This window comes from Pituophis catenifer, unplaced genomic scaffold (assembly GCF_029215685.1).
Source record: "Pituophis catenifer annectens isolate HBS135680 unplaced genomic scaffold, rPitCat1.0.hap2 SCAF_20, whole genome shotgun sequence".
Classification (NCBI taxonomy): domain Eukaryota; kingdom Metazoa; phylum Chordata; class Lepidosauria; order Squamata; family Colubridae; genus Pituophis; species Pituophis catenifer.
In genome coordinates this window covers 1,037,049-1,107,555 of record NW_027256900.1, presented here as the reverse complement: position 1 = coordinate 1,107,555, position 70,507 = coordinate 1,037,049, and the positions used below count along the sequence as shown (strand labels likewise).

At 48.2% G+C, this 70,507-nt stretch overlaps 2 protein-coding genes and 1 long non-coding RNA gene across 3 annotated transcripts; 2 read left to right on the top strand and 1 right to left on the bottom strand.

Annotated features, from left to right (window-relative positions):
- Positions 1–37,112: 37,112 nt before the first annotated feature.
- LOC139326247 (uncharacterized) lies at positions 37,113–40,141 on the top strand. The gene is made up of 3 exons (XR_011601139.1): positions 37,113–37,189; positions 38,701–38,793; positions 39,709–40,141. It is a non-coding gene; the product is annotated as an uncharacterized lncRNA (long non-coding RNA).
- A 69-nt stretch (positions 40,142–40,210) lies between these two features.
- On the bottom strand, positions 40,211–50,274 carry LOC139326243 (F-box only protein 6-like). The gene is made up of 6 exons (XM_070956400.1): positions 50,149–50,274; positions 48,810–49,068; positions 48,057–48,183; positions 45,181–45,276; positions 42,897–43,032; positions 40,211–40,964 (listed from the first exon to the last, which is right to left on the bottom strand). The coding sequence occupies exons 2-6, from the start codon at positions 49,066–49,068 to the stop codon at positions 40,818–40,820; spliced, it is 765 nt and encodes a 254-aa protein (XP_070812501.1). The 5' UTR covers positions 50,149–50,274; the 3' UTR covers positions 40,211–40,817.
- A 748-nt stretch (positions 50,275–51,022) lies between these two features.
- LOC139326258 (F-box only protein 2-like) lies at positions 51,023–64,740 on the top strand. The gene is given in 9 exon segments (XM_070956415.1): positions 51,023–51,169; positions 51,172–51,283; positions 51,286–51,377; positions 51,379–51,390; positions 62,148–62,397; positions 62,672–62,798; positions 63,073–63,168; positions 64,165–64,300; positions 64,519–64,740. Coding segments are annotated over 9 exon segments (1,107 nt in total). The 3' UTR covers positions 64,654–64,740.
- The last annotated feature ends 5,767 nt before the right edge of the window (positions 64,741–70,507 follow it).

Here is a 70,507-nt window from a genome sequence, read left to right as displayed (position 1 = left end):
TCGCAAACAGGTTCACCTTCCAGCAAAGAAACCAGCGGGAAGGTGAACCCATCAAGGAATTCATGGCAGCGCTTCGCCAAATCGCTGCCAACTGTGAGTTCGACAATGTGGACAATGCCATCCGGGACCGCATTGTTTTTGGAATGCGAGATGTGGGGCTGCAAAAGAAATTCCTCAGCCGGAAGAGGATCCCGCTTAAAGACGTCCTCGACGAGGCAACAGCGGCTGAAACGTCTGAGCAAGCAGCCGCCGCAATGGTAAAAGCAAGAGGGATCCATAAGATCCATAAGTCGGGCCCGACCTCATCAGACGAGGCAACCACTCAATCCGAGTCTGATGAGGAAATGGCCATCCACAAGGTGTCCCGCCCCCCCAGGCGGGAAAACCCACAGCATGGCGACCGGGGAGAGCGATGCGGCAGCTGCAGAGGCGACCACCCCAGGGCAAACTGCAGATGGAGGGACGCGACCTGCCGCCGATGCCTGAAGAGGGGCCACATCGCCGAGGCCTGCAGAGCCACAGACCCAGCCCCGGAACCGCCCAGACCACGATTCCGGGAAAATCGCAAAGATAACCAGAGGACATCCAAACGGTCCTCAAACCAGTCTCGGCGCGGGGAGGAGGAATATCCCCGAAACAAAACGGTGCACCAGACCACCACCATTGCTCACACAAGCGACGAGGGGACCACCAAGTTCCACGTGACGCTGCTAGCAGAGGGGTCTCCATGCAAGATGGAGGTAGACTCCGGATCCGCCTTCTCCATCATGGACTGGCAGCACCTACAACAGCTGAAACCGGCATACAAAAGGACCCAGCTGAAAGCCCCGAAAGACAAACTTGTGGACTTCAACGGAAACCCCATTGAAATCCTAGGCAGAGCCACCATCCACGTGAAGTACAACGACTTTGACGGAAAGCTACCCATCACCATCGTGCAGCACAGCCGACCGAACCTGTTGGGCGTGGAGTGGTTCAAGCCGCTAGGACTTTCACTTCAGGGCATCCACGAGATCCGCAGGGACGAACTCGACTCCATCATCGAAGAGTTCAAAGAAGTCTTCGATGGTAAGCTGGGGAAATTTGTGGGGAGGCCAATCTCTTTTAATCTGGACAAGGGAATCACCCCAATCAGGCTCAAGCCCCGCCGAGTTCCATTTGCCCTGCGGCCTAAAGTAGATGAACAGCTGGATAAGCTGATCGCCCAGGGCGTCCTGGAACCGATCGATCATGCCTCATGGGAGACCCCCATTGTGACCCCACTGAAGCATGATGGGTCTGTGCGCATCTGTGCTGACTACCGTTGTACCATCAACAAGGCGTTGGCACAGAGCGCATACCCAGTCCCAGTGGTGCAACATCTGCTGCATTCCCTGGGATCTGGATCAATTTTCGCGAAACTGGACCTGGCCCAGGCTTACCAGCAACTGCCAGTGGATGACAAAACGGCGGAGGCTCAAACAATTGTCACGCACAGAGGGGCATTTAAATGTAACCGCCTCCAATTTGGAGTCAGCGCTGCCCCTGGTATCTTCCAATCCATGATGGAACGCCTTCTCCAAGGCGTTCCAGGGGTGGTGCCTTACTTCGATGATGTGCTCATCTCCGGTGACTCAAGAGCCCAACTCCTTGAAAGGCTCAGGCTTGTCCTGCAACGGTTCAAGGCCAAGGGTTTGAGGGTCAGGCGGGACAAGTGCATCATAGGAGTACAGGAAGTCGAGTTCGTGGGCTTCCTCATTGATAGCACAGGCATACACCCCACCAAATCAAAAGTGGAAGCAATCCATGAAGCTCCAAGCCCAAAAAACAAAACAGAGCTTCAGGCTTTCCTTGGGTTGCTCAACTTCTATGCCATTTTCTTAAAACAGAAAGCCACAGTTGCTGAGCCACTCCACCGCCTGCTGGGGAAATCGGCTTCCTGGAAGTGGGGCCAGGAAGAGGAAGCGGCATTCCGGGCCATCAAAGGACTATTGACTTCCAAAAGCGTCCTCATCCAATACAGCGAGACGCTCCCCATCAGACTGACCTGCGACGCGTCGCCTTACGGGGTGGGGGCAGTTCTCAGCCACGAACTGCCCAATGGCTCGGAAGCCCCAATAGCGTACTTCTCAAAGACTATGTCCGGCGCAGAACGAAACTATAGCCAGCTGGACAAAGAAGCCCTGGCCATCGTGGCTGGAGTGAAGTGCTTCCACGAATACCTCTACGGAAGACGTTTCACCATAGTCACAGACCACAAGCCTCTCCTGGGACTCCTCGCAGGCGACCAACCAACCCCGACCTTCATGTCCCCAAGAATGACGAGATGGGCCATCTTCCTAGCTGGCTACTCCTATAGGCTCGTGCACCAGCCAGGCACAGCCATAGGGAACGCTGACGCCCTCAGCAGATGCCCGTCGAAGAAGCCGGTCGAGGACCCAGCCCCCACGCTCCACCTACTTCACATTGATGACGACGCCAGCTGCCCGGTGTCATCCGCAGATGTGGCCGTCCACACCCAAAAGGACCCCACACTCCGCCAAGTGAAGTCCTGGATCCTCAGAGGGTGGCCAGCGGAAAAGCCAGAGGAAAGGTTCAGCCCGTTCGCCAGGAAACAGGAGGAGCTGTCCACCATAAAGGGCTGCCTGCTATGGGGAGACAGGGTGCTGATTCCAAGCACTCTGCAACGGCGGACGTTAGAGACCCTGCACAAGGGGCATCCGGGCATCGTCCGCATGAAGGCCCTGGCACGGAGTTATGTCTGGTGGCCCTCCATGGACAGAGACATTGAACAATGGGTCTCCAGATGCGACCCGTGCCAAGAAGTTCGCCCAGCGCCGCCGCAATCCGAAGTCGCGAAGTGGGAGACCCCCAGCAACCCCGGTCGAGGATCCACATCGACTTCGCGGGTCCGATGCAAGGGCGACACCTCCTCATCGTGGTAGATGCCTTCTCCAAATGGCTCGAGGTGGTGCCCATGGCATCTACCACGACAGAGGTGGTGCCCATGGCATCTGCAACGATCCGAGCCCTGCGCCGCCTTTTTGCCACACATGGTCTACCGGATGTGCTGGTCTCAGACAATGGCCCCCAGCTCACATCCCTGGCCATGGAGTCCTTCCTGGCAGGACTGGGCATCCGCCACGCCCTGTCCGCCCCCTACAGGCCGGCCGGAAACGGACAAGCCGAACGCATGGTCCGACTGACCAAAGAGGCCCTCACCAAGATGGGCCCGGGGGACTGGCAAGAGCGCATAGACAACTTCCTCCTCACCCAGCACATCACGCCACACGCCACCACCCACAAGAGCCCAGCCGAACTGTTGATGGGCAGAAGGTTGAGGTCACCCTTGGACCGGCTGCACCCCCAATACAGCCCGGAAGTGACCGCAACCGCCAGCCGCTCGCTTCGCGCCTTCAGCAACGGAGATTCAATCTTCGCGCTAAATTTCAGCGGCTCCCCTAAATGGCTGAAAGGAAAGATTGCCAGCACAACCGGCAAAATCCTACAACCCCAAATCCTACATCGTCGAGTTGGAAGATGGACAGTTCACGAGACGCCACATCGACCAACTCCGAAAAAGGTGGGGGGGGAGCACATGAAAACCAGCCTGACAAGGGAGGCCTACAACACCCCAACGAGGTAGGCCTCCAACACCCTGGCGAGGTAGACCTACCACACCCAGACCAGGTAGGCCTACAACACCCCGACGAGGTAGGCCTACCACACCCCTGCGAGGCAGAGCAGCACCACCCCGACAAGGTCGGCCCAGCCCACTACCAGATGCTGTCACGTCGACAGCCCAGCGAGGTAGACCTGGGCCAACCGCACGGGGGATGGCACCACCAACCCAGCCAGGTGGGCACCGGGCACAACAGGGCCAGGGACCACCAACCCAGCCCGCAAGTAGACCGGTACCTGCCCAGAGGCGGAGCGGCGCACCCCACCAGTGACAGCAGCCTACGCCAGCCCAGCCAAGGAGACCACGGGTCCAGGCGAGTAGACCGGGACCCATCCAAGACGGGCACCCCCCGACCCATGGGCAAGGGTGGCACACGACTCCCCGGCGAGAGGGACCCCCGCCCATCACAAGAGGCAGCCAGGAAACAACACCCCGATCCGGATGACCCCAGGCACCACCCGACGGTAGACCAGGGACTAGGGGGAAGGGAAAGCCGACAACAACCCGGCCAGGTAGACCTGCACCACCCCGGCAGGGGAGACCTCCGCCGCCCCGCAGAGGTAGTGCCGCAACAACAGCCCGACCAGGTCGACCACCACCGACCAGACGGGGTAGACCAACGCCAGCCCGACCTAGCAGACCAATGCCACCCCTGCGAGGTCGGACAACGCAACACAAGCCAGCACCACCCGCAGCCGGCGGGCCGGTCCAGAGGGCACCAAACAGAACCACCACCCACCCGGCACCAGGCCGAACCGCAACCGAACCGCAGCGCCCGGGAGACCAGGGAGGAGCAAACGATGGACTTACCGAGACTCAGACGCTCTTCCCGGGTCGGAACCGAGCCACCGAGACGAGGCGACAGATCCACAGGCCAGGAAGAAGACCATCAGAACCAGCCATCCAAGGTCTGCGGTCCGGCCGGAGGCGCTGAGGGTGACCCCGCTCACTCGACAGCCGAACCAAGCCCGGTTCCGGAGAGGGAGCCGGGAGACGACAGAGCCCCGTCCATCCAGGTCGGAGACGGAGAACAAGTGAGACTGCGCAGGTCAGCTAGGGTGCCGAGGCGTCCTACGTACCTGCGTGATTACGTGACTTTTGTGAACGAGATTTGACAGTCCAGACTAAGGGGGGAGGAGTGTTATGTCCTTATAAGGACATCCGCCCTGATTGGCTGCCAGCCATCGGGCGGGAGATTTGAATCCCTGTCTAGGGGCGGTGCGTCTGCCGGGAGCGAATATAAGGAGAGCTCTGGCAGCGCGCCAGCAGTCTTCTTTTATTTGTTACATTGTAAATAAAGCTGTTACATGTATCGAGCTGGTCACGTCTTCTGTTCCTGCGCCTGATCTAACACCTAGACTAACAGTATCTAAGTGTGCTAAGAAGCTGTCCCATGAGTGATCTAAAGAGTTAATTATTACACTCTTCATGATCTGTTCTGATATGACTTCCCCCCTAAGGTGTAGTTCTGCCCTGGTAGCGTTTAGGGACACCAGATGCTCACTTACGGGGGTCCCCGGTTTGACTCTGGCAGAGAAGAAGTCTTTGGAAATCTGGGTACTGGTTGCCACACTTTCACTGTAAAATAACCCAAACATTTTTTGTATGATTTCTGACACAGTAAGATTGTGACCAATGCTATGGTAAATAGTGGGAGATATGCTGGCAATTAAAAGGTAAAATGCCCTATGGTGCATACAGTCCAACTCTAAAGTCCATGGTCTCTCTGGGGGGTCATTAATAAAATGTGACATGTTTTCTTTTAGGAACACCACCTGAAGCTGCTTTGACCACTCTAGGATATTGCCCCCATCCATCCTCAACTTGGGAAAGTCACTTGATAAGTTCCCAGCATTATTTGTAAAATTACTTACTGCAGGCTGCTGTCCATGGTTCTTTATGTGCCTATAGCAGCAAAACGGCATGGGAACGCTTGCCGGCAGTTTAAAAGTCCCGCTTTGCAATTTTTTTCTTTTTTCTTCCTCTAGGCGAAAGAGCGCATGCGCGAAGTCCATTTCAGCTCTGCCGTCGTCGTAGAAGGACCTGTCCATTGCGGCTCCGGCGTAGAGGCCTCTGTCGGTCGGGTAGGCCTCGGCTTTGGTCTTGGGGGTCCAGATGTGCTCCGGAAGGTGTCGTCCCGCAGCGGCTTCTCCGATGTGAAGGTCCTGGTGGCGCTGGGGTCCCGGCGACGAATGCAGGTAGCTGCCCCAGTCCCTGCGTTCCGGGGTGCGCGGCCTGGGCGATCGGAGGCGCGGTGTTCTTGGGGTGCGTAGGGGGGTTGGCGCGCTGGTGTGGGCATCCATGGCCCTCGGGTGGGTGTTCCGGTGCCCCTCTCCTCATCTCCCCTTTCGATTGGGCCTCTCTGGTCTCCCTTTTGCGATTTTGAGGCCTGGGCCGAAGGCGGCGGCAAGGGTCTTCATGGCCTTATCGACTTGCCGCTCGGTCGGGGTGTAACTGGGGCCTGAATTGGATTCTGTCCCCTCTCCCCGGTCGCTTTCTTCATCGCTTATGGTCGGGCATTTTTCGCGCGCCGGCCATTTTGAATTCTGGCTGCCGATTGGATGGGGGTCAGCCATCTTGTCCGACCACGTGGTCAAAGATGGCCGCCGTTTCAAATTTTGAGCGGGGCTTCGGGGCTCGGTGACTGTTGAGGGGTCCTTTTGGGGCGATCCACTCACCGAGTCCAGCTCCTCGCGCTCCGGATCCGAGTCTTCCTCGCTCCTCGCCACCTCGCGGTCCATTATGAAGCTCCGCAGGTCTGCGAGGAGGTTCTTGTCGCTGGCTCGCTCCTTTAGTAAACATAGGACGTCAAGCCGCAGCCTTTCTTCCTCCCGGTCATCATGGTCTGCTACTTTTCCTTTCTTGATCTCCCCCTTTTCTTCCATTGCGGTGGCTTTGGGGGTGATTGAGGTTTCTACCTTCCCTGGCGATCCCGTTGGGTTGCTCTCTCGTTGCTTTGGAGGTGTCGCCATCTCGCAGGTAGTGAAGTGTCCTCGTTGCGTGATCTGGAGTTATTGGGTCATAAAACCATCCTCTGCTACCATATTGTGACAGAATCCATGGATCAGACCCAATAACAGGCATGAGTCAATCATTTGAATAAGTCTCTTTTATTTACAGGTTCATCATTACATTGCATGCTGCATCTGGAAGTGAGGCTCGGGGAAGGATGTGTCTACCTTTTATGCTTGTGGGCGGAGATTCAGGTAAGGAGTGGTCAGTGGGTGGTACTGACCAAGTGAGCATTGTAATTAACCCCTGCACTTCTGTGTCCCTGCTAACCCCTGGCATGGGTAAGGCATTTATTCCTGACAATCTCCTCTTCCTGAGACTCTTTCCACCTTTCAAGGGTTGAAATGGCTTCTCCTCTTGGCTCTCTGGCTGCTTTTCCTCCAGCCTTTTGAGGTCCTCACTGAGATGGAGGGGAATCTCCTCCCGGGTTACATCCTGTTCCTGGCAAGATTTGGCTCCTCCACTCCTAGACACAAATAAAGAAACTCCCATTAAAATACAAGAAGAGATCCGTCTACCTACTTTGTGTGTCTTCTTTTACACCACCAATATATTTTTTCCCTCTGCTTATAATTGGAGGACCCTGAGGTTGTTTTCCTTCTGACTCTGTCCCAGACAATTTAAGGCCTCCTTGCTGGGCCTTTCCTGTTGGTCACAAGAGAAACTGATTTGTCTCTATTCCTAAGTGGGTCCCACTTCCGTTAGACTCAGAGAATGAGGGAGTGGCAGGAAAGACCGGACTAAAGAGGAAAAAGTCACCTCTAAGAAACCATAAACCTTTTTTCCATCTCCTGCAGAGGGGAGTGAAATGTGGCCTGAAGGAGCTTTTCCTCCAGGAGCCCCTCCTGCTTCTCTAAAGCCCCCTCCTCCCTGAGCTGGTGGCCTCATCCTTGTTTCTGCCCCTCCACAAGGGGAGACTTTGCTTCTTGGAGCACCCACAACTTTCCTTTTCTCTCTTTGGGAAGGCAAAGGGGTCCCGGGAAGAGAGACCAGGGTCCTTGTCCAGTCACCTGAAGGTCTCAGCGCTTTGGATGGGGACAAAACCTTTAGCTGAACCTGGCAGGAGTGAAGGGTCTCCTGAGTTGTTTTCTCCTTTTGGTTCTGGGATTTATCATCTCTGAGGATGGATGGGGGGCACCAGCCCAGACCTCCGCCCCCCGGGACTGATCCAGGGGTGAAATGCTCCCGGTTCGGACCGGCTCGGGCGAGTAGGTAGCAATGATGGCCAGTGGTTCGGAGAACTGGTAGCAATGGCAACCTGAGGCTCCGCCCAGTCGCCATTACTTCCTGCTTTTACTTCCAGAGAACCGGTAGTAAAAAAATGCTTAAAAAGTTTTAAAAAAAGTTCCGACGATCAGCTGAGCGATGCGTGATCGTGGGAACTTTTTTTTTTTTTTTTTTTTTACTTTTTAAACATTTTTTTCTACCAGTTCTGGAGAAACAAAGTATCTGGATCTGTTCCAGTCGGGCTTCAGGCCTGGGTACAGCACAGAAACGGCATTGGTCGTGTTGGCTGATGGTCTCTGGAGGGCTCGGGACAGGGGTTGCTCCTCTGTCCTGGTCCTATTAGACCTCTCAGCGGCTTTTGATACCATCGACTATGGTATCATGCTGCACCGGTTGGAAGAGTTAGGGGTGGGGGGCACTGTATTACGGAGGTTCTCCTCCTTTCTCTCCGACCGGTTGCAGTCTGTGTTGGCAGGGGGGCAGAGGTCGACCCCGAGGCCCCTCATATGTGGGGTGCCACAAGGGTCGGTCCTCTTGTCCCTTTTGTTCAACATTTATGTAAAGCCTCTGGGTGAGATCATCCGTGGTTTCGGGGTGAAGTACCACCAGTATGCTGACGATACCCAGCTGTACATCTCCACCTCGGACCACCCCAACGATGCCCTTGAAGTGATGCCCGGTGTCTGGAGGCCATGCGGATCTGGATGGGGAGGAACAGGCTCAGGCTCAACCCATCCAAGACCGAGTGGCTGTGGTTTCCGACGTCCTGATATAGTCAGTTGATGCCTTCGCTGACTATTGGGGGCAAATCGCTGGCCCCCACAGAGAGGGCTCGCAACTTGGATGTCCTCCTGGATTCATGGCTGTCTTTAGAAGAGCGCTTGACGGCAGTGATCAGGAGGATTTTTGATCAGGTTCGCTTGATTCGCCAGTTGCGTCCCTTTCTGGATCGGGACTCCCTACACACAATCACTCATGCCCTCGTCATTTCCCTCCTGGACTACTGCAACGCTGTCTACATGGGGCTCCCCTTGAGGAGCACCCGGAGGCTCCAGCTGGTGCAGAGTGCGACCGCGCGGGTGGTTATGGGAGCAACATGGTGCTTCCGTGTGACACCTCTCCTCCGGAAGCTGCACTGGCTCCCGGTGGTCTTCTGGGTGCGCTTCAAGGTTTTGGTTACCACCTTTAGAGCGCTCCATGGCTTAGGACCTGGTTATTTATGGGACCACCTACTATCACAAGCAGCCTCCCACCGGCTGGTACGCTCTCATAGAGAGGGGCTCCTCCGGGTGCCGTCAGCTAAACAATGTCGACTGGCAGCCCCCAGGGGGAGGGCCTTCTCTGTGGGGGCACCTACTATCTGGAACAAGCTCCCCCCAGAGATACGGAGGATCCCGGATCTACGCACTTTCCGCCGTGCTCTTAAGATTCTCCTATTCCAGCAAGCCGGCGTGGCCTAATTTTCTCCCCTGTTTTAAAATTCTTTTAAATCAAAATTTTAATCTGTTTTAAATTATTGTGTTTTTAATTGTCTCAGGCTAAATTATTTAATCTGGTTTTAATTATGTCTTTTAACTTTTGTATCTATGTATTTTATTTTGTGCCTGTTCACTGCCCTGAGTCCCTCGGGAGTAGAGCGGTATATAAATCTAATTTTAAAAAAAAAAAAAGTGCTCGGCTGCTCCTCCTTTTCACTCACCCTGAGCTTCCTGCTGTGGATTTTCACGCCTTGCTTCACACACCCGGGATTGTCGCCCTCATCTTCTTCTTCTTCCTCCTCCTCTCCAAGTGGAAAAATGCCAGGAGCGCAAAAAGAAGCGCTTTCTTGCTCCTGCGGTTTTTCCATTTGTAAGGAAGCTTTAATGAAGGCAAGTCTGGCTTCCTGTGCTGCTCGCTAAAAACTTCACCAGTACTGCTGTGCACATCAGCCTGTGCCTGCCATCCCATCCCCAGCCGGCTGAACCAGAGTTGGGGAATTCACCCCTTCAATCCACCCCCACCTTCATTCCTCTTTTCTTCAGAGACCAACCTGAAGGAGCCTCAAGTCATTCAAAAGGTCTTTTAAAGCGTGTGTGTGTGTGTGTGTGTGTGTGTGTGTGTGTGTGTGCGCGCTGCACTGAAGGTCGGTGTGGAGGCAGGGAGGGAGAGGGAAATGACCATTCCAATCAACCCCCGCCTTCATTCAAAGGTCTTTTAAAGCCTCTCCCACTGTGTGTGTGTGTGTGTTTGCTCCTGGTCTTCGCAGCAATCCATGCCCAACATCCGCACACACACACACAAGCCGCGCTCACAGCGGTACTGGTGAGATTTTTAGCGCAGGAAGCCAGGCTTGCCTTCACAAGGTACGAAAGCTTCCTTACAAATGGAAAAACGCCAGGAGCAAGCAAGCACTTCTTTTTGCGCTCCTGGCATTTTTCCACTTGGAGAGGAGGAGGAGGAAGAAGACGAGGGCGACAATACCGGGCGTGTGAAGCAAGGCGTGAAAATCCGCAACAGGAAGCTCGGGCTGAGTGAAAAGGGGGAGCAGCTGAGCAATTTGTTTCTCTCGCTCCCCCCCACACTCCATCATCTCCCTGACTCGGTGGCCGAGGTAGAAAGGCTTGCAATCTTTGGGGCTAGGAGGTGTTGGATCAGGCTTGGTGAGGGGGGTCAGGCTGGTCAGAAACATTTTTTTTAACTTTTTAAAGCATTTTTTACTAGTTAAAAATGCTTTAAAAAATAAAAAAAAAATGGCCAAGCCTGCCCAGTCACATGACCACCACTAGGCCACGCTCCCAAGCCACGCCCACAGAACCGGTGGCAAAAAAAATTAGATTTCACCCCTGGACTAATCTGGGGGTCCTTCTGGAGCCACAACTCCTGCCTGAGGATCAGGGGGCAGCCGTAGTTAGGAGGGGCCATGGCAGAGTTTTGGGTTTTGCCCAGTCGCTCCCTTTCCTGGGCCACCTGGCTCCCTTCACGGCCACTCACGCCCTGCTCGCCCCCAGGATGGACTACTGCAGAGCTCTCTCTGTGGGGCTGCCCTTGGAGAGCATCCGGGGACTCTGACTGAGGCAGAAGGCAGCTGCGAGGACAGTTGTGTCTCTGCTGAAACAGCGGTCGACAAAGAACAAAGGGATCTCGACTTGCAACGGTTCTTTTAGTGGCGGTTCAAAGTTACAAGGACACTAAAAAAGGACATGACCCTTTTTCACGCTTACAGTTATTGCAGTATCCCCATGGTCACGGGATCAAAACTCAGATGCTTGGTAACTGTCTCAAATTTATGACGGTTGTAGTGTCTCGGACTCAGGTGATGGCCTTTGGGGACCTTCTGGCAAGCAAAGTCAATGGGAAGCCAGATTTGCTTAATAACTGTGTTGCTAACTTAACAACTGTGGTGATTCACTTAACAACTGAGACAAGAAAGGTTGTAAAATGGGGCAAAACTCACTTAATGACTGACTTATTTAGCAACATAAAATTCTGGCCTCCATTGTGGTCATAAGTCGAGGACTGTGTATAGACCTATTTGGAAGCCTCCTTCGCAAATGGTGAAGTGACATTTGACACAAAGACACACAATTGCGCACAAAGGGCCAGAGTGCGACTGTGACAGAAGGGGATGAATGGAGGCAGGTGGGAAGTCCTGGGACTTTGCTGCCTTCAGACGGAGTCCTTCCTCCCCTGGGATGAGACCCAAGTTAGATCCCCCAGGAGTAACACACACACACACACACACACACATATACACAGAGTGTGACTGTTGGGGGGGGGCTGTGGAGGTTCCCTCTTGCCTGGGTGGGGTTCCCTCCCTGACAGCCTCTTCACCTGGAAGCCAAGAAAAGGGGGAGTCAAAGGCAGCAGCCAAGAAGGGCTGAATTCGAACTCTCTGCTGCTATTTTGCCAGCTCTGAGCCAGCCGGGAGAAGGGAAACGATCCGGGCAAAGCAAAGGGGAAGAGAGATTTTTTCTTTCCAGCCTCCGTCCCAGAAAAGACCATCAGGGAGGCATGGAAGATGCAGGAAAACGGATCAGCTCTTCTCCCCTGTTGGGAATCCTCCCCCTGCGGCTCCTCCTCCTCTTCCGGGCTGAGGAAGAAGCCTTCTGCTGGGGAAAGGTCTCCTCTCCCCCATCCCAAATCCTGCTCTGGTCTCCAGGGACAGGATGGCCGGAGCTGCTCCGGGACCCCCAGGTGCCCCATCTGAGCTTCTGGGGTCTTCCTGCTTCAGCCACAAAGGATGGTGGAGGCAGTCGCCATTTTCCCAGGGCCCCTCCGGGTAACACAACTCTTGAAGTGGGATGTTGTAGACCAAAACTTGTGTGGTTCTTCCTGTGGATTATTTGTCCTGAGGCTTGGCCAGAATTTTCCCTGAGACCCAGGATGGTGGGGGGGGCTTTTCCCCACTTCTGCTGCCCTGCAAAGCCCCTTTTCCATGGGGCTGACATGGAACCTCCTGGACCTGCCAAGAGGAAAGTGGTTTCTGGAGACCAAGAATTCCCTCGGCCTGTTCCAGGAGCTCTTTACCCCTCCAGACAGGGAGAAGCTTCCCTTGTCACACGAGATCCTTTCCTCTCTCCAACCGATCCCACGGATCACCTCCAGGTTAAAGAGTATTTTTGAGGGTGCAATCCGATGGGATGCAGCTGCCCCTCTTCCCCCCAAATAACCAGCATTTCCCCCAACACAGTCCTGGCTAGGCTGTTTTCTCCTTTGGCTTTGCAAAGGGGGATTTTTCTCATTTCTCTTGATCTGAAAGGGTTCGGGGCAGCCAGCAGCACATTCTGGGGCCTCTGCCCACCTGCTCCAGGCACAGAATCTGCCTCCAGCCCTTTGGGCCAGCACCAGCGGTTCTTCCAGGATCTCTGGTTGAGAAGGGCGTCCAAAATTCCTGGGATCTCTGGTCCCTCCAGGCTGGCTCTTCAGGACCAAGCAAGCATCCCTCTCTGGGGTCCCAAGTGTGTCCCCTAAGTGGATGGAGGGAGTCTGCCCAGGTCTCCCTTCCTTGGAGTTGGGCAGAAACGGCCCTTCCCAACCTTCTCCCTCCCTTTTGGCCTCCCATTTGCGGAGGGGAGGGGGATCCAGACAGGCTGAGTCTTGGATGGGATTAGCCCTCCAAACTCACAGTCCATCTAAGGGGCCATAAGGGGTCAGGCAGGCAGACTGTTTGACAGATTTAATGATAGGGAGGTTTAGATCCCACTCCTTCCCATGAGGATCCCCCAACCTCACTCCACTCTGAGTCTTGGAGAGGATTGACCCACCCAACTTTCTGCTGGAGTGCCATAAGGGCCCCAGACAGATACACAGACACACACACACACAGAGGGAGGGGAAGGCTTGTATCTCTCTCCCTCCCAGGAGGGGTCCCAAAACACCCCCCTCCCAGCAAGGAACCCCCAGCAACGCTGCCAGCAGCTCCTTTCCTGAAGGAAAATCCTGGATTGTCCGGGGGGGAGAGTGGGGGGGACAGTGACCACTTTGGGGGTCTCCCCAGCAATGCTGGGGACACCCCCAAAGGGCAGGAGGGATTCCTTCCTGGTGCTCCCAAAGAGCATCCAAACATTTCTGGCAGGGAGAGGAAAAAAAAGCCTAAAAGGAGAGAAATTCCTGTGTTGGCTGTGATTGTGGCTGGGAGGATATAGGAAACCCCCCTCCTTGCAAGAATCCCCCCCTGCAGTCTTCCATCTGGTGGGACCCTGGGGATGCTCCTCCTGGCCCCTCCCTCCTGCCAGGTCCCCTTGCAGCCTCTTGGCCCTGTAGGGGGGGCTGGAAGGTGTCTGGGTGCAAAGGGCAGGGGGGAGAGGGGACCCACATGTCTTTCCATCAGGCGGGGGAGCGAGAGAAGCAGAGACGGAAAAAGGGCAGAAGCGCATGCTGAGTTCTCTTTTGAGGGTCGCAGGCTGCCAGGACTTCACTACCTACGGAGGGCGCCCCCTGCTGGTCCCTGCTGGTCATGGCAGCTCTGCTTGCAAGAGACGTGCCTTTTGCCTCCTTCATGCTGCCATCCAAGCGGGGTTAGATCTGATGGGTGGGGGGAGTGTATGAGGGGGACACAGAGGAGATGCCAATTGACAGTCTTTAGTCCACGTACATAGGCCGCCTCATTTATGCTGGTCTGATTGAGGCACAGTGCAAGGGTTAAGGCCAGAGAGGTGTTGAGTCCTAGAGCGGAAAGGAGTTCCAGTTTCCTTGCAAAAGATCCTCCCATGTGGAATTCTTCCCCCTCCATCCAGGAGCGACTGCGGGCAACGTTCTCTCGCGCATGCTCCGTTTGTCCTCTGAAGCCACGGAGGCCACTTCTCCAGGGCGTTCTGTGAGCAAGGCTCGGAGGCTTCCCTCAAGCTGGGGGGGGGGTTCTGAGAGGGGGGGACTCACGAGGCAATCTGGCTCCACTCTGCACCCTCCTTTTCCCTGCGTTGAACTGTTCGGATGGGTGCCACCGGGGGGTTTTTTGGGGGGCTGTTGGGGGGGAGGCTACAAGGGGCCTTTCTGGCAGGTGCTGCTAAAAGGGCCTGGCTGCCCCTCCCCATGGGAAAGGAACAGTGGATTCTCCCAGGGGGTGGGGGGGAGAAGTCTGGTATTAAGAGAGAATTATGGGTTTTGTGGTCCAGGATATCTGTTGGAGGGTGGAGTTCTGGGGTTGTTCTAGTGTTTCTTTCTCTTTCTCTTTCCCCTCCCCCCCTCTCACACACACATAAACTATCACAAATCTCAGAGTAGAATATTAATAACTACCCAGCTCAGCAAAGTGACGTCTCTCCTCCACATCTGGAGGAGCCCCAAAGGTACCATTCCCAGCCAACTCCCCAGTGGAAGAGGGAGAAAGTTCTTACCCCACCATGTCTGGAGGGCCCAGGACCCCCAACCCTTCTACACAATACAGATGGGGTTGCAGGGGGGCGTTGAAGGGGGACAATACAAGGGACTCAAGAAGAAACTTGCACCAATTGGAAGAAAGCAGAGCTCTCTTTTGGGAAAATGGAAAAGGGGGGTCTTTTGGGGGGTGATCCTGGGTGGCAGAAAGAGGGCTCCCTTTGCCCTCAGCTCTTCTTTTCCCCTTCCTTTGATGGGAAGGGATCCAGGCAGCCCTGATCTTCAGTGTGGAGGGAAGTGCAGAGTCTGAAATTGCTCAGTGAAACTTTTTGCCTGAAGCCAAGTTCTCTGGCAGGAAAGTTTTCCATTCAGGGCCTTTGGGGCCAAGGGGGAGAAGAGAGAAGCTGCCTCTGACTCCCTGGGTCTCTGCCCAAAGTTTCCCAGGAGGATTCGGCCAAAGAGCAGAGCAGAAACTTGGAGGGTAATAATTCTCCCTCTCAGGAGGGATCCCTGGATAATTCAATGACTTCTTGAACTCTGAGATTGTTGGGCATTTCTCTAGAGGGAAGTGAGAAGGAAATAATTCCCATGTGGTTCATAATGGTAGAGTAGATATGGAATTAAATCTGTCATCTAGAATTGAGAGCTTTGGGATCTACAGCCTTGAAATTGGGCCCAGAGGGAATACTGGCTGAAGATAAAAAGAAATGTGACATTTTTTGGCATAGCAATTAGAGAGAAAACCTCGGGGGATAGTTAATGCCTGAGCATGTCACGGATCTGCTTGTTGAGTTGGAGCCAGACTTTACTTTACTTTGAAAGCTGATGCTCAATGACAAAAGGGCTGATGTAATAGTGTGGCCTGACTCCAAGAACTAAATGAAAAAATAGTGAAGAACTACTTATCAGAACTTTGCATAGTTGGGGGAAAAAAACCCCACATGCAAAGACAAACAGAGAGAGCGAGAAGTGAGAGAAAACCAAGTGAAAAGAGATGGAGAAATAAAGGAAGCAACTCACCCCTGGAAAGGAGGGAGGGAGGGAGGGAGGGAGGGATATGGAAAGCTGTGATGCAGAATCCCCTTCAAACTTCCATTCTCTGAGACCAGGGAATGAGGAAGCCCATGTCCCATGTTCCCCTGCCTCCCTTTCCCATGCCCAGGCCAGGCAAGGGGCATCTTGCAGGGATGCCAGACAGGATTCTGCCTGGATGAGTGGGGAGCCCCTCTTGGGAGAAGGAAGCTGGGGAGCCTCATGGTGGGGAAGGAAACTGTGGAAATTGGGATCGTAGAAATCACCCAGGAGCATAGAAGAGTCCAAAGGCAGATGCATGAATAAATGTGATAAATGTATTTATTCATATAACAAAACATATTAACTATATACAAAGGCTGTCTTAATATCCATTAGGGTAGGGGGCACACAGCGTGTGTGACTACCCCTATCAAAGATCATGTCTCATGGAGAACAAACGTAAAAGAGAGCATGGTGGAAAGGTTAGAGGGGGTTTTATACTCAGTGTAAGCCCCTCCTCTCCACATAGGGGTGGGGGCACTTTCTGCCTCCACTAGTGTCTGTATGATATATGTGCCAATGGCTTGCAAATATTTGACAGAAACAGAGCAAAATCTCCCTCCAGGTTCCATCTTCTGAGTCCTGGAAACGGGGGAGACCATATCCCTTGTTCCACTGCCACTTCTTTCCATATATGAGGCACTCAGGAGAAAGCAAAGCCCAGACCCATAGAGAAGGCCCAGGATGGCCAGGAAGGAGGAGGGGATCTGGAGCAGCTCCCCACCCTCCACCCCCCATTCCTGGTGTTGGAAGGGAAAATCCATCTGGGTCAGTTCCAATCCGGAGAAAGACGCTGGAAATAAAATGGAGGCTCCTTGGGAAGAAGGTCCATTGATTGATGAAGCAGAACCACCAGGGTTCTGGACCAGCTGAACAACTAGCTGGACGAATGCCAGGATTTTGTGCAGGTCCTGAAATGCTGCTTGGGGGTGGGGGTGGGGTGGGGGGGTTGTTCAATGCCTGAAATGCCCTTAGGAAATTGTGCCATGTAGTGAGCTCTGTGTCTTCTGCTAAATGGTGGTGGGTTAATTCTGAAGACCGAGTCTGCTTTCTGTCTTTAAAAGCCTCTTTCTCCATTTCTCCTTTGGGGAAATATAATATTCTGCCTTTTTAATATTTCCCAAAATATTTCATTCTTCTAGGAGTGGGTGGGGGAGGGGGGCTTCCCACACTGGGAAGAGACGAACCTGGTTTATGGGTCCCAGGGTTGAATGTTGGGGGGATGCAGCCCCCGGGGTATCTCCAGCCTCACTTGGGCTCCGTGTCTTTCCAGGAGAGGCTCCTGTGGAGGAGAAGCCATGCAGGGCTGGGTCTTCCAAGGGGGATCCAGAAGAGAGAGGGAGAGAAAAAATTGTGTCTGTCTTATTGAGCAACATGTGAGTTGGCCAATTCTTGGTGCAGGGCTTTAATTCCTTATAGAAGGGAGGAATGTAAACCAGCATTTTTCAAACTTGGAATTTTAAGATGAATGGATTTTTAATTCCCAGAATTTCCTGGCCAGCATGATGAAGTCCATGCATTGTTGGGTGGGGAATTCTGGGGGTTGAAGTCCATTCATCTTAAAGTTTGAAAAACATGGATGCAGGCCAAGAACTCTCCACATGTTGCCTCCATTTTGGAAAACAACAAGCACACCTGAAGAGACCACCAGTGATTGCATAATGCAGAAACCGTGATTTGTTATGGCCATCAGAAGTGCCACAATTAATTGGACTGACATATAACTCTTAAGACCCTGATCCTGGTTTGGAAGCCATCCTGGTTGGTTCTTAGAACTCTCTAAGCCAACATTGAGCAAAGCCTGGGATGACCTGTGAATTCAGCCCCTTCCTGGCCCTTCAGACTCTGGCAGAGTCACAAAACCTTCCCAGATATTCCAAGTGAGGCTCTCAGGCCCAAAACCTCCCTGGAGCAGGAATGGCTGGCAGGAGCTTCCAGGAGAGCCTCCTTGGCTCTTTCTCTCCGGCTGTAACCACTGAGCGCACCGGCTCCTCCTTGGGGGACAGAACAGCCTCCTCTGAACCTCCATCTTTGGCATCTGCTAACGGCATAGCTGTGTCTGAGGATGATGGGAGCTGAAGTCCATTCATTTGGAAGGGGAGGATGGGAATTCACTCCATTCAGGCAGGACAGAGATCCATAAAGAGGACTTGGAAAAAGGCTCTTGAAAGCAGCAGCCTCCATTCTTCCTCCCAATGCCTGGCAGGGGAGAGAGAGAGAGAGAAGGGAACCCAGGGAGGGTCACAGCCACTGTTCTGAATTGAGAACGGCGGATAAGAGACCAAGATTAGCAACACGGTTTATTCACAGCAACAAACACAAGGGTTAAAATGTAACCTGACATCGGTCGTGCGCAGCCGCTATTTATATTGCAGCTGGGCTCGCACGGCCAATAAAACACTTTAAAACATTCACACCTCCCGCCGGCCGAGCTATCAGCTCAGCTGATCAGGAAGCCTCCCGTTGCTGGGCTGCCGCTCATCAGATTGTAACACTCCTCCCCCTTTAGATAGTACAATAATCGTCCAGATAACCCGGGCGCCTGCATGTACACCCGGACCGGCGCAAATCGCCGTCCAAGTGATCAGGGGGTAACGCCGTCTCCGGTACTTCCTGAGATGTCATAGACGGAGGTAGTTGGTCTGAAGACGGTGGAATATATGATGATCGTGCAAGAACATCTACGGGTACCTCTGGCAATGAAGGAGCTGTAATTACAACAGGTTAACGTGAAGACCCCAACGACGGAGCCTCTAGAGTACTATCGTCCACCGGATCAGCCATCGGAAGTGCACCAAACATATCCGGCTCCTCGTTACCCCGGGTCCGAGCCGTAATGCGACTCCTTAGCTGATTTATATGGCACCGCCAGGTCCGGCCATCCTCACGTTCGACCCTGTAGGAACGGGGTCCCGTGACTAAAATAATACGTCCAGGAAGCCACAAGGGATCACCCCCATAATTCCTGGCATAAGCGCTATCACCAACCCTGAACACCCGGGTCTGGCTAGAGGAATCCATGGGTGCCTCAGATGTATAATCCGGATGTAGCCTATCTAACACAGTCCTTAGTCGCCGGCCCATAAGAAGTTCAGCTGGGCTACGATTGGATACCAGGCACGGGGTCGAGTGCTGCACCAAAAGGTACCGCTCCACCTTCTCTTGCCAATCTCCAGGGCCGAAACGGGCCAAAGCGTCCTTGGCCGAGCGGATGGCCCTCTCCGCCCGGCTGTTACTGGACGGATGATAAGATGCCACTAAGGCGTGACGAATACCCAACCCCATCAAAAACATCTGAAACGCTGCCGAAACAAATTGGGGTCCATTGTCTGAGACAATTACATCGGGAAGTCCATGTGTGGCAAATATGTTACAGAGAGCTTTGCTCACAGCGTCCGACATGGTTGATGCCATACGAACAACCTCCACCCATTTAGAATACGCTTCAACCACGATTAGAAAAGTCTGGCCCTGAACTGGCCCTGCTAGATCTATATGCAGCCTGGACCATGGATTCCTGGGTATCTCCCATTCCCTAGGTGTGGCAGCCGGGGGCCCTGGCCGGGATGACTGACAAACTTGACACCTTGCTACCCAATCTATGATGGCCTGATCAAGCTTAGGCCACCAAACATAAGTACGGCCTAAGGCCTTCATTCTCCCAATACCGGGATGGCTATTGTGCAGCCGTTTCAGAATAGTTGGCCACAATACAGGGGGAACCACCACTCGGCAGCCCCACAAAAGGCACCCCCGGGAAATAGAAAGCTCGTGTTGGTGGATGGAATATGGCTTAACCTCCGTGGGTAACGGCCCACGCGGCCATCCCCTACGCACCCAATCCATGACCTGTACAAGGGTAGGGTCCTTAGCGGAGTGTTTAGCTACATGCGCAGCCATCACAAGGGACGGAACATCATCTATCAAAAAACCAGCTGGTCCGGAACGGGATCCTCTACAGCCAAAGGAAGGGGGCAGTGGCTAAGGCCGTCCGCATTTCCCAAGGCGCTCCCGGGGCGATAAATTAACTGATAGTTATAGGCGGCCAAGAAAACAGACCACCGCGCCAAATGCGGGGAGATAATCTGGAGAGTAGGCTTATCTCCGGCCAGCAAACCCAAAAGTGGCTTGTGGTCCGTAACTAATTGAAAGGAATGGCCGTAAATATAATCGTGGAACCGCTTTACGGCGGCCACGAGTGCCAACGCTTCTTTATCCAGTTGACTATAATTCCTCTCTGTCATCGACAGAGTTCTGGAATAATAGGCAACTGGAGCTTCGGACCCATTGGGCAAAACATGATTCAGCACAGCGCCGATGCCATATGGGGAGGCATCGCAAACCACGGTGAGGGGTATATGGTCACTATACTGGACTAACACGGCATCAGAAGTAAGTAGATCTTTAACAGCCCTGAAAGCAGTAGCTTGGGCTTGCCCCCACTTCCAGGGGGTCGTTCTGTCCAATAGCCGATGGAGTGGTTCCGCCACAGATGCCTTATGCAGCAAAAATATGCTATAGAAATTAAGCAGGCCCAGAAAAGCCTGAAGCTCGGCCCTACATGATGGCGTTGGAGCATTCTTTATGGCATCGACCTTAGAAGGTGTAGGATGAATGCCAAACTTATCAACAAGGAACCCTAAAAATTCAACCTGGGGAACGCCAAACTTACACTTAGATTTTTTTAAGTTTCAGGCCCTTTTGTTGAAATCTGCGTAGCACCTGGTGAACACGTTCGACGAGGTCGTGTTTGGTGGTAGCCGAGATCAAAACATCATCGAAATAAGGAACGACGCCAGGAATTCCCTGGAGCAACCGCTCCATAAGGCTCTGAAAAATGCCAGGAGCTACACAGACCCCAAATTGTAATCGGTGGCACTTAAAAGCGCCCCAATGCGTGACGATTGTTTGGGAAGCGGCCGTGGCATCATCAACAGGAAGCCTGGGACATATCCAATTTAGCAAAAATAGACCCTTTACCCAAAGAATGTAAGAGGTGTTGAACTACCGGGACCGGATATGGGTGGGCCTGCAAGGCGCGATTAAGGGTACACTTAAAGTCACCACAAATACAGATGGAACCATCCGCCATAGTGGGGATAACAATAAGGGTCTCCCATCGAGAATGATCCATAGGCTCAAGTACACCCTGAGCCAGCAACTTATCTATCTCAACATCCACCTTAGGGTGAAGGGCAAAAGGGACCCGTCGAGGCTTAAGGCGTATAAGTGGCACCTGGGGGTCTAAATTAAGAGATATGGGGGTACCCTTATATTTACCCAAGGTTCCGTCGAAAACCTCAGCGAACTCTGTCGTCAAGGTTTCAAAATCATCAGTAGACGTGGTATGGATGCCAGCAATGGAAAGCCCCAACGCCCCGAACCAGTCTAAACCCAAAAGGCTAGGGAGCCTGCCCTTGACTACCAAAAGTGGGAGGGGACCTGCAAACTCCCCCCACTCCACCATAAACTGGCTGCAACCCAAAATGGGAATGCCATTTCCTTGGTAGTCGTGGAGACGAGTAGAACAGGGTTGCAAACGATCATAAGCGAAGGACGGCACCAGCTCTTTAAGGGTCTGCCAGGCGATGATGGACTTAGATGAACCAGTATCCACTTCCATCCTGCACGGTTTTCCTTCGATACGAACAGTCAGAAAGATCTTCTTGTGACCCAAGACAGCATGGCTGCCAGACGAGAGAAGATCACAGCGGGAAATAGCGAAACAAGAGTCCTGAGGACTGTTGAACCCTTCCCGGCCTAATTTAATGGAAGATGGTATGCCTGTAACGTCCACGGAGGATCTCGAACGGCAAACCTTTGCCAGGTGACCTTTCTTTCCATAGTGGCGGCAAACGGCATTTCGAAAATGGCAAAAAGCACGAGGATGTGAATCCCCACAACCCAAACAAAATGCTGGAACCCGTCCTTTGGAGGGTGGGCGTCGATTGAGGACCGACACCTTGAGGCGATCCACCTCCTCTTCGCTATCAGCAACGGTATCAGAGCGTTCGTAAGACTCCCCTAGCTGTATGGCTGCACAACGAGAGGCCAGTGGAACGTGCGGGAAGTTTTAAATTTCCGCCGCAGACCAATCAGACATCTCAAATGCAGCCACTTCCTCAACAGCAGTCTCCAAATTGATGACAGATTTGGCCAAAAGGCGGCGCTGCAACCGCAAATCACGCACACCACAAACTAGTTGCTCGAGGAGGGAGTCATCAAGGTTTTCAAACTCACAATTTATCGCCTCAGTCCGAAGGGCGGCGAGATAGTCATTAATGGACTCCCCTTCCTTTTGCACCCGTTGTTGAAACATGAAACGGCGAAAAATGCAGGAAGGTACGGGTGCATAATGGCCCTTCAATTTAGCCAGCAAAGTAGGCCAAGAAACGGTGGACAGCTGTTGGGGTGCTACAAGCGCCTGCACCATTGCAAAAATCTGTGGCCCACACGCATTGAGAAAATGGGCTCGCTTCCGGTCATTGGAAAAGTCAGTATAGTTATTTGCCGGAAAAAAACACTCGAAACGCTCAATATAAGCATCCCAAGTTTCTGCGCTGGGCACAAAAGGCGTAAAGATAGCCAAATTACTCATTAGAAAGAGTTGCAGGCCCACAAGGAACGAGAGAGAAGAGAAAAAAAAAATATTTGCCTCACGTAGTTACCTTCTGAAATGCCAACAACAGAACAATTCTTCTCTCGTGGCTGTACTCAGTGGGAGTCATCCATCCTCGTCGCCAGTGTTCTGAATTGAGAACGGCGGATAAGAGACCAAGATAAGCAACACGGTTTATTCACAGCAACAAACACAAGGGTTAAAATGTAACCTGACATCGGTCGTGCACAGCCGCTATTTATATTGCAGCTGGGCTCGCACGGCCAATAAAACACTTTAAAACATTCACACCTCCCGCCGGCCGAGCTATCAGCTCAGCCGATCAGGAAGCCTCCCGTTGCTGGGCGGCCGCTCATCAGATTGTAACAGCCACATTCTCCCTTCTTCAGTTTGATGGGATTCACGTCCAGCCTTTCTGCTCTGGGGAGCAGCCCCAGTATCCTGAGCCATGGCCTCACTGGGAATTCTGGAAACCAGCATCCAAAGCCATCTCTGGGGCTCCAAGTGGGAGGAGGAGAATCAAAGTGACCGGTGGATCCTCTGAAGAGACACGGAGAGATCTCTGGAAGTCTCCATGAAGGTTTCCAGTTTCACGGTTCCCATTGATTTTCAGGGTGATAATCAGGGCTTATTTTTTTCTTTAAAGGCCAGAGGTCCCTGGAATAAAGAATGGAGTGAGGAGGGTTCAGTCTGGGATAAGAAGGAATGGGATGGATAGAAAGTCCGTATCTTTCCTCCCCAAACAGCCGGAAAAAAGGACAAGGCCTTTAACTCTCCTGACTCTCTTCTCCTCCTACGTGTCTATTTGGGTGTGTTTGTCCTGAAGCCTCACACAGAGTCATTTTTCTTTCCCTTCTTCATTGACGCTGCTTTGGTTTAATCAGGGTTGGAAGATCAAGCAGGAGGACTATTCCGGCTTCTCATTTTAAGTGGAAAGTGCAGAAAAGATGAACAGCAGTCCTGTAATTCTTCCATTAGCCACCTGCCCTGGTCTCCCCCTTCCCCCTGCCCCCCCTTTGGGGAACCTTCCCGACTCCGAAAATCTCCCCTCAACCTTTTTCTCCCCTCAAAATGGAGGGAGGGAGAATCGCCTCAGAAAAAAGAGGCCACAAAATGGAGGAGGCTGCGGGGTCTTTGCCCGCTTTAGCTGTCCTGCTCGCTGCCTGTGGGGGCCAGCTGGGGCTTAAAGGCCGGACTGTAGGCTGCCCCCTATAGGCAGCGTGAGGGACAGCTAAAGCGTGGAAAGAGGACAGAGGACCCCTAGTGCTGAACAGGGGATTCTGGGAGTTGAAGTCCAGAGGCCTTTGCTGAGGTTGAGCCACCTGCCCTGGGAGGCCCTGCACTGGTCACTCGGACAGATGACCTCCACTGAAGGGCCCCCAAGGGGGGGGAGGCCCAACCCCCCATCCCCTTTTCCCTGACTTCACGGGGGCAGGAGGGGGATATGGGACACTGGGAGGGCAACCAGGGAATGAAGGATTTTTCCCTCTTTTTTAACATATACATATATATATATATATTTCTTTTTCGTAGGCTTTTATGTGCATATTCTTTCTAGCCAGGTTCTACCTATGTAAACTTAGTTGTTCTTCAGCCCTAGGTTCTGTGAAATCTCATTCACAAGTTCTTGGGCCCTTTTTCTGCTGACAAACTGCAACTCTGTGTTGCTTCCTGGGAGACCCAGATAGCTATTTCTACCTCTTAAGGAGTCATCAGTGGGCCACACCCACTTCCCAATTATCCTCCCTGTAAAAGGCATAATGTATCTTTTTTCTTTTTTCATAGGCTTTTATGTGCATATTCTTTCTAGCCAGGTTTTACCTATGTAAACTTAGTTGTTCTTCAGCCCTAGGTTCTGTGAAATCTCATTCACAAGTTCTTGGGCCCTTTTTCTGCTGACAAACTGCAACTCTGTGTTGCTTCCTGGGAGACCCAGATAGCTATTTCTACCTCTTAAGGCGTCATCAGTGGGCCACACCCACTTCCCAATTATCCTCCCTGTAAAAGGCATAATGTATCTTTTTTCTTTTTTCATAGGCTTTTATGTGCATATTCTTTCTAGCCAGGTTTTACCTATGTAAACTTAGTTGTTCTTCAGCCCTAGGTTCTGTGAAATCTCATTCACAAGTTCTTGGGCCCTTTTTCTGCTGACAAACTGCAACTCTGTGTTGCTTCCTGGGAGACCCAGATAGCTATTTCTACCTCTTAAGGCGTCATCAGTGGGCCACACCCACTTCCCAATTATCCTCCCTGTAAAAGGCATAATGTATCTTTTTTCTTTTTTCATAGGCTTTTATGTGCATATTCTTTCTAGCCAGGTTTTACCTATGTAAACTTAGTTGTTCTTCAGCCCTAGGTTCTGTGAAATCTCATTCACAAGTTCTTGGGCCCTTTTTCTGCTGACAAACTGCAACTCTGTGTTGCTTCCTGGGAGACCCAGATAGCTATTTCTACCTCTTAAGGCGTCATCAGTGGGCCACACCCACTTCCCAATTATCCTCCCTGTAAAAGGCATAATGTATCTTTTTTCTTTTTTCATAGGCTTTTATGTGCATATTCTTTCTAGCCAGGTTTTACCTATGTAAACTTAGTTGTTCTTCAGCCCTAGGTTCTGTGAAATCTCATTCACAAGTTCTTGGGCCCTTTTTCTGCTGACAAACTGCAACTCTGTGTTGCTTCCTGGGAGACCCAGATAGCTATTTCTACCTCTTAAGGTGTCATCAGTGGGCCACACCCACTTCCCAATTATCCTCCCTGTAAAAGGCATAATGTATCTTTTTTCTTTTTTCATAGGATTTTATGTGCATATTCTTTCTAGCCAGGTTTTACCTATGTAAACTTAGTTGTTCTTCAGCCCTAGGTTCTGTGAAATCTCATTCACAAGTTCTTGGGCCCTTTTTCTGCTGACAAACTGCAACTCTGTGTTGCTTCCTGGGAGACCCAGATAGCTATTTCTACCTCTTAAGGCGTCATCAGTGGGCCACACCCACTTCCCAATTATCCTCCCTGTAAAAGGCATAATGTATCTTTTTTCTTTTTTCATAGGCTTTTATGTGCATATTCTTTCTAGCCAGGTTTTACCTATGTAAACTTAGTTGTTCTTCAGCCCTAGGTTCTGTGAAATCTCATTCACAAGTTCTTGGGCCCTTTTTCTGCTGACAAACTGCAACTCTGTGTTGCTTCCTGGGAGACCCAGATAGCTATTTCTACCTCTTAAGGCGTCATCAGTGGGCCACACCCACTTCCCAATTATCCTCCCTGTAAAAGGCATAATGTATCTTTTTTCTTTTTTCATAGGCTTTTATGTGCATATTCTTTCTAGCCAGGTTTTACCTATGTAAACTTAGTTGTTCTTCAGCCCTAGGTTCTGTGAAATCTCATTCACAAGTTCTTGGGCCCTTTTTCTGCTGACAAACTGCAACTCTGTGTTGCTTCCTGGGAGACCCAGATAGCTATTTCTACCTCTTAAGGCGTCATCAGTGGGCCACACCCACTTCCCAATTATCCTCCCTGTAAAAGGCATAATGTATCTTTTTTCTTTTTTCATAGGCTTTTATGTGCATATTCTTTCTAGCCAGGTTTTACCTATGTAAACTTAGTTGTTCTTCAGCCCTAGGTTCTGTGAAATCTCATTCACAAGTTCTTGGGCCCTTTTTCTGCTGACAAACTGCAACTCTGTGTTGCTTCCTGGGAGACCCAGATAGCTATTTCTACCTCTTAAGGCGTCATCAGTGGGCCACACCCACTTCCCAATTATCCTCCCTGTAAAAGGCATAATGTATCTTTTTTCTTTTTTCATAGGCTTTTATGTGCATATTCTTTCTAGCCAGGTTTTACCTATGTAAACTTAGTTGTTCTTCAGCCCTAGGTTCTGTGAAATCTCATTCACAAGTTCTTGGGCCCTTTTTCTGCTGACAAACTGCAACTCTGTGTTGCTTCCTGGGAGACCCAGATAGCTATTTCTACCTCTTAAGGCGTCATCAGTGGGCCACACCCACTTCCCAATTATCCTCCCTGTAAAAGGCATAATGTATCTTTTTTCTTTTTTCATAGGCTTTTATGTGCATATTCTTTCTAGCCAGGTTTTACCTATGTAAACTTAGTTGTTCTTCAGCCCTAGGTTCTGTGAAATCTCATTCACAAGTTCTTGGGCCCTTTTTCTGCTGACAAACTGCAACTCTGTGTTGCTTCCTGGGAGACCCAGATAGCTATTTCTACCTCTTAAGGCGTCATCAGTGGGCCACACCCACTTCCCAATTATCCTCCCTGTAAAAGGCATAATGTATCTTTTTTCTTTTTTCATAGGCTTTTATGTGCATATTCTTTCTAGCCAGGTTTTACCTATGTAAACTTAGTTGTTCTTCAGCCCTAGGTTCTGTGAAATCTCATTCACAAGTTCTTGGGCCCTTTTTCTGCTGACAAACTGCAACTCTGTGTTGCTTCCTGGGAGACCCAGATAGCTATTTCTACCTCTTAAGGCGTCATCAGTGGGCCACACCCACTTCCCAATTATCCTCCCTGTAAAAGGCATAATGTATCTTTTTTCTTTTTTCATAGGCTTTTATGTGCATATTCTTTCTAGCCAGGTTTTACCTATGTAAACTTAGTTGTTCTTCAGCCCTAGGTTCTGTGAAATCTCATTCACAAGTTCTTGGGCCCTTTTTCTGCTGACAAACTGCAACTCTGTGTTGCTTCCTGGGAGACCCAGATAGCTATTTCTACCTCTTAAGGCGTCATCAGTGGGCCACACCCACTTCCCAATTATCCTCCCTGTAAAAGGCATAATGTATCTTTTTTCTTTTTTCATAGGCTTTTATGTGCATATTCTTTCTAGCCAGGTTTTACCTATGTAAACTTAGTTGTTCTTCAGCCCTAGGTTCTGTGAAATCTCATTCACAAGTTCTTGGGCCCTTTTTCTGCTGACAAACTGCAACTCTGTGTTGCTTCCTGGGAGACCCAGATAGCTATTTCTACCTCTTAAGGCGTCATCAGTGGGCCACACCCACTTCCCAATTATCCTCCCTGTAAAAGGCATAATGTATCTTTTTTCTTTTTTCATAGGCTTTTATGTGCATATTCTTTCTAGCCAGGTTTTACCTATGTAAACTTAGTTGTTCTTCAGCCCTAGGTTCTGTGAAATCTCATTCACAAGTTCTTGGGCCCTTTTTCTGCTGACAAACTGCAACTCTGTGTTGCTTCCTGGGAGACCCAGATAGCTATTTCTACCTCTTAAGGCGTCATCAGTGGGCCACACCCACTTCCCAATTATCCTCCCTGTAAAAGGCATAATGTATCTTTTTTCTTTTTTCATAGGCTTTTATGTGCATATTCTTTCTAGCCAGGTTTTACCTATGTAAACTTAGTTGTTCTTCAGCCCTAGGTTCTGTGAAATCTCATTCACAAGTTCTTGGGCCCTTTTTCTGCTGACAAACTGCAACTCTGTGTTGCTTCCTGGGAGACCCAGATAGCTATTTCTACCTCTTAAGGCGTCATCAGTGGGCCACACCCACTTCCCAATTATCCTCCCTGTAAAAGGCATAATGTATCTTTTTTCTTTTTTCATAGGCTTTTATGTGCATATTCTTTCTAGCCAGGTTTTACCTATGTAAACTTAGTTGTTCTTCAGCCCTAGGTTCTGTGAAATCTCATTCACAAGTTCTTGGGCCCTTTTTCTGCTGACAAACTGCAACTCTGTGTTGCTTCCTGGGAGACCCAGATAGCTATTTCTACCTCTTAAGGTGTCATCAGTGGGCCACACCCACTTCCCAATTATCCTCCCTGTAAAAGGCATAATGTATCTTTTTTCTTTTTTCATAGGATTTTATGTGCATATTCTTTCTAGCCAGGTTTTACCTATGTAAACTTAGTTGTTCTTCAGCCCTAGGTTCTGTGAAATCTCATTCACAAGTTCTTGGGCCCTTTTTCTGCTGACAAACTGCAACTCTGTGTTGCTTCCTGGGAGACCCAGATAGCTATTTCTACCTCTTAAGGCGTCATCAGTGGGCCACACCCACTTCCCAATTATCCTCCCTGTAAAAGGCATAATGTATCTTTTTTCTTTTTTCATAGGCTTTTATGTGCATATTCTTTCTAGCCAGGTTTTACCTATGTAAACTTAGTTGTTCTTCAGCCCTAGGTTCTGTGAAATCTCATTCACAAGTTCTTGGGCCCTTTTTCTGCTGACAAACTGCAACTCTGTGTTGCTTCCTGGGAGACCCAGATAGCTATTTCTACCTCTTAAGGCGTCATCAGTGGGCCACACCCACTTCCCAATTATCCTCCCTGTAAAAGGCATAATGTATCTTTTTTCTTTTTTCATAGGCTTTTATGTGCATATTCTTTCTAGCCAGGTTTTACCTATGTAAACTTAGTTGTTCTTCAGCCCTAGGTTCTGTGAAATCTCATTCACAAGTTCTTGGGCCCTTTTTCTGCTGACAAACTGCAACTCTGTGTTGCTTCCTGGGAGACCCAGATAGCTATTTCTACCTCTTAAGGCGTCATCAGTGGGCCACACCCACTTCCCAATTATCCTCCCTGTAAAAGGCATAATGTATCTTTTTTCTTTTTTCATAGGCTTTTATGTGCATATTCTTTCTAGCCAGGTTTTACCTATGTAAACTTAGTTGTTCTTCAGCCCTAGGTTCTGTGAAATCTCATTCACAAGTTCTTGGGCCCTTTTTCTGCTGACAAACTGCAACTCTGTGTTGCTTCCTGGGAGACCCAGATAGCTATTTCTACCTCTTAAGGCGTCATCAGTGGGCCACACCCACTTCCCAATTATCCTCCCTGTAAAAGGCATAATGTATCTTTTTTCTTTTTTCATAGGCTTTTATGTGCATATTCTTTCTAGCCAGGTTTTACCTATGTAAACTTAGTTGTTCTTCAGCCCTAGGTTCTGTGAAATCTCATTCACAAGTTCTTGGGCCCTTTTTCTGCTGACAAACTGCAACTCTGTGTTGCTTCCTGGGAGACCCAGATAGCTATTTCTACCTCTTAAGGCGTCATCAGTGGGCCACACCCACTTCCCAATTATCCTCCCTGTAAAAGGCATAATGTATCTTTTTTCTTTTTTCATAGGCTTTTATGTGCATATTCTTTCTAGCCAGGTTTTACCTATGTAAACTTAGTTGTTCTTCAGCCCTAGGTTCTGTGAAATCTCATTCACAAGTTCTTGGGCCCTTTTTCTGCTGACAAACTGCAACTCTGTGTTGCTTCCTGGGAGACCCAGATAGCTATTTCTACCTCTTAAGGCGTCATCAGTGGGCCACACCCACTTCCCAATTATCCTCCCTGTAAAAGGCATAATGTATCTTTTTTCTTTTTTCATAGGCTTTTATGTGCATATTCTTTCTAGCCAGGTTTTACCTATGTAAACTTAGTTGTTCTTCAGCCCTAGGTTCTGTGAAATCTCATTCACAAGTTCTTGGGCCCTTTTTCTGCTGACAAACTGCAACTCTGTGTTGCTTCCTGGGAGACCCAGATAGCTATTTCTACCTCATATGCATGGAGACTTCCAGAAACCACGACAGGAATTGACCCCAGGAGTGTAGTTGTGGCTTTTCACAAACAAGCTTCTCTCCATCCTCTCCTCTGCACATGGAGCCCAGAAGAAGCTCAGGATCCCAAGAGGAGAAGTTGCTTCTCCCTGTAATTAATAATGATTATCTGGGCCTTGGAGATCTCCATACCTGTGATAGAGAGAGCAGATTGAAGCCATATGCAAAGGATCTTGTATCAGAAAAGGATAAATTTGTCAAGCTCTGTGGGAACAAATTTTGGGACAGGCAGGATCTGTGCTCTTGATTGTACCTTTCTCTCCTTTCCAGGTGAAGCTGAATGTTTCTCTGTTTATGTCAGGAAAGTCGCTGGCATTTCCATCTTCTGAGAGTGCTTTGAATTCTCCCAACTGTTCCTGCTGTGGGTGTTAGAAACAGGAAGAGGATTAATAAAGCTCCATGAATTATGGACCTCCTGCTTCTGCTTCTGCTGCTGTTTGTGTCCCATCCAGTCTCTGGGAAGCTTAGAATGAAATGCCCTCTGAATTTGGAGCACCAGGATGGACAACAACCATGGAGCTTTTACAGGCCAGGAGACCATCTCATTGGTGTAGTCGCAACTGCAACACAAGTATCGCCTATAATTTTGCCTTTCCACAGGGCTCCTTCTTTACCTTCTCATGCGTAAGTCATTCAGGGTGATGGAGTTGCATCCCCTCCATTTGCACTCCTAACACTCTCCTTCTTTTCTTCTTATTTCACTTACTTTTATATTGCAGGACTTGTCTAATTTCCTGAATGATTTTGATTTCTATAACTTGCCTCCTTTTTTATTTTGTAGAAAAGACTCAAATCCAAAGATGGGGTTAAAAAACCTGAAGGCAATGCAGATTATTTTCCTCTCCCCATTCACTCCTGAATTCATCCCTTGAATTCATTTTGTGTAAAGGAGGGACTGAAACAGTTGTAGTTACCTCTGCCCAGCCCATTCTCAGATTTCTATAACCGATTATTGGTTTTGGGTCAATATTGGCTTAAGACTCAATAGGCTTGTGGAGGCAAAAAGGAATAAATTCTTTTAAAAAGTTACTTGTTACTGTTGATAATAACTTGAACATTTTTCTACAGTGTGGCTTCTTACCATTTTATATGCACCCTACCATTCATTTTCAACATTCAAGGGATCAACAAGAACTCCCATCTCTTGCACAACCTCACACTGGGCTACAACCTCCATGACAACCATTTGAGCTCTTTACGCACTTCAGATGCCATGCTGGACATGCTCTCCACTGGAGAAGCCAATGTCCCCAACTACGGCTGTGGGAGGAAGGAGAACCTTCTGGCTCTTCTTGATACAGCTGACAGGGAAATCTCCATCCAGGCATCCACATTAGCAGCACCTTACAAAGTCCCACAGGTTTGTGTGTCTTTTTTCTCTCTCTGGTAAAGTGAGGGGTGGGTGGTGATGGGTGAGCAATAGATGCAATCATGTCTTCTCCATGGAATTCAAGAGCTGCTTTTTTCCATATTAGCAAACATGTCAGATATGTTTTTTTCTCTTACATTCTTGTTCAAATTTCTCATACAAGGCCAGAAAAGCAATAAGGTCATTGAAGATGATTTTCTCCCAGCTATTCAAAAAAATATCCTATTTGTGGATAAACTATTGGCATGTTGATTTTCACATAGATATAACACCTGCGATATGCAGTTGTATTCAAGCTGGCAATAGTAGCATCTCTCTATATATATATTTAAAAATGGAATAAAAAGGAATCTAGCAATTACAAGCCAGTTAGACTAATAGATATTGTGGCTGAAATATATTGCTTGTTCCTCTTAAGTAAATTTGAGATTGGGTGGAACAAAAGTGAATTCCTTGCAGAAGAACAAAAAGGTTTAAGTAAAGTAAAAAGTTTCATAAAGTTGTATAGTAATCAATCCATTAATAATCTAATATTGTCAACAGATTAGTTTTGAAGTATCTAATTACACAATAGGTCAGTCGGGTAAACCACAGTTTTCTAGCTTTTATAGATGTTAGTGCAGCATTTGACACAAAGAGCAGATCAATATTATGGAGGAAATTGATTGCCCGGAAAATGTAACTAGCCTGTTGGCCCTGATCCAAGCCCTTGTTTGAGAGGGAGGTTGGGGCTCAATGGAGCCACGAGAAAAAGGATCGATACTTACCAAGGGGTAACGCAGAAGAATGAATATTTGAACCCTTGTTTTTCAGTCTGGATATTAATGACTTACCAGGACTAAGGAAGGATTCTCATGTATATGGCTAAAGTGCTAAAATATTTACTTATTTAGCATATGGCAAAGGTATAATTAGCTAGGAGTCTACAATGTTAGTACATAGTATTTGTTTCGCTGCCAAAGAGTGCGAGTCCCTTCAGTTTGTGCCCATGAGCTTCTCCAGGGTTCACCACAGGGGATAAATCAGCTCCACACCAGAAAGCCGAGAGGTGTCCTGTGGCATCATCTGGACCTTCTCTCGCCACCGATGGTGCCTCACAGTTGGGTGTCACATCCAAGCAAGTCCAGCATTGTTAGGGGCCTGACATCTGTACCAAACATGCCACATTTCCCACCAAAGCGGTACCTATTTACCTACTAGTGTTGTCACATGCTTTTCAACTGCTACCGTGTTTCCCCAAAAATAGAACATGTCCTGAAAATAAAGCTAAGCCTGATTTTTGGGGTGGCATAAATATATACCCTCCCCCCAAAATAAGCCCTGGTGATGGGGAGGGCATGGCCAGCACAGGAGACAGCCCTTCCCTTCCCCGGTCACCTCAGGGCTTCTCGGCCCCTTAATCGGATCAGCTGAGCAGCTCAGGCCGTCATTCACAGCTGATTCTCGGGTGCTGCTCAGGCCGCTGCCTCCAGCAAGCGCGGCCCCTTTTGCAGCCAATTGCAGCTGGAAAAGAAGCCAGAGGCCAAGCGATGCATCCTTTATGCCTCACACCCTCCTTACCTAATAGTGAGAGTTACAGCAGGCAGTTCTGTTCATGGAACAGCTGCCTCATGGGTGCCGTTCCGGCCGGCAGCTCCAGCAAGCACGGCTGTTTTTGCCATGGATTGGGACCACTTCTGCAGCAGGAGGCCAAGCGATGCGCCCCATGTGCCTCGCGCCGGCCTTCCAAAGGGTACTGTAGCAGCAGCTATCCACAATTTTTTAACCCTTATTTCGTCCCGACCGTACTGGGTAGGTGGGCAGAAGCTGAGACAAGTGATGGGAGCTCACCCCGCCATGCAGTGGTAGAACTCAAACTGCTGGAACAGATCCAGTGTCTTCAAGCCACTGAGGCTCCTACTTGCTAAATACACGTTGGTTTAAACTGATAGTAGAGGACAATTATCCTGTGGGTTAGATTGCGTAGACCAGGGGTCGGCAACCCACGGCTCCGGAGCTACAAGTGGCTCTTTGGGCCCTTTGCCCTGGCTCCCTGTCCCATCACTGGTTGGCCCCGTCCCTCATTTCTTTTTTGGACTCCAGCCCGAAGCGGAAAGAAGCAAAGGCTGCCTTATGCGCAAATTTGGCAGCTTCGCTCCTGCACTCTCCTCCCCTCCTCCTCCTCTTGTGGCCCCCTGGCTGGCTGTGGCTGAGCTGGGAGCATGCGCAGGCACAGGGAGACCCTCCTCTCCTCAAGCAAGCGCCAAAGCTCAGGAAAGGTGGGCATGGGGAGGGCAGCAGCTCGCTTAAGGAGGGCCTCCCCATGCGTGCGCATGCTCCCAGCTCAGCCACAGCTGGCCAGGGGGGTCACAAGAGGAGGAGGGGGAGGAGGGTCGCCAGAGAGTGCAGGAGCGAAGCTGCCCTGGACCTGCTTTCGTCCCACATTTGCACCTAAGGCAGCCTTCGCTTCCTGCCACTTCGGGATGGAGTCCAAAAAATGAAATAAGAGGGGCGGGGCCAACCAGGGATGGGAGAGGAAGGAAAACGCCTCACTTTGAAATGGCAACACAAATCCCCAAGGTAATTCCTATCTATGTCGGACAAGAGAGAGAGGAACACATTGCTTTGGCAATTCCCATGACTTCCTAATACGCAACTATGACACATCCACCTGAACTTTTCAATGGCCTCAACAGAGTTCAAGTTCCTCCCTCAGGAAAGACGCTCCCTCCGCGCACGGCCAAAGAGCTGCCAGGGGTGGGCGATGACATGGCCAGGCGATGACTGGAGCATTAGTGCAGGAGAGAAGCCATGTCCTGTTAAGACCCTCCTTAAGCGAGCGGCCGCCCACCCCACACACCCCTTTGCTGTCCTTTGCTCCCGGCCAGGGATTCATGAGAGGAGAGGGGAAGGAGGAGGGCGGTCGCCCGAAGGGAGGGCGGGAGACACACACACACACACACACACACAGAAAGACATAGAGAGACACACATACAGAGTGATACATAGAGAGCAGGTGTAAGGATTGCCTCTCCTTCCAACTTAAGAAAGTAAAGACTCTTGAAACATGATAGTTCAAACACAAGTGTGAAGATGTTTTCTTTACTAGTTTCCCTGAGAACCTGAGCAACCATGCATTCACACCATTATCCTTTAAAGTCTCGTCTGTCCAAAGGAGAATGTTCCAGAAGTCTTGTGGTCTCTTCAGGTGCAACTTGGGAAACCTCAGCCGTGCTGCCATGTTCTTTCTAGAGAGAAGTTTCCTCCTGGCAACCCTTCCAAACAAACCAAACTTCTTCAGTCTTTTTCTGATTCTGCTGTCAGGAACTGGAACATTTACCAGGCTCACTGAGGCCTGTAGAGTCTCAGGTGGAACTCTTGGTCTTTTTTTGCCATGTCTCTGAGCATTGCACGGTCTGACCTTGGGTGAACTTGCTGGGATGGTCCCTCCTGGGAAGATTGGCAGCTGCCTTGAATGTTTTCCCCTTCTGAACAATCTTCTTTGCTATAGAATGATGGACTTTAAATTGTTTGGAAATGGCCTTGTAACCCTTCCCAGATTGATAGGCAGCAACAATGGCTTCTCTCAGATCACTGGTGGAGTCTTTGCCCTTTGGCATTCTGTTAACACAGACCTCAATGCTGGAGACCAGAAAACTCCTGAAACTTTGGCTTTTATAGAGGCCGTCACACTTGTGATGATCGATTAATCCAGGTCCCTTGATCAGCAGCACCAGGCTGCCTCTCAGCCTCTTCACACCCATGGAAGCAGTCAGGGTGTCCTTAGCCTTTCACACCTGGCTCCTCCATTTCGGCTCTCTTTCTGTAAAATAAAGGAGGACAGGGTGTTATATCTCCTGTGTTGCTATTCGCCTGAGGTTGCATTGACCTCCTTTTAAGAACTGCTGAAGACCAGATGCTTTTTACTGTGTCCTGATACATGAAACCACAGAACTCACAGAGGGTCTCCTTCCTTTTCCACAGGGCTGAATTTCTTAGTGTACAATTAAACCTCTGGAACCTGACAGAGTCCCCAAGTTCTCTGGGTTAGAAGATGCAGAATTTCAAATAAAGCTCTCTAGGATTATGCATCTGACAAATTATATTAGGAGCTCTGGTCTCCCTATCTCTTGTGTAACTAGAGAAGAAGCCCAAAAATAATCAAAGTGGTATATAAATAAATAAACAAATATTGCTTCACCAAGAATCTGGAAGATTGAATGTCAACTGCATAAGAAAGAGAGAGATGAGAGTCTTGGACTGCACATTAGACAAACAACCTATTGGGAAACTTGTGTTAAAGCAAAATATTTGCTGTTCAGTCAGAATTAAAGATATTCCCTAGTTTGATATTTATTCTGCACATAATCTATCCATTTTTTCCACTCCCATACATAAGTCTCTTGAGTCCGATCTTTTAGATATGCTGAAATCTTCGCCATCTCTGCAAAACTGGCCATCTTCAAAGTCCATTCTTCAATAGTGGGCATAGCTTCATTTTTCCAATATTGACCTATCAATAATCTCGCTGCTATTACCATATGCAATATCAGCTTTGTTTCACTCAATGTAAAACCCTTAACTATATCCAATAAAAACAATTGTGGAGAAAACTGGATTTTTTTCTTCAAAACATTTTGCATAACCCACCAAATTTTTATCCAAAAAGCCTTCACTTTCTTACAAGTCCACCACATATGGTAATATGTGACATCTAAGCAATCACATCTCCAGCATTTTGGTTGAACATTAGAATACATACACGATAATTTCTTAGGATCTAAGTGCCACCTATAAAACATTTTATAAACATTTTCCCTCAAATTCTGCGACTGTGTAAATTTAACATTCTGGACCCATATTTTTTCCCATGTTTCCAACATCACTGGTTCTGCAAAGTTTTGTGCCCACTTTATCATATCATATCAGATAGCTTTTAGCTGAATGAATGTATCATGTAGGTATAGAATAATTGAATTTTATGAAGATTTGAATAATATACAGGGGGTGGAGGGGTTCAAGTTTTATAAAATGTGATTTTGATTTGGAATATATGTTGAGGAAGTCAGGGGGGGAGGGGAGCATTAGGGAGGGTCAGGGAGGGTTGGGGGGGAAACTGGGGAGAAAATGTATTTGTAAAACTTTTTAAATTAAAAAAAAAAGAATTAAAGATATAATACGGCCCTTTATTGGAACGAAATACTCACTTGACACCTGCACATCTGGATCTGATTGTCCCAAAGGTGCTTTTTTCAAGAGGCAACTGGACTTTCTGGTTTTTCTTTAAATACATTTTGCTTCTCATTCAGAGGTTAAGAAGCTTCTCCACTTTGCAGGGACCAAAATATACAGGTAGTCCCTCAACTTACGACCAGAATTGAGCCCCAAATTTCAGTTGTTAAGTGAAACATTCGTTAAGTGAGTTTTGCCCCATTTTACGACCTTTCATGCCACTGTTGTTAAGTGAGTCACCACCATTGATAAGTGAGTCACCCGGTTGTTCGGTGAATCGGGCTTCCCCCTTGATTTTGTCAGGTCGCAAAAGTTGATCACATGACCCCGGAACACGACAACCGTCATAAACACGAGTCAGTTGCCAAACCTCTGAATTCTGATCACATGACCCATGGGGTCATCAAAGGTCGTCACTTTGAAAACCGGTCGTAAGTCACATGTTTCAGTGCCGTTGCCACTTTTGAACAGTCGCTGAAGGAATTGTTGTAAGTTGAGGACTATTGTATTTAAGCACAGGTTGTAACTCTGGATCGGGCTTCTTTTATTTAAAACTGTATCTCTCTCTTTCTCCACCTCGTTTTGTTGCAGGCTGTACTTTCACCATCCTGGTGCACACCCGTGAAGCTGCCACGCGCAACATGGAGAAAATTCAAGTGATCAAGGTAAGGAATCTGTTGTGGCCCTTATGCGGCCTGTGCAGCTAATAGCTGATTCCGACAGCGAGGAGGCTGGTGTGCTGTGCCAGCAGCCTGTGCAGCTGGCACTCGAGTCGGACAATGAGGAGGCTGGAGAAGATGTGGTGCCAGAGGCGGGGATTCAGCCAGGGCCTTCAGAACCTCCAGTAGCTCCCTTAAATGAAGAGGACGAAGAGGAGGAGCCTCTTCTCGATGCACGGGCGTGCAGAGCTGCCAAAAAGCAGGATTGGCTCCTTAGGACGAGGTCTCAAGAGTAAGGCTTGGGGCTAATTGGCCACACCCTTAAGTCTATTTAAGGAGGAATGCCGACTGAAACAATTTGCAGGAAGCTGATAAGCAAGACAAGACACCAAGGTATGTGAACGAAGTTGTTCCCTGCAAATTGCTTCAGTCGACGTTCCTCCTTAAACAGGCTAAGGGAGTGGCCAATTGCAGGGAACAACTTAAGTTCACATACCTTTGTGTCTTGTCTTGCTTATCTTATCAGCTTCCTGCAAATTGCTTCTGGGCATTCTGCCAACCATAGTAAGCTTTCAGTTGTTATTCTTTGAATTCTTGGTGGCTGGTAATGCAATTAATAAACAGCGGTTGTTGTAAAAGACTGGTTTATTTAGTAAACTAAGGTTTGAACGGACTTTGTGTGTACTGCCCCAGAACCTCACGCTGTGTTTGTGTTGGTTCCACTCATCAATAAACAAAATCTTTCTTTCCAATCATCCTCCATTTTATGCCCGGCTTGGAACTAGACCTGGATTTTTCTTCCAACGATGGCTTTTTCTAAGCCTGGCTCTGCTTACTCAGGGGTTACTATAGGTCTGCAACTGCAGCTGAGCGGCAAGTCCTATGGATTTTAGTCAGATCTGCCAGCAGGGGGCGCTAGACCTGTGCACTCCAAATTCAAATGATGTGTTCTGATCCAGCTCCCCAAATACGACAAACCCTCTAAAGTTAACTCAAAAGATTATTAGGAGCGCCGGCAGCCCCGGCAAAAAGTTTCTCTCTCACCGCAGGCTAACAAGTCTGTCCGGCAGGGAGATGAATAGTTGTCTGCCACATCTATTCATCTCCGAGCTAGGGTGGGGCTTCGCTAGCAGTGGTGGCTCTTTCGTCCCAAGGACCGGCCCATAGATTTTCACTGCTCTCCTCTCTTCTGTCTTCCGTGCATTCACGCGTCAGGCACTGGACCCAGCTGTTCCTCCTCCTCCTCATCAGCCACCTCCAGACCTAGGAGCTGTTGATTTTCCATCTGAGGGCTGTTGGATGGCCCAGGCTCTGTCTCTGTCTCTCTTTCTCTGACAGCTCCATTCCCTCTTCTCCCTCGGAGCTCTCAGGTAGCCTTGATGGTGATCCTGACTCCCACAACTCCTCCTCCTCCTCTGATTTGGCTGCTGGAGGGGCCGGTGGTTGGTAGGCCACAACATTATGGGCACATGGGCAATAGTTTGCATGAAGACGCTGTTATGTTTCCCATCCTGTAGGACTTCCCCTGGATTCTGGCCGACGAGCAGGACGTCCACATGCACGACCCACGGCTGATCCCCCTGAAGACCATGACCTCGGATCTCTTAAAGGTGAGAGATCCACTTACTGCGCTCAGCCAGCTTGGACGAGGACAAGCTGACGATTGGATCCAACCAAGAAAAATCTGTTGGAATTTCCTTCTTTTATACCCCAAAGGGGCTCCTGATTGGGTCTCTGAGGCCACGTGATCCTAATCCTGGGGGGGGGGGGGCGGGGGGGAAGTCCTGACCTATGGGCCTGCAGTTCTTCCTTTGACCACTAGAGGGTGCTTGGATTTTACAGCCTTTATTTAATTTATATTCTGCCCATCTTGGAAGTTACGGGCCGTCCGTTCTGTTGCTGTTTGAAAGTTTGAAGAACCCCCAAGTCCAGAAAGTGGCAGCTCCTTTCCGTACTGACCTCCCCCCCCCTCTATCCCAGGGGTGAAATGTTCCCGGTTCGGACCAGATCACCCGATCTGGTAGCGATGGGGGCGGGTGGTTCGGAGAACCAGTAGCAAAAATCCTTGTGCCCCCCCCCACCATGCCCAGCTGAATCGCACAATCATCAGAGGCTGTTTTTTTTTTTTTTTTTACTTTTAAAAATATTTTTTCTACAACCTCTTCGTCTGAAAAAATGCTTTCAAAAGTAAAAAAAAAAAAGCCTCTGATGATCGCACGGCTCAGCCTCTTTGGCTGAAGAGGTTGTAGAAAAAATGCTTTTAAAAGTAAAAAAAAAAAAAAAAAAAAAGTTGGCCACGCCCACCGTCACATTAACTCCCCCCACCAAGCCACGCCCACGGAACCAGTAGTAACAAATTTCACCCCTGCTCTATCCCCCTTAGCGCTTGGGGTGTTTTACAGGGCTGCCGAGGAGAAGCGTCTCAAATCTGTCCTCGGCGCCCCAAATCCTGCCTCTCTGCCAAGCGCCCCCGAATTGAGCGCCTGATAAATGCAAGATTTCCGGTTTGAACTCTGTCCTTTCAGATGCAGCTGTACGTCGAGGAGCGAACGCAGAAAGGTACTTGAACCCGGCCCTTCCCAACCATTTTGGAAGCTGCAACCCAGGTGACGCATGACCAAGCTGCACCCTGTCTCCAGCGACCACATCAGTGCTCGAACGGTTGACGTGTGTCTGAGTTCCTTCCTGGCTACTGGGTGATTGTGTTTTTAAAAGTGCTCTTAAATCCCAGGTGATTCTCACTTTCTTCAGCCGACTCAGAGTCGGGTACTTTTCAAGTTGCTAGACCTGAGGGAGGACGGGGCATTGCGGAACTGTGCCTCGAAAGTGCTAATGTTTTGTTTGCTGTGAAAACACTCGTCTGTCTTGTTTTAAGTCAATGTCTATCGCTGTGTGTCCAAGGTGCTAATGTCGAACAATATGATGACTAATTCACTGTAAATAAACTTGTAAATGTTGCCTCTCTGAACACCACATCAACTTCGGCCCCACTGCTAAACCCAGAAGAGGGATTTAGAGCGACACAGATTTGATTTAAATCGGTTTTTATGAAATGCCACGATTATACAACTTTTCCAGACGTCGCGAAGTTGCGGAAGAAGCAAAGGAGAAATACCTGTTAATCCATAAATATCTAGAGATTTGTTTTTCTCAGCGAAAGAGAAGTAGCCAGGTGGATGCATAGGACACTTTGGGGTGACTTCCCTTCCAGTAGTCAGTAACCTGTGGCTCTGGAGCCGCATGTGGCTCTTTCACCTCTCTGCTGCAGCTCCCTATCACTCAAAATATGCGTCACAACCGCCAATGTGCGACACCTGCCTGCATGCGATTTATTGAGCTTTTCGATTCCCGGTAGGCCAACCATGGATTAAATCCAAGAAAAGAAAAGTTTCAGAGGAAAACAGAAGGTTTAATTCAACTACATAGGCTAGTTTTGTGGCCGCTCAAGAAATCGTCAGGCACGGGAAGGGTTTTTGTGGCTCCCGGTATTTTCTTTTCTGTGGGAAATGGGTCCAAATGGCTCTTTGGATTGTTTAAGGTTGCAAACCTCTGGGTTAGACTGACCTTCCCCAGGGCCACTTACTGGGCACAATGGGAGTTGTAGTCCTATCCAAACCGAAGCAGCCCTTCTCCGTCAATCTGCCACTTGGGGGCCCAGGGTGAGGCTGCTGTTCGCCACTCGGACACCGTACCAGCCTTCCCAGTATTGCGTATCTTGGCCTCCGTGGCTAAATAAGACGTGGCGGACACCGGCGGGGTAGTTGTGAAACGTGTGCGACACCTGAGGAGAAAAAAGGCGAGGGGCAAGTTAAAATCGGCATTTTTGTCCGTCACCAGATCCGATTCTAGAATTACAGAAAGGATTTTAAAAACCCGGCAGCTCCAAATCCAGCAGGTTCTAAAAATGCTATGGTGTTGAGTGCGTTACACACAGCGTCCTTCTCAGCGGGACATTTATTATACTTCCGAAGTAAGATCAGTATTTTGGCTTGTGACATGGCCAGCGTGTAAGTTTAGCGATAAAGAGCCTTGGTGGCGCAGTGGACTAAGTGCTGTTAAAGTAGCACTTAGTTGCCAGCTGCCCGCAATTACTGCGAGTTCGAATCTCACCAGGCTCAAGGTTGACTCAGCCTTCCATCCTTCCGAGGTAGGTAAAATGAGGAGCCGGATTGTGGGGACAATAAGCTGACTTTGTATTAAAAAAAAGAACACCGCTTAGAGGGGCCCAAAAGCCCTACTAAGCAGGTATATACAAAAGTATGAAGGCTATTGCTTAACGCATTGTAAGCTGCCCTGAGTCTCCGGAGAAGGGCGGCATATAAATCGAACAAACAAACAAACAAATAAACAATAAAATAAAATAAAATAAAATAATAAAAAAAAATAAAAAAATAAAACAAAATAAACAATAAAATAAAACAAAATAAACAATAAAATAAAATAAAATAAATAAAATAAAATAATAAAATAAAATAAATAAAATAAATAAATAAAATAAAATAATAAAATAAAAAAAATAAAAATAAAATAAATAAATAAAATAAAATAATACAATAAAAAAATAAAAAAAATAAAATAATATAATAAAATAAAAAAAATAAAATATAAAATAAAATAAAATAAAAAAATAAAAAAAAATAAAATAATATAATAAAATAATAAAATAAATAAAATAAAATAAAATAAAATATAAAATAAAATAAAATAAAATAATAAAATAAAAAAATAAAATAAAATAAAATAATTAAAATTAAAATTGTGGGGTCCTGGGTGCTCCCTTGAGCTTGGTTGTTTTCTCGGAGACGTTTCACGACCCAACTGGGTAACGGCATCAAAGCTAGAAGGGATAATACACAGAGAGCAAACCTTCCTCCTAGCACTGATGATGTTGCCTAGTTGGGTTATGAAACACCTGTAGGAAAACAACCAAGCTCAGAGAGCACCAAGGATCCCACAGTTCTCTTCCTCTCCACAAATGCCACTCCTTCTAACACTGATGGTGTCGCCTAGTTGGGTCACGAAACGTCTGCCAGAAAACCACCAAGCTCAGAGAGCACCAAGGAACCCGTAGTCCCATGATGGCGAACCTATGGCACACGTGCCACAGGTGGCACACGGAGTCATATTTGTGGGCACGCGAGCTTTGCCCTAACTTAGCTCTAGTATGCATGCGTGCGCTGGCCAGCTGTTTTATGGGCCTTCTGAGCCTCCCCGGAAGTCGGGAAATGGGCCGTTTCCGGCCTCCAGAGGCCCTCCGGGTGGGGAAGTTTTTGCCCTCCCCAGGCTCCAAGAAAGGTTCTGGAGCCTGGGGAGAGTGAAAAACGGGCCTACCAGGCCCATTGTGCCATCACGTGCCAAAAGTGGGGGGAGTGAGGGGGGATTAAATGCGCATGCACGGGGTGTGGGGCACATTGAATTATGGGCACACGCGTATGCGTGACCCCCGCCCCCGCTCTCCCCCCACTTTTGGCACACAACGGCAAAAAGGTTAGTCATCACTGCCATAGTCCTTTTCCTCATCTCCCTCCTCCACCCCAATCTCCTCCTCTCTGCAAACCCCGCTCCCTTCTAGCACCGATGACGTCACCTAATTGGGTCACGAAACGTCTGACAGAAAACCGCCAAGCTCAGAGACCATCAGGCACCCCTCATTTCAACCCAGAGCTGCGGGGGGGGGGGCAGAACCAGGCCGCGATCCAACCCATTCCTCTACCTCGCGCCATTCTGCATCGCTCCACTGTTCGATCACAACCGGTTCGGGCTGAAACTCCTGGAGAACGATGTAGTCTTTGGACAGGAGTCTCACGCAGAGCTGGTACTTGCAGCCGCAGTCAAAACGCGCAGCGTACCTGGGGGGGGAGGAGGGGGTCGAAGGAGAGAACATCAGCTCTTTAAAAAAAGAGGTCGATAAAAACGCAGGGGGTCCCCGACTTGCGACCTTGACTGAGTCCAAAGTTCCCATCGCGAAGCGAGACAATTTTTTCAGCCTGATTATTCTGGCCGGCGGGATCCAGGAGGAAGGTCTTCTCTGCCTTCTGGAACACCTAGCCCCCCCCCCTCCAATATGAGGTTGCCCCCCCCCAACCCTATCCTTTCATAAGGATCTCAAGACGTGGCTCGGCCAGTTGGCCCGGGGGGGTGGGGTCAGCGCAATGAAGTTGATTAATAACAGATCCCCGCCTCTGTCCCCTCCGCCCTTCCCATGTGCCTTTAATTTTAAGGTTTGATTTTAATATTTTATATTTTAGCTTAGATCAGGGGTGAAATGCTCCCGGTTCGGACCGGATCGCCCAATCTGGTAGCGATGGCGGCGGGTGGTTCGGAGAACCGGGAGCAAAAATCCCTGCGCTCCCCCCCCCACAATTCCCAGCTGAGCCGCGCAATCATCAGAGGCTGTTTTTTTTTTTACTTTTAAAAACATTTTTTCTACAACCTCTTCGGCCGAAGAGATTGTAGGGAAAAAAAAATGCCTTTAAAAGCCTCTGACGATCCCAGCCGGGTTGCCTGATCGTCAGAGGCTTTTAAAAGCATTTTTTTTCTGCAACCTCTTGAGGTTGTAGAAAAAAATGCTTTTAAAAGTAAAAAGTAAAAAAAAAAAAAAAAGTTGGCCACGCCCACCCAGTCACATTAACCCCCCCCTCACCAAGTCACGCCCACAGAACCAGTAGTAACAAATTTTAGATTTCACCCTTGGCTTAGATGTAACTGTAAAATTCCCAGTTACCCTACGATAAAATGGGCGGCCAGTAAATTTTATCGATAAATAAATACAGGGGTTTGGCCCCCTTTGATGACCCCTCTGGCCACCATTGTTAAGTTAATCACACCGTTGTTAAGTGAATCCATTGACTTTGCTTCTCGGAAGGTCGCAAAAAGGGGATCGCGTCACCCCGGATTCGCTTAACAACCATGTTACTAGTTTAACAACTGCAGGGATTCCCTTAACAAATGTGGCAAAGAAAGTCGTAAAATGGGACAAAACTCGCTTAGCAGCTGTCTCACTTAGCAACCTAAATTCTGGGCTCAATTGTCCTAAGTCGTAAGTCGAGAACTACTGGTATTTTTGTCCTCAACTTACGACCACAATCGAGCCCAACATTTTCTGTTGCTAAGTAAGACAACTGGTAAGTGCGTTTTGGCCCCACTTTACGCCTTTCCTTGCCACAGTCGTTAAGCAAATCCCGGCAGTTGTTAAGTCAGTCACACGGTTGTTAAGTGAATCCAGCTTTCCCCATGGACTTTTCCTTTTCAGAAGGTCGCAAAAGCGGATTGCGTGATTCCGGGACAATGCGACTGTCGTAAATATGAGCCAGTTGCCCAGTGTTTGAATTTTGATCATGGGACTGCTGGGATGGTCGTAAGTGTGAAAAACGATCGTAAGTTGCTTTTTTCAGTGCCGTGGTAACATTGAATGGTCACTAAATGAATGGTTGTAAGTCGAGAACTTACATATATAGTCTTTCTGTGTGAAAACAAGGAGAACAAGAGAGGCATGATACAGGTAGTCCTTGAGTTACAACCATTATTCGTTTAGTGACCGTTCAAAGTAACCACTGCACTGAGAAAAGCAACTCACGACCGTTTTTCACACTTACGACCGTCCCTGCGGTCACGTGATCAAAATCCAGATGCTTGGCAAGAGCCTCATACTTATGACGGTCACAGAGTCCTGGGGGGGTCATGTGATCCCCTTTTACGACCTTCTGACAAGCCAAGTCCACAGGGAAGCCAGATTCGGGTTACTAACGTATCAACTGCAGTGATTCACTTAATGACGGTAGCAGGAAAGGTTGTAAAATGGGGCAAAACTCACTTAGCAAGTGTCTCGCTTAACAACAGAAATTTTGGGCTCCATCGTGGTCGTAAGACGAGAACTACCTGTATTGCGCCTCCTGCTTTGACGGAGCCGTTTGTTTGGCGCTGTCGAACACCGCCTCAGCGCTTGTGCCTCCCGCGTCCATCCGTCCACCCGTCCGCCTCTCCTCCCTGCCACTCACCAGTCGCTCACCACGATATCAGGCCGGGCTTCGTCCATCAACCGGTCCCCGTAGCCGTGATCCCGTAAGGTGATCAGCTGCCTCTTCATGCATGAGCTGGCAAGGAAGGGAAAGCCACCGATTGTTACAAGCCTCCATCCTCATCCTCTTTTAACGACCCCATAATCCCTTGCCGGGTGGAGTCTGGGCATCTGAATGGAGCTGAGTGTTTTACTGGCCGGATGCCCTTCCTGTCCCCAATGAGGAGTTTTGTTTAGCAGATATATTCTCATTGTGCCGAGAGAGAGAAATATCTGCCTCTACCTAGGATCAAACTCACAGCCTCCTGACTGGCGATACAGGCGAGAGCTCCCCCTCTAGGCCACCGCGCCACTCTTTGTTACAAGCCTCCATGTGGAGCGCAAACCACGAATTGTTGTTAAATGGCTTCTGAAGTAATTTTGAGTAGGGGAGGGATATTACTCGTAAGTCCCTTCCTGGGAAAATCTGCACTGTTTTGAACAGCGACGGCTGAAAGGGGGCAATTGATTAATAACAGACCCCCCTCCTCCCTCCTACTCCCTCCCTCATCTTTTAGCTATTGTATTTCTATTTTTATACAGGTAGTCCTTGACTTACGACAGTTCAGTTAGCAACTGTTCGAAGCTACAACACTGAAAAAAGGGACTTCTAACCATTTTATAATGAATGGGAAAAGTACAACCTGCAACAAACGAGGTAGAAAAAGAGAGAGAGACAGATTTTAAATAAAAGAGGCAGGATCCAAAGTTACAACCTGTGATTAAATTCAGGTAGTCCTCAATTCATTTAGTGACCGTTCGAAGTTACAACAACACTGAAGAAGTGACTTACAACCATTTTTCACACTTACGACAGCCAGGTGATTTACATTCAGATGCTGAGCAACTGGTTCGTATTTATGACGGTTTGCAGTGTCCCGGGATCCCCTTTTGCGACCTGACCAGCAAAGCCAACGGGGAAACTGGATTCACTTAACAACTGTGTTACTAATTTAACAGCTGCAGTGATTCACTTAACAAATATGGCAAGTCATAAAACAGGACAAAACTCGCTTTACAACTATCTCAGCAACATAAATTCTGGGCTCAATTGTCCTAAGTCGTAAGTCGAGAACTACTGGTATTTTTGTACAGGCAGTCCTCGACTGATGACCACAATTGAGCCCAACATTTTTGTTGCTAAGTGAGACAGCTGTTAAGTGCGTTTTGCCCCATTTTACGACCTTCCTTGCCACAATCGTTAAGCGAATCCCTGCAATTGTTAAGTTAGTCACACGGTTGTTAAGTGAATCCGGCTTTCCCCATGGACTTTGCTTGTCAGAAGGTCGCAAAAGGGGATCGCGTGGCCCCGGGACGCTGCGGCCGTCATAAATATGAGTCAGTTGCTAAGCATCTGAACTTTGATCACGTGACCCTGGGGACGCTGCAGCTGTTGTAAGATTGAAAAGCAGTCATCAGTCATGTTTTTCAATGTCGTTGCAATTTCAAATGGTCAGTAAACAAAATGTTGTAAACCGAGGACTACCTGTAGTATTTTTACATGGTTTTGTTTTGTTAATGGCGTAAACTGCCTAGAGTCTCCCTGTGGTAAGATGGGCAGCCAATAAATAATAAAAAAATAAATAAAATAAAAATAAAATAAATAAATAAAATAATAAATAAATAAATAAATATAATATAAAATATGTTATATATATGTGTATATATATAACATATTTTATGTTATATATATTTATTTAGTTTAGTTGAAGTTTGGTTGAAATTGCTTGAGCTGTTCCAGAGTTATCCTGGAACAAATATACATACATACATCCTTTTAATATATCTATATAAAAGGATGTATGTATGTACATTTGTTCCAGGATAACTCTGGAATGGCTCAAGCAATTTCAACCAAACTTCGTACACAGATGACTACTCTCTGGAAACAAATACTGTGGGGGTAAGACACCCCTGGTCTGTCTGTGTGTGTGTGTGTGTGTGTGTGTGTGTGTGTGTGTGTGTGTGTGTGTGTAACTGGAATGCCTGGACTGTTGAGGAGAGTGAGAGCAGCGTCCTAGAGTGGCAATTGTTGAGATGTCAGTTCCTTCACAGCTTCCTCTGGAAAACCAGTTATGATGTTCGCCCTCCAGTGGACAAATGGTGAAACGCTTGATGGATTTGGGACAAAGTGCCAGGATCGTAGACAGGACCGGAAAGAGGAGTGTATGGGAGGGGGAAGGGAGAGGGCATGGATGATGAGCATGGGAGTAGGGGAGTAGAGGAAAGAAAGGCCCCTCCCAATGGCTCCCAATACTGTGGGGGTGAGACACCCCTAACATCCTTTGTTTTGTGTGTGTGTGTGTGTCTGTGTGTTTATGTTCCAGCATAACTCTGGAATGCCGGGGCCATTAAGGAGAGCAAGTGCTAATGGGGAAGTGCCTGATGTTTCCTTCTCTTAGCAGAAGGCGCCCCCTGGTGGATTTGGGGCAAAGTGCCAGGATTGTAGAAAGGGCGAGAAAGAGGAGCGCATGGGAGGGTGGAGAGGGCAGGGATGATGGGCATGGGAGTAGGGGGAAGAAATGTCCCTCCCAATGGCTCCCTGTCAGACAAACGATTCAATGTCTATAAATACCTGGGCAACGCCGAGTTATCGGCTAGTATAAAATAAAATAAAATAATAAAAAATAATAAAAAAAATACTTTAGATGCTGGGGGATTTGAAGTTTCCAAGCTGCCCGTGGGAAAAACTCAGTTGGAAATTCCTACCATCGAAGGAGCCCGTTTAACAACCGTCAATCCGCGTGTTAGAAACCCCGCAAGGAATCCCCTCTGCTGGTCAAAGCCCAGGGAGTCCCAGGCCATCACGCTACTCACTCGTAGGACGTCACGAAGTATTTCTGAATGTGCGGAAGAAGGAAATTTCTCCCATGATCTCCTGGAAGCTGCTCAATTTTCCAGCCGTTGCCTTCGTCAGATTCTTTCTCCCAGGCGTCAAAGCCTTCTGTGGCGGGAGAGAGAAGACACAAAGAAGAGGACGGCACTGTAGGTTGGATTTTCGGCACTTTGGAAATATTTCCAAGGTAAGGGGAAGAGACCACCAGGAAGGTATGCCCTAAAATAGGCTAATTTTTTTCCGGGAAGCAGAATTATGGAATTGGTTGCATTGGGTTATTTCAGGATTTTTTTTTTTAATTTGCTTAGCCATGTTTTTTTTTTTTTTTTTTTTTTTTTTTTTTTAATTTGATTTATATGCCGCCCTTCTCCGGAGACTCAGGGCGGCTTACAGTGCGTTAAGCAATAGCCTTCATACTTTTGTATATTTATACAAAGTCAGCTTATTGCCCCCACAAACTGGGTCCTCATTTAACCTACCTTAGAAAGGATGGAAGGCTGAGTCAACCTTGAGCCTTGGAGAGATTCGAACCAGCAGTAAATTGCAGGCAGCTGTGTTAATAACATGTTGGCAACTTTGTTTGGATCTCCTGGTGGTCTTCCATCCTGGCCTTGATTCGCTTTAATCTAGGATCAGACCAGAGCTGGTCAGGTGAGCTGCAGGGGAAACAACCTTCGAATGGTTCAAAACCGGACCCTCCCAAAATAGCCCAGCCCCCTTGACCCCTCCCCCACCTTCAGCACAGGGGTTTTTGATCAGGTTCCTCTTCAGGCTGCAGAGGAAATAGAAATCCCGCCAGTCCGGAATGGGACTGTCCAGCGGCTCTGGCCGGTAGCCCTCACGCTGGCACTTGAGCTTCCAGAGCGAAGGCAAGTCTACCAGCCCGCGCCAGAGGGAGCAGACCAGCCGGCAGCGAAGCACAAGGTCCCTGGCAGGCACTAGCACCAGTACCGCAATCAGGGCGTCCTCGGGGAGGGTGTCCATGCTCGCCATCTGTGAAGAGAAAAAAAGAGAAAAAAGGAGAGAAGAAAGAGTGAAAAAAAAAGAAAGAAAGGAGAGGAGAGAGAGGAGAAAGAAAGAAAGAGAGGACAGAGAGAAAGGAGAGAGAGAGAGAAAGAGGGGGAGAGATGAGAAAGAGAGAGAGGGGGGGAGGGAGGGAGAGAGAAATAAAGAGAAAGACAGAGGAGAGAGAGGAGAGAGAGAGGAAACGGGAGAGGAGAAAGAGAGAGAGAGAGGAGAAAGAAAAAAATGAAAGAATGAAAGAAAGAGAGGGGGAGGGGAGAGAGAGGAAACAGGGGAGACAGGAGAAAGAGAGAGAGAGGAAATGGGAGCGAGGAGAAAAAGAAAGAAAGAAAGAAAAAGAGAAAAAGAGAAAAAAGAAAGGGAGAGAGGGGGTGGAGAGAGAGGAAACAGAGGGGAGAGAGGAGGAAGAAAGAGAGAGAGAGAGAGAGATGGGGTGGCGAGAAACAGAGGGAAGATAGGAGAGAGAGAGAGAGAGAGGAAGGGAGAGAGGGAAAAGAAAGGAAGGACGAAAAAAGAAAGAAACAGAGGGGGAGGGGAGAGAGGAAACGGAAGAAGGAGAAAGAGAGAGAGAAAGAAAGAAAGAAAGAGAGAGAGAGGAAATGGGAGAGAGGAGAAAAAGAAAGAAAGAAAAAGAGAAAAAGAGAAAAAAGGGAGAGAGGGGGTGGAGAGAAAGGAAACAGAGGGGAGACAGGAGAAAGAAAGAAAGAAAGAAGAAAGAGAGAGAGGGGGTGGAGAGAAACAGAGGGAAGATAGGAGACAGAGAGAGAGAGAGGAAGGGAGAGAGGGAAAAGAAAGGAAGGACGAAAAAAGAAAGAAAGAGAGGGAGAGGGGAGAGAGAGGAAAAGGAAGAAGGAGAAAGAAAGAGAGAGAGAGAGAGAGAAAGAAAGAAAGAAAGAAAGAAAGAAAGAAAGAAAGAAAGAAAGAGAGAGAGAGTGAGTGGTGGTGGAGAGAGGAAACAGAGGGGAGAGAGGTAAGAGAGAGAGAGAGAGTCCTCTTAGAGCTGCTTTGACGTTTGCAGAAGTAGAACCTCCCCGGCCAGGGGTAGTCTACCTGAGCCGACGATTAAGGGAGAGGCGGGAGGGGAGGGGCAGCCCCGCAGGGGGCTCCAGCAGTCCTTCGGCGGAGCCTCCAGCTCCAGGCAGCGACATCTGGGAGACCCGGAGCAGTGGAGCATGCGCAGAGGGCTTCCGTGGATCCCCCCCCCGCCCCCTGCAGCCCCGGACCACACCTCCCCCTCCCTCGCCCGCCCCCCCTCGCCCCCTCCCGCCAGCCAGCCAGCCAGCCGGCCGGCACACTTACCAGAAGCGCAGCAGATGCGTCGCGCATGCGCCGCGCCGCAGCGCGCCGCGCCCAGCCGAAAGCGAAACCGAAACGTAGCCGGGAATCCTCGGAGAGCTACTAAAAGGGAAGAGGAGCGCGCTTTTCTTTCCCAGACTTCCGAGTTCCCTCCGCGCAGGTTTCCCTCGCATCGCTTTCTCTCCGCCCTTTCGGAACCCCCCGAAAAGTGGCCGGCAGGAGAGGGCGTGGCCTGGGGGAATTGCGTCATCGCATGCAAATGAGCGGGATTCCCTTTCCCCGCCCCGCCCCCGCCCCCGTCCTGTCCTTGGGAGGGGTCTCCTCTGCCCTTCTGTTTTTCAGACCCCAAGAAGAGCCGCGGGATACCCGGGAATCCGTCCGGCTCAATCCACAACGCCGCTGAAAGAGCGCCTCTGAGCGTGTGCAAAGCGCCCCTTTGGCCTGGCCTCGATTTGGGGAGGGGGGGAGGCTCCCATCAGAGTCCTGATCGGCTCCTACTCGCCTTGGTTGCTCTGGAAAGCTGACAGAGGCTTGACCTTGGTTAGAAAGGCGTGGATGGGATGGGACGCCACGAGGAGATCCCAGGACTGTCTGTGACTTATCTGGGAAATGTTCCTAATGCCAAGGGATGGGGTCTTTCCAACTCAGACCCCCCTCCCTCCCCAAGGAAGAGTGGGGAGGGGGGGAAAACCCCTCTGTACCCTCCCCCACTTCCCTCCTGCCAAGTCAGCCGCCTCCCCTCCCGCCACAGGGGTTGCACTGGCACAGATTTGGGGTGGGGTGGGGTGGGGTGCAATGACCCCTCCCATCCCTGTCCTGGCCGGCATCCCGTGGAAGTTACTTGCCTGCGACAAGCAGCCCAGCCCAGCCCAGCCCGGGAGGGGAGGCGGAGTCCCAGCCCAGCTGGCAGGCTGCTGTCTCACTCGCTACCCTCGCCCGCCTGCCCATTTGCAGCTCCTGGCATCGCTCGCAGGACCCCCCCATTCCTCCCCAATGGTAAGTGCCTGGGATCTCCCCCTCTTTAGAGCCCCCCAAAAACTCTAGAAGACCTTAATTCTCCCTGATTCAGCCCTTGTCCCCCCCTCCCCAATGGTAAATGCCTGGGATCTCCCCTTCTTTGGAACCCCCCAAAAACTCTACAAGACCTTAATTCTCCCAGATTCAGCCCTTGTTCCCCTTCTCCCCAATGGTAAATGCCTGGGATCTCCCCCTCTTTGGAGCCCCCCCAAAACTCTAGAAGATCTTAATTCTCCCAGATTCAGCCCTTGTTCCCCCCTCTCCCCAATGGTAAATGCCTGGGATCTCCCCCTCTTTGGAGCCCCCCAAAAACTCTAGAAGACCTTAATTCTCCCAGATTCAGCCCTTGTTCCCCCTCTCCCCATGGTAAGTGCCTGGGATCTCCCCCTCTTTAGAGCCCCCCAAAAACTCTAGAAGATCTTAATTCTCCCTGATTCAGCCCTTGTCCCCCCCTCCCCAATGGTAAATGCCTGGGATCTCCCCCTCTTTGGAACCCCCCAAAAACTCTAGAAGACCTTAATTCTCCCAGATTCAGCCCTTGTTCCCCCTCTCCCCATGGTAAGTGCCTGGGATCTCCCCCTCTTTGGAGCCCCCCAAAAACTCTAGAAGATCTTAATTCTCCCAGATTCAGCCCTTGTTCCCCCCTCTCCCCAATGGTAAATGCCTGGGATCTCCCCCTCTTTGGAGCCCCCCAAAAACTCTAGAAGACCTTAATTCTCCCAGATTCAGCCCTTGTTCCCCCTCTCCCCATGGTAAGTGCCTGGGATCTCCCCCTCTTTGGAACCCCCCAAAAACTCTACAAGACCTTAATTCTCCCAGATTCAGCCCTTGTTCCCCCTCTCCCCATGGTAAGTGCCTGGGATCTCCCCCTCTTTGGAACCCCCCAAAAACTCTACAAGACCTTAATTCTCCCAGATTCAGCCCTTGTTCCCCCTCTCCCCATGGTAAGTGCCTGGGATCTCCCCCTCTTTGGAGCCCCCCAAAAACTCTAGAAGATCTTAATTCTCCCAGATTCAGCCCTTGTTCCCCCCTCTCCCCAATGGTAAATGCCTGGGATCTCCCCCTCTTTGGAGCCCCCCAAAAACTCTACAAGACCTTAATTCTCCCAGATTCAGCCCTTGTTCCCCCCTCTCCCCATGGTAAGTGCCTGGGATCTCCCCCTCTTTGGAACCCCCCAAAAACTCTAGAAGATCTTAATTCTCCCAGATTCAGCCCTTGTTCCCCCCTCTCCCCAATGGTAAATGCCTGGGATCTCCCCCTCTTTGGAACCCCCCAAAAACTCTACAAGACCTTAATTCTCCCAGATTCAGCCCTTGTTCCCCCTCTCCCCATGGTAAGTGCCTGGGATCTCCCCCTCTTTGGAGCCCCCCAAAAACTCTAGAAGATCTTAATTCTCCCAGATTCAGCCCTTGTTCCCCCCTCTCCCCAATGGTAAATGCCTGGGATCTCCCCCTCTTTGGAGCCCCCCAAAAACTCTAGAAGACCTTAATTCTCCCAGATTCAGCCCTTGTTCCCCCTCTCCCCATGGTAAGTGCCTGGGATCTCCCCCTCTTTAGAGCCCCCCAAAAACTCTAGAAGACCTTAATTCTCCCTGATTCAGCCCTTGTCCCCCCCTCCCCAATGGTAAATGCCTGGGATCTCCCCCTCTTTGGAGCCCCCCAAAAACTCTACAAGACCTTAATTCTCCCAGATTCAGCCCTTGTTCCCCCTCTCCCCATGGTAAGTGCCTGGGATCTCCCCCTCTTTGGAACCCCCCAAAAACTCTAGAAGATCTTAATTCTCCCAGATTCAGCCCTTGTTCCCCCCTCTCCCCAATGGTAAATGCCTGGGATCTCCCCCTCTTTGGAGCCCCCCAAAAACTCTACAAGACCTTAATTCTCCCAGATTCAGCCCTTGTTCCCCCTCTCCCCATGGTAAGTGCCTGGGATCTCCCCCTCTTTGGAACCCCCCAAAAACTCTAGAAGATCTTAATTCTCCCAGATTCAGCCCTTGTTCCCCCCTCTCCCCAATGGTAAATGCCTGGGATCTCCCCCTCTTTGGAACCCCCCAAAAACTCTAGAAGACCTTAATTCTCCCAGATTCAGCCCTTGTTCCCCCTCTCCCCATGGTAAGTGCCTGGGATCTCCCCCTCTTTGGAACCCCCCAAAAACTCTAGAAGATCTTAATTCTCCCAGATTCAGCCCTTGTTCCCCCCTCTCCCCAATGGTAAATGCCTGGGATCTCCCCCTCTTTGGAGCCCCCCAAAAACTCTAGAAGACCTTAATTCTCCCAGATTCAGCCCTTGTTCCCCCTCTCCCCATGGTAAGTGCCTGGGATCTCCCCCTCTTTAGAGCCCCCCAAAAACTCTAGAAGATCTTAATTCTCCCTGATTCAGCCCTTGTCCCCCCCTCCCCAATGGTAAATGCCTGGGATCTCCCCCTCTTTGGAACCCCCCAAAAACTCTAGAAGACCTTAATTCTCCCAGATTCAGCCCTTGTTCCCCCTCTCCCCATGGTAAGTGCCTGGGATCTCCCCCTCTTTGGAGCCCCCCAAAAACTCTAGAAGATCTTAATTCTCCCAGATTCAGCCCTTGTTCCCCCCTCTCCCCAATGGTAAATGCCTGGGATCTCCCCCTCTTTGGAGCCCCCCAAAAACTCTAGAAGACCTTAATTCTCCCAGATTCAGCCCTTGTTCCCCCTCTCCCCATGGTAAGTGCCTGGGATCTCCCCCTCTTTGGAACCCCCCAAAAACTCTACAAGACCTTAATTCTCCCAGATTCAGCCCTTGTTCCCCCTCTCCCCATGGTAAGTGCCTGGGATCTCCCCCTCTTTGGAACCCCCCAAAAACTCTACAAGACCTTAATTCTCCCAGATTCAGCCCTTGTTCCCCCTCTCCCCATGGTAAGTGCCTGGGATCTCCCCCTCTTTGGAGCCCCCCCAAAAACTCTAGAAGATCTTAATTCTCCCAGATTCAGCCCTTGTTCCCCCCTCTCCCCAATGGTAAATGCCTGGGATCTCCCCCTCTTTGGAGCCCCCCAAAAACTCTACAAGACCTTAATTCTCCCAGATTCAGCCCTTGTTCCCCCCTCTCCCCATGGTAAGTGCCTGGGATCTCCCCCTCTTTGGAACCCCCCAAAAACTCTAGAAGATCTTAATTCTCCCAGATTCAGCCCTTGTTCCCCCCCTCTCCCCAATGGTAAATGCCTGGGATCTCCCCCTCTTTGGAACCCCCCAAAAACTCTACAAGACCTTAATTCTCCCAGATTCAGCCCTTGTTCCCCCTCTCCCCATGGTAAGTGCCTGGGATCTCCCCCTCTTTGGAACCCCCCAAAAACTCTAGAAGATCTTAATTCTCCCAGATTCAGCCCTTGTTCCCCCCCTCTCCCCAATGGTAAATGCCTGGGATCTCCCCCTCTTTGGAACCCCCCAAAAACTCTACAAGACCTTAATTCTCCCAGATTCAGCCCTTGTTCCCCCTCTCCCCATGGTAAGTGCCTGGGATCTCCCCCTCTTTGGAGCCCCCCAAAAACTCTAGAAGATCTTAATTCTCCCAGATTCAGCCCTTGTTCCCCCCCTCTCCCCAATGGTAAATGCCTGGGATCTCCCCCTCTTTGGAGCCCCCCAAAAACTCTAGAAGACCTTAATTCTCCCAGATTCAGCCCTTGTTCCCCCTCTCCCCATGGTAAGTGCCTGGGATCTCCCCCTCTTTAGAGCCCCCCAAAAACTCTAGAAGACCTTAATTCTCCCTGATTCAGCCCTTGTCCCCCCCTCCCCAATGGTAAATGCCTGGGATCTCCCCCTCTTTGGAGCCCCCCAAAAACTCTACAAGACCTTAATTCTCCCAGATTCAGCCCTTGTTCCCCCTCTCCCCATGGTAAGTGCCTGGGATCTCCCCCTCTTTGGAACCCCCCAAAAACTCTAGAAGATCTTAATTCTCCCAGATTCAGCCCTTGTTCCCCCCTCTCCCCAATGGTAAATGCCTGGGATCTCCCCCTCTTTGGAGCCCCCCAAAAACTCTACAAGACCTTAATTCTCCCAGATTCAGCCCTTGTTCCCCCTCTCCCCATGGTAAGTGCCTGGGATCTCCCCCTCTTTGGAACCCCCCAAAAACTCTAGAAGATCTTAATTCTCCCAGATTCAGCCCTTGTTCCCCCCTCTCCCCAATGGTAAATGCCTGGGATCTCCCCCTCTTTGGAACCCCCCAAAAACTCTACAAGACCTTAATTCTCCCAGATTCAGCCCTTGTTCCCCCTCTCCCCATGGTAAGTGCCTGGGATCTCCCCCTCTTTGGAGCCCCCCAAAAACTCTAGAAGATCTTAATTCTCCCAGATTCAGCCCTTGTTCCCCCCTCTCCCCAATGGTAAATGCCTGGGATCTCCCCCTCTTTGGAGCCCCCCAAAAACTCTAGAAGACCTTAATTCTCCCAGATTCAGCCCTTGTTCCCCCTCTCCCCATGGTAAGTGCCTGGGATCTCCCCCTCTTTAGAGCCCCCCAAAAACTCTAGAAGACCTTAATTCTCCCTGATTCAGCCCTTGTCCCCCCCTCCCCAATGGTAAATGCCTGGGATCTCCCCCTCTTTAGAGCCCCCCAAAAACTCTAGAAGACCTTAATTCTCCCTGATTCAGCCCTTGTCCCCCCCTCCCCAATGGTAAATGCCTGGGATCTCCCCTTCTTTGGAACCCCCCAAAAACTCTACAAGACCTTAATTCTCCCAGATTCAGCCCTTGTTCCCCTTCTCCCCAATGGTAAATGCCTGGGATCTCCCCCTCTTTGGAGCCCCCCAAAAACTCTACAAGACCTTAATTCTCCCAGATTCAGCCCTTGTTCCCCTTCTCCCCAATGGTAAATGCCTGGGATCTCCCCTTCTTTGGAACCCCCCAAAAACTCTACAAGACCTTAATTCTCCCAGATTCAGCCCTTGTTCCCCTTCTCCCCAATGGTAAATGCCTGGGATCTCCCCTTCTTTGGAACCCCCCAAAAACTCTACAAGACCTTAATTCTCCCAGATTCAGCCCTTGTTCCCCTTCTCCCCAATGGTAAATGCCTGGGATCTCCCCCTCTTTAGAGCCCCCCAAAAACTCTAGAAGACCTTAATTCTCCCTGATTCAGCCCTTGTCCCCCCCTCCCCAATGGTAAATGCCTGGGATCTCCCCTTCTTTGGAACCCCCCAAAAACTCTACAAGACCTTAATTCTCCCAGATTCAGCCCTTGTTCCCCTTCTCCCCAATGGTAAATGCCTGGGATCTCCCCCTCTTTGGAGCCCCCCAAAAACTCTAGAAGATCTTAATTCTCCCAGATTCAGCCCTTGTTCCCCCCTCTCCCCAATGGTAAATGCCTGGGATCTCCCCCTCTTTGGAGCCCCCCAAAAACTCTAGAAGACCTTAATTCTCCCAGATTCAGCCCTTGTTCCCCCTCTCCCCATGGTAAGTGCCTGGGATCTCCCCCTCTTTGGAGCCCCCCAAAAACTCTAGAAGACCTTAATTCTCCCTGATTCAGCCCTTGTCCCCCCCTCCCCAATGGTAAATGCCTGGGATCTCCCCTTCTTTGGAGCCCCCCAAAAACTCTAGAAGATCTTAATTCTCCCAGATTCAGCCCTTGTTCCCCCCTCTCCCCAATGGTAAATGCCTGGGATCTCCCCCTCTTTAGAGCCCCCCAAAAACTCTAGAAGACCTTAATTCTCCCTGATTCAGCCCTTGTCCCCCCCTCCCCAATGGTAAATGCCTGGGATCTCCCCTTCTTTGGAACCCCCCAAAAACTCTACAAGACCTTAATTCTCCCAGATTCAGCCCTTGTTCCCCTTCTCCCCAATGGTAAATGCCTGGGATCTCCCCCTCTTTGGAGCCCCCCAAAAACTCTAGAAGATCTTAATTCTCCCAGATTCAGCCCTTGTTCCCCCCTCTCCCCAATGGTAAATGCCTGGGATCTCCCCCTCTTTGGAGCCCCCCAAAAACTCTAGAAGACCTTAATTCTCCCAGATTCAGCCCTTGTTCCCCCTCTCCCCATGGTAAGTGCCTGGGATCTCCCCCTCTTTGGAGCCCCCCAAAAACTCTAGAAGACCTTAATTCTCCCAGATTCAGCCCTTGTTCCCCCTCTCCCCATGGTAAGTGCCTGGGATCTCCCCCTCTTTGGAGCCCCCCAAAAACTCTACAAAACCTTAATTCTCCCAGATTCAGCCTTTGTCCCCCCCTAACGGTGCAAGCTTTGCACAGCTGCAGGTCTCATCGGCAGGGCTTGGAGGTTGGAGAAGAAGGGCGAGTGCTGGCAGGGGACACCCCAAAAAATGGCTAAAAAAAGAGACAACAAAACTTCTTGCTCCTTCTTGCTTGGTGTGTGTGTGGGTGTGTGTGTGTGTGTGTGTGTGAGAGAGAGAGAGAGAGAGAGAGAGAGAAAGACAGACACCCCCCATCCCCCAAAGGACAGGAATTGAGGGGATTTGGGAAGGGTTTTTTTTTCCAGGCTCAGGAGCAAAGGAAGAGGGGATCCAGAGGGGGAAAGCGATAGAGACCCTGCTGCAGATTTGGAGAGGAGGATCCAGCAAGAAAGACTGACTCATGATCCCCTTGGCAACCCTCACTCCATCTCCCAAAGAAATTGCCCGGTCAGCAACTTTTAGATCAGCCTGGAAAGTTCCCTCTGAAGAATAGAGTAGAGTAGAGTAGAGTAGAGTAGAGTAGAGTAGAGTAGAGTAGAGTAGAGTAGAGTAGAGTAGACTAATTAGATTAGATTAGATTAGAATAGATAATTAGAATAGACTAGAATAGACTAGAATAATTAGACTAGACTAGAATAATTAGACTAGACTAGACTAGAATAATTAGACTGGAATAGAATAATTAGACTAGAATAGAATAATTAGAGTAGAATAGAATAATTAGAATAGAATAGAATAGAATAATTAGACTAGAATAGAATAATTAGATTAGAATAGAATAATTAGACTAGACTAGACTAGAATAATTAGACTAGACTAGAATAATTAGACTAGACTAGAATAATTAGACTAGACTAGACTAGAATAATTAGACTGGAATAGAATAATTAGAATAGAATAGAATAATTAGAGTAGAATAGAATAATTAGACTAGACTAGAATAGAATAATTAGAATAGAATAAAATAGAATAGAATAATTAGAATAGAATAGAATAGAATAGAATAATTAGACTAGAATAGAATAATTAGATTAGAATAGAATAATTAGACTAGACTAGACTAGAATAATTAGAATAGACTAGAATAATTAGAATAGACTAGAATAATTAGACTAGAATAGAATAGAATAGAAAGAATAGAATAATTAGAATAGAATACAATAGAGTAGAATAGAATAATTAGAATAGAATAGAATAGAATAATTAGAGTAGAATAGAATAATTAGAATAGTATAGTATAGTATAGTATAGTATAGTATAGTATAGTATAGTATAGTATAGTATAGAATAGTATAGAATAGAATAGAATAGAATAGAATAGAATAGAATAGAATAGAATAGAGTAGAGTAGAATAAGAATAGAATTCTTTATTGGCCAAGTGTGATTGGACACACAAGGAATCTGTCTTAGGTGCATAAGCTCTCAGTGTACATAAGGAGAATAAAATGCATTCATCAAGAATAAAAAGGTACAACACTTAACGATAGTCAACGTTACTAATAAACCATCAAATCGTACTAGGAAACAAATAAAAAAAACAATATAAATTGAAAGATACAAGCAACATGGTTATAGTCATAAGTGGGAAGAGTATCTATATACTAGTAAGGAAGAGAAGATTAATAGTAGTGCAGACTTAGTAAATAGTTCGACAGGGAATTATTTGTTGAGCAGAGTGATGGCGTTTGGGGAAAAAAACTGTCCTTGTGTCTAGTTGTTCTGGTGTGCAGTGCTCTATAGCGTTGGTTTTGAGGGTAGGAGTTGAAACAGTTTATGTCCAGGATGCGAGGGGTCTGTAGATATTTTCCTAGCCCTCTTTTTGACTCCTGCAGTAGACAGGTCCTCCATGGAAGGCAGGTTGGTAGCCATTGTTTTTTCTGCAGTTCTAACTATCCTCCGAAGTCTCTGTCTGTCTTGTTGGGTTGCAGAGCCAAACCAGACAGTTATGGAGGTGCAGATGACAGACTCCATAATTCCTCTGTAGAACTGGATCAGCAGCTCCTTGGGCAGTGTGAGCTTCCTAAATTTGATTCTGCCTTCCTTTGATTGCTTTCCGAGGGGCAACGGAAGGAACCAACTCAGCAGGATCTGAAATGACCCCTTAGTGCCAATCTCAATTTAGCCATTAATTGAATAAGGTATTAATAGAAATCTAGAAAAAGATGATGAAGAGATTGAGATACAATGTTCAATTACAATGTTTGTAATTGAAAAAGGTCGTGTGAAAGATAAAGCTGAAGAAATATATTGTTTTTGTTAAAATGGTAAAATGATTAATAGGAAATAAGAAATGATGAATTGGTCCACCTTGGAAAACAATGGCCATTAAGAGACAAATGTGAAATATCAAACTAATAATAAAAAAAAGAAAAAGAAAAAAAGAAACCAAGGATGGAAATGACTAAAGTTTAAATTAAACGCTTTCAATAGAAATAAGGAAATAAGAGAAAATAAATGGATGATCACTTATGAAATGTGGCGATTTTGAGAAATATATGGGATAAATGGAGAAATAAGACAAAGAAAGGAAATAAGGTTAAGATTGGAGGTCAGGGCGGATGGCCAAATTTATATATCTTTTAATTGTTTTTTAATATTTGTACTGCATGTTTTTTAATTCTGGATGTACACTGCTCTGAGTCCTCAGGGAGAAGGGCGGTATAGAAATTCAATAATAAACAAATAAATAAATAAATGTTGATTAGATATTAAATATTAAGTAGAGATGAATAATAAAAAAATAGGGGAAAAAAAAAAGAACCTTATGGCAGAAATTGAAATATGTAAATTATATTTGGGAAATATTTAGGTTACAAGCTGTATAAATTTTGACTCTTGTCAAAACGGTATAGAGCAGTGGGTCTCAACCTTCCTAATGCCGCGACCCTTTAATACAGTTCCTCAGGTTGTGGTGACCCCCAACCATAACGTTATTCCTAAAACCATTGAAAAAATGTACTGTTTGTTTGTTTGTAGGTTTGTTTTTATATATATATATATATATATATATATATATATATATATATATATATATGTAGGTCTTTGGTTATTCGGGTCTTCTCCCACGTAAAATTGGAAGTGTCTTGGCGACGTTTCGACGAAGTCTCATTCGTCATCTTCAGGCTGGTGTTCTCGGCTTCGTGCTTCCAGGAGCAATGTGAGATCGCAGCTGTCTCTTCCTTTTAACTGCTAGTGGAGGTGTGAGCTGATTGGGTGGGAACTTGGCTGTGTTCTGATTGGGTGGAGGTGTGTTCTGATTGGTTAGGGGCTTGGCTGTGCTCTGATTGGCTGGGGTTGTGTTCTTTTTGGGTGGGGGCTTGGTTGTGCTCAGCTTAGTCTGAGTTGCAGGGGGATTTGAGCTGGTGAGCTGCGTTGTTGTTGTTTGGCTTCGTGTTTGTGGCCGTGCGAGCTCTTCATGGTGGGTGTCAGTCTGCTTCATGTATGGATTGGAGGGGTTTAAAGTGGCTAATGATGCAGCTGCGGTCTGGCTTCTGGTCCTTGGTCGTGGCTCATTATCAGTGTGGGTTTGAGTCTGCTTTCTGCGTGGATGTGTGGTGACATCACCTGATGTCACCACCACACATCCACGCAGAAAGCAGACTCAAACCCACACTGATAATGAGCCACGACCAAGGACCAGAAGCCAGACCGCAGCTGCATCATTAGCCACTTTAAACCCCTCCAATCCATACATGAAGCAGACTGACACCCACCATGAAGAGCTCGCACGGCCACAAACACGAAGCCAAACAACAACAACGCAGCTCACCAGCTCAAATCCCCCTGCAACTCAGACTAAGCTGAGCACAACCAAGCCCCCACCCAAAAAGAACACAACCCCAGCCAATCAGAGCACAGCCAAGCCCCTAACCAATCAGAACACACCTCCACCCAATCAGAACACAGCCAAGTTCCCACCCAATCAGCTCACACCTCCACTAGCAGTTAAAAGGAAGAGACAGCTGCGATCTCACATTGCTCCTGGAAGCACGAAGCCGAGAACACCAGCCTGAAGATGACGAATGAGACTTCGTCGAAACGTCGCCAAGACACTTCCAATTTTACGTGGGAGAAGACCCGAATAACCAAAGACCTACATACAAACACCCGCGAAAACCTGAGAAAATATATATATATATATATATATATATATATATATATATATATATATATATATATATATATATATATATATTTTCTTTTCTGAGGTTTTCGCGGGTGTTTGTATGTAGGTCTTTGGTTATTCGGGTTTTCTCCCGCGTAAAATTGGAGGTTTCTTGGCAACGTTTCGACAAAGTCTCATTCATCATCTTCAGGCTGGTGCAACATTGCTCCTAGAAGCACGAAGCCGAGAACACCAGCCTGAAGATGATGAATGAGACTTCGTCGAAACGTTGCCAAGAAACCTCCAATTTTACGCGGGAGAAAACCCGAATAACCAAAGACCTATATATATATATATATATATATATATATATATATATATATATATATATATATATATATATATATATATATTAAGCCAAACTGAGGAACCAAAGTCCCTTGGCCTGCCACCGAGATGCAGGCCAACTCTGTCTCTCTCTTTGCCACCCCCCCCTTCAAGGACGCCCTTCCGGAGCCCCTCCTGGTGCGGATCCTGGCCGGCCTGCCCGCCCTCGACTTGGTGCTGGTGTGCCGCCTGGTTTGCTCCCAGTGGAAGGCGCTGGTGGACGGAGGGGCCCTCTGGCTGCTGAAATGCCAGGAGGAAGGCTTCGCTGGCAAGGACGCGGACGAGGAAGGCGCAGAGAGCTGGCAAACCCTCTATTTTCTCCATAAGAAGAAGCGGAATTTGGTCAAGAACCCAAACGGAGAAGGTAAACAGGTACCCCAGCCTTGCGAGCGGGGTGAGGGTGGGGAGAGTAGCCCCTGGCCCAGATCTGGGCAGCCCCCTCCCGTTTGGCCCCTTTTTCCTGAGCCAGGCTCTCGGCGGGGGGTGGTGTCTCTGGGCCACAGAAGGGAGACCTTCAAAGGGCATCAGGAAGGTCCTTTCCCTCCAAGCGGGATAATTCGTTCTCCCATTCTGTTGGGGGAGAGGGGAGAATTGGGAGCAGAGTGAGCATCTTTTGAGGCTTTCCTGCTCGGTCTTAGAGGGTCTCCAGCATTGGGAGGATGTGCAAAACGGGGGCGACGGCTGGAAAGTGGAAGAGCTGCCGGGCGATTTCGGAAAAGATTTCCCCAAGGAGGAAGTCCACACCTATTTCGTCTCCTCCTTTGAGTAAGTCCATTTCGCAGGCTTCTGGGCAGCTCTGGAGGGGGCCGGGTGGGGTACGAGTACATGCTGCAATGTCCCAAGAGCTCAGGAAACCCAAGGGGAACTCAAAGCAGTCTGCTTTCCTTTTTTTTTTTTTTTTTAAAAAAAATCAAGTTTCTAGTCCTTATGGTCAAAAAAAAAAAAAAAAAGAAAAGAAAGAAAGAAAGAAAAAGAAAGGATGCCAGGCCTGGAAGCAGCAGCTTTGATCCTTTTTCACCACGACTCTTTTGTTCCTAAGCTGGTGCAGCAAATCCCAAATAATTGACCTGCAAGCTGAAGGCTACTGGGAGGAGCTGATGGACACCACCCAGCCCAAAATCGTAGTGAAGGACTGGTGAGTGGCCAGGAGTCCCCAAGCCCCCCCTCCCATTCTTCCCTGGGGTCACCCCTTGCCTCCCAATTCCTCTTCCTCAACTCCTACCCTCAAAACGACTAGACACAAGGACAGATTTTTCCCAAACTCCATCACTCTGCTAAACAAATAATTCCCTCAACACTGTCAAACTATTCACTAAGTCTGCACTACTATTAATCTTCTCATCGTTCCCATCACCCATCTCCTCCCACTTAGGACTGCATGAGTGTAACCTTGTTGCTGGTATCCCTACGATTTATATTGATATTGGTTGTTTCCTGATTGCTTATTTGTACCCTATGACTATCATTAAGTGTTGTACCTTATGATTCTTGACGAATGTGTCTTTTCTTTTTATGTACACTGAGAGCTTATGCACCGAAGACAAATTCCTTGTGTGTCCAATCACACTTGGCCAATAAAGAATTCTATTCTATTCTATTCTATTCTATTCTATTCTATTCTATTCTATTCTATTCTATTCTATTCTATTCTATTCTATTCTATTCTATTCTATTCCATTCCATTCCATTCCATTCCATTCCGTATTTTCTGTTCTATTCTGTTCTATTCTATTCTATTCTATTCTATTCTATTCTATTCTATTCTATTCTATTCTATTCTATTCTATTCTATTCCATTCCATTCCATTCCATTCCATATTTTCTATTCTATTCTATTCTATTCTATTCTATTCTATTCTATTCTATTCTATTCTATTCTATTCTATTCCATTCCATTCCATTCCATTCCATTCCATTCCATTCCGTATTTTCTATTCTATTCTATTCTATTCTATTCTATTCTATTCTATTCTATTCTATTCTATTCTATTCTATTCTATTCTATTCCATATTTTCCGTTCTGTTCCGTTCCATTCCGTTCCTTTCCGTTCCATTACAATCCTATCCTATCCTATCCTATCCTATCCTATCCTATCCTATCCTATCCTATCCTATCCTATTCCTCCACCAGGTATGCCGCTCGCTGTGACGCCGGCTGCCTCTACCACCTGAAGGTGAAGCTGCTGTCCGCTAACGAAGACACGGTGGCCGAATTCGAGAGCGAAACCATCGCAGTGCCCCAGGACAATGAGGGCGAGTGGGCTGAGGTTTGTACCCAGGAGAAAACTCCCCCCACCACCCCAAGAAGTAAAGGAGGAAGAGAGAAGGGTTGGGCAGGCCTTTGCTTTCCGGCTCCTGTTCCTAAACCGGGTTGGGACCCTGTTTCGCCCCCCCCACCTTATTTCCTGGGCCAGGGGGCGATGAGTTGAATTCTCTGGTCTTCCATCCGAGTGTTGTTGTTGTTTTTTTCCCTACCTGGCTTAAGATCACTCACACCTTCGCCGATTACGGTCCCGGCGTGCGCTTTGTCCGTTTCGAACACGGCGGTCAGGATACGGTGTTCTGGAAGGGCTGGTACGGTGCCCGGGTGACATCGAGCACGGTGACGGTGGAACCTTAACTCTCTGCATTTGCACGTCGGAGCAGGCTGGCCCCTCTGCAGGAAACCTTCGCTACGAAACGATGCCTGGGAACTGGCAAATATCACATTAAAAGCAAAAAAAAGTTCCATTCATTTAGCCAGCAAAGGAGGGCCCTTCTTAACAGCATTATGCCTCCCCCCACCGGGCAAAGCGGTGTACTCGGAGCCCTTACAACAACTACTCACCGGAATAAAAATTTAAATAGTCGATAAAGTTAAACATATATTTATTTTATTGGCACTTCCAACAAAATCGATGTTGGTATGGGGCCCCTGTGCTCGTGGGGCCCACAGGCAAGGGCCCACCAGGCCCATGCATTAAGACAGCCCTGCTTGGCCATGATTTAACCGAGAGTCCCTCCATATCCATTGGGCAAATGCGCAAATAAATTCAGTTTCCAAAAAAAAAAAAAAAAGTTACAGCTGTGGTTGCGAACAAGAGAAACAACTCTCAAAAGTTGGAGGGGAAAGAGAGGGAGTGGGGGAGAGAGAGGAGAGAGAAAGAGAAGGAGAGGGAGGAGAGAAAGAAGAGATAGAAAGAAGAGAAGAGCGGAAAGGAAAGGAGAAGAGAAGGAGGGGGGAGAGAAAAGAGGAGAAGAAGAGAAAGAAGAGGAAAGAAGAGAGGGAAAGAAAGGTGGAGAGAAAGAAGAGAGGAGAGGAGAAGAGAGAAAGAAGAGAAGAGGAAAGGAGAGAGAAAAGAGAAGGAGAAGAGAGAGAAAGAAGAGAGAAAGAAGAGGAGAGAGGAAAGGAAAGGAGAAGAGAAGGAGGGGGAGAGAAAAGAGAGAAAGGAGAAGAAGAGAGAAAGAAGAGGAAAGAAGAGAGGGAAAGAAAGGTGGAGAGAAAGAAGAGAGGAGAGGAGAGGAGAAAGAAGAGAAGAGGAAAGAAGAGAGAGAAAAGAGAAGGAGAAGAGAGAGAAGAGAGAAAGAAGAGGAGAGAGGAAAGGAAAGGAGAAGAGAAGGAGGGGAGAGAAAAGAGAAAGGAGAAGAAGAGAGAAAGAGGAAAGAAGAAGAGAGGGAAAGAAAGGTGGAGAGAAAGAAGAGGAGAGGAGAAGAGAGAAGAGAAAGAAGAGAAGAGGAAAGGAGGAGAGAGAGGGGAGAGAAAGGAGGAAAAGAAGAGAAAGGAGAAGAAGAGAGAGAAAGAGAAGAGAGAGGAAAGAGCAGAATAGAGGGAAAGAGAGAGTGGGGGAGAGAAAGGAGAGAAGAGAAAGAGAAAGAGAAAGAGATCTCCCCAACGGTTAAATTAGATAACACAGGTAGTTCTCAACTTACAACAATCCATTTAGCGACTGTTTGAAGTTACAAAGGCACTAAAAACAGTGATATATTGCCGTTTTTCCATACTTTGCATTATCCCCATGGTTACATCAATGAAATTTTGACGCTTAGCAACCAATGAGCCTGGTTTAGCTCAACAGACAGAAGCACTGTAATTTAACTCCAGCTGTCTGCAATTAGTAAGTTCGAATCTCACCAGGCTCAAGGTCGACTCAGCCTTCCATCCTTTCAAAGGTAGGTAAAATGAGGACCCGGTTTGTGGGGGCAATAAGCTGACTTTGTATAAATATACAAAAGTATGAAGGCTATTGCTTAACGCACTGTAAGCCGCCCTGAGTCTCCGGAGAAGGGCGGCATATAAATCAAATTAAAAAAAAATAAAAATGTGTAGTTATGATGCTCACGCAATCCCCGTGGTGACCTTCTGACAAGCCAAGGCAATGGGGAAAGCCAGATTCACTTAACAACTGGGTTACTCACTTACCAACTGCAGCGGTTCACTTAACAACGGTGGCAAAAAAGGTAAAACAGGACAAAAGTCACCAACTGTCTCGCTTAGAGACAGAAATTTGGGGGGGGGGGTGTCATCATTTTTTTTTTATTGAAAAAGTTTTAATCAAGAAGAAACACAATTTTCCCACAACCCTCCCCCCCAACCCCCCCTCCCCCTCCCCGGCTTCCCGGAGCAGAACACAAGGTATTTCAGTTAACTTTAACAATAAACTAAATTGCTTAACTATCCATTAAACTAACATCCCCTCTTAAAAAAAATTCTTAACTCCCCCATAAATAAAATCATGCTTCTAGGATATAATACTTCTAAAATCACTCATATAATGCTTATACCATTAAAGATTCATTCATAAGCTATTTGATATTTTTTAGTCTGATACTTATTTTGAATATAATCAATCCATCTTCTCCAATCCAATATATATCTTTCTTGTGTATGATCCTTCAAGTATGCTGAAATTTTAGCCATTTCAGCTAAATTAGTTACTTTCAGTATCCAAGCATCAATAGTAGGCAAAAAGTCCTTCTTCCAGTGTTGTGCTACCAACAATCTTGCTGCTGTTATTAAATTCAGGATCAGTTTAGTCTCTACAGCTGTACAGTCTGTAGTTGTGCCCAGTAGGAACAATTGCGGAGTAAATTTCAATCTTTTTTTCAAAATGTTCTGCATCACCCACCAAATCTTCATCCAGAATGCTTTGATTTTTTTACAAGTCCACCATATGTGATAATAAATTGCATCATCACAATCACATCTCCAACATTTAGCTTGCACATTAGGAGACATACATGATAGTTTTTTAGGATCTAAGTGCCATCTATAAAACATAGGGTGTGTGTCATCATTGAGGGCCATCTATAAATGTAGACCTGTTGTCTTTCCCATCGCTCCGTGCCAAAGATCCTGGCAGATGCTGGGAGTTTCTCTTCCCAATAAAAGAGCTGGAAGTTTGATTACTGGCACGGAAGGCTCCACCTGGCCACAAAAGCAAGGCAGAGAGCAAAACCAACACAGCTTCTCGTTTTGAGCCCGCCTGATGGGTGTCAAAGGCCGGACTGATTCTCTCAAGCTGGAAGGGACCTTGGAGATCTTCTAGTCCAACCCCTTGCTCGAGCGAGTGACCCTATCAGACAGGTGACTGTCCAGTCTCTTCTTAAAATCCTCCAGTGATGGAGCACCCACAACTTCTGGTGGCAAGCTGTTCCACTGGTTAATTGTCCTCGCTGTTAGGAAGTTTCTCCTTAATTCCAGGTGGCTTCTCTCCTGGATTACCTCTTAGGTTTATATCGAACCTAAATCTCTTAGTTTTAGAAGGGCTTGATGCAGTGGTGGGTTCCTCCCGGTTCGGTCCGGTTCGGCCGAGCCGGTAGCGGTGACGATATGATGTCACTGAACCGGTTCTCCCCCCCGCCCTCCCCCCCGCCCACGTTATTCTTACCTTTTATGTGGTCCCACCCCCAATCTATTGCTGCCTCCTGAGTCCCAGCTGATGACTAGAGGGAAAAAAAACTGTTTAAACTCTTGCCACGGGGCTTCAAAGGGCCGCCCTACAGCTGATCAGTGTTAAAAGCAAACAAATCAGTCTGGTTGTAAGTGCGAGGACCTTCCAGAAATGACTCTGACCAGCTAGCCACGCCCACCTAGTCACATGACCTCCAAGCCACACCCACAAAATAAGCCACGCCCACAGAACCGGTAGTAAAATAATTTAGAACCCACCCCTGGCTTGATGGATGATCTGGAAAGAATATCATGCAACATTTCTCATAATTAGCAATGGTATACATACGGTTATTTTTCTTATATCTAGCGATTTCTTTACACCACCTGCATTATTCAAAATGGCCATGAGGTGGCAGGCTATTTGCGATGCAATTTCCCATAAGGCTTTTAAAGCAAAGATTTTCATTTACACTGATGGGCTGTTGCACCCCATTTTGCCTCTAATGAGACAGGGGGTTCAGAGCTAGGGTTGCCAGGTCTGCTTCCAAAAAATAACGGACAAGCGGGTGTGTGTGTGTGTGTGTTAAGTAGTAAAAAAAAAAAATTACAATTAAATTATATCTTTTCTTACAAACATTTTAACACGTATTACAATAAATCACTTCAAAACTTTACTTAAAATTCAAAATATCAAATATATTATAATAATATGTAAAATATTAAATTACATTTTACTTTGCTGTCTTGGGTGTATTTGCACACTCCTCTCTTTCGTTTTAAAGAATTCGAAATCTCGCCGCTGTCACTCTCATCACTCGACGCCATTTTAGGTCAGTCAACACAAGCTACAATACATTTTAAAAATGTGAACTGTACCTAATTTTATAATACGTTTTTATTTTAATCTCATCATTAATTTGTTCGGAGAATCGAGTTCAATGGATATTCGATCTTTGTCTCATTCTAACTTATGAAAAAAAAGACAAAACGTGATTCTCCTGTCCTTATTCTCTTAGACTGTACAGCTTTAGATTACGTACCATTTCATCATAAAGCTTTTGAATAAAAAAAATGTCCACTATTTTATGAAAAAAATAGTGAACATAATGTGAAAAAAGCGGACTGACCGCTCAAATAGTGGACACCTGGCAAGCCTATTCAGAGCCCAACTCCATGTCCAATTTCCCCCTTCTGTACCCCCATTACTTTTATTTATCTTAAACTTTTGCGATCAGTGGCCTCCACCTGCCATATTCAAAATGGCCACGAGAGGGCAGACTATTATCGCTATGCAATTTCCCATAGACTTTTCAAAGTGGTGCGGTGGCCTAGAGGTGGCGCTCTCGCCTCACAATCCGGCTGCGAGTTTGATCCTAGGTAGAGGCAGATATTTCTCTCTCAGGGAACAATGAGAATATATCTGGCGAATAAACGGCCCCTTCCTTGCATTGCAGGGTGATCTCTCCAGGCTGGGAGTGGAGGTCAGAGTCAGGGAAGGGGGGAGAAACTCCCAGCCAGGTGGAGCAGATGATAATTTGGACAGCAGAAGAAGAAAGGATGATGGAGTTGGCCAAGCTCTTCCCCAACCATCTCTTCACTCGGTTTCCTGGTTTTGTGGCCAGGAAGGCCAGCACCACCGTGATGGTTTTGGCCAAGAGAGAAGAAATGGCCACTGAGAAGATGAGGCTGAAAACTGTTTGTCGGAGAAGGCAGGTGGCTTTCCTTGGTTGACCAATGAAGAGAGAAGGAGACAAGAAGCATAACAGGAGGGAGACCAGGAGGATGTAGGAGAGATCCCGGTTGTTGGCTTTGACAAGGGGAGTTTCTCTGTATTTAATGAAGATGATTAAAACAAGGCCTGTGATTAAGAACAAGAGTAGGGCAAAAGAGACCAGGATGATGCCCAGATGTTCTTCATAAGACAGGTAGGTTATATTTTTTGGGATACATTGGACTCTGTCCACATTTGGATATTTATCATCTGGACACTTGGTGCATTTTTTGGTATCTGAGAACACAAAAAAGCAATTTAATATTCTGGTTTTTTACATTTCAAGAAACACCTTTTTTGGAGAAAGCCTGATTCCAGGAACATTTTCCAAGATGTGTTGCTTAACCATTCCACAGGAAAAAAAAGAATAATATAGTTTTCTAATACCTTTATAGCTAAGGAATATGAAATCGGAGGATTTCTAGTGCATTTTGAATAAACACAAAAAAGAGTTGAGCTTCAAGGCATGTTTTAATTTGCACTTTCATCAAAATGCTCTGGATAAATCCGTTTCCACCAGGCCTTCCTTTCCTCCGGTGTCACCCACCTTCCTGAGTGGAGAAGGTCCCCTCCGGACAAGGAAGGCAGTCGTAGCAGCAAACTGGCTCTCCTTCTCGAGCCCTCTTGACAAATCCAGGATGACAACTTTCCACACATTTGGACTGAGGCAGGGACTGACCAGAAGAAAAGGAATGACAAAGAAAAGGTGTTAGGACTCTCCGTCCATGGAAAATGGAGGCAGAAATGGACATTGGCCAAGTAGCCTCTATACTTCACTGAGGTAAATATGAAATCTCTGACTCCTTCCAAACAGGTGTAGGAGATGTGACC

Bases quoted from the DNA above. Each gene is read 5' to 3' on its own strand.
- LOC139326243 (XM_070956400.1), bottom strand. From the start codon at position 49,068: ATGGCGAGCATGGACACCCTCCCCGAGGACGCCCTGATTGCGGTACTG. The intron at 48,184-48,809 runs GTGGGGGAGGGG...CTCCCGCCACAG, and splicing joins CAAAAACCCCTGTGCTGAAG to AAGGCTTTGACGCCTGGGAG. The intron at 43,033-45,180 runs GTGAGTGGCAGG...CTCCCCCCCCAG, and splicing joins GATATCGTGGTGAGCGACTG to GTACGCTGCGCGTTTTGACT.